We start from the raw sequence: 72,089 nt of genomic DNA, 5'->3' as shown, positions 1-72,089 counted from the left end.
CCAAATCCTAATCCTAACCATATAGTAAGTACATGTTGTAAATTACTATCATTCAGTACTTGATGTATAATTACACTGTAACAGGGACACATTGAAATAAAGTGTAACCAAAATATGTCCCAGATATGTCTTTTTTTTAATTTCCTAATGGATCAAACTGTCATCTCTGTAATCTCCAAATGCTGTCATTCGTTATCCAGGATTGATATACATTCTGTTTTTCTGTACGAGCTCTCAAAGGTTAGTTCAGAAATGTTTCTTACGTTATTGTATTCAAGACTTTAAGAGAGAAAAAAAATCATTAAAAAATAAACCCACTCTTAAAAATATTCATTGCACTCTTAAAAAAAAAAAAAAAAAAAAAAAGGTTAGGGCTTTTCTCAGCGATACACAACAAAAAATTTTTTTTTAAATTAATGTAAAGATTTTTTTACTTTTCCACTATAAATAATATTTTGAGTAATGGAAAGATTCTGTGGATTTAAACGTTTTTCATGAAACCAACGATGCCATTGAAGAATCTGTGGACTAAAAAGTGTGACAACTTGCACCTAGAAAACAATTCTGGGTTTCTTTTCCAGCAAATATAAATACTGTATGTTATGAAATGTGCCATACAGTTATTTGATATTGTGATTATACCAACCTCCTCTACAACCTCTAAAGACTTTCTCTTTTTTAATCCTGCTTCCCTCTTTCACAATCAAAACAGATTATTAATTTCCTCAAGTGTTGTTACAGTTCTATATGGAAGAGTGCTCGGGGTATATCACTCTGATTGTTTCTCAATAGAGACAAAAAAATGCATTTGAAAGATAAACTGTAAGCAGGGAGGATTTGAAAGTGCGAATTTTATAATTAAGCCTCCTTCTATTTCTCTGAATGGGGGAGTTTAAATCACCCTTTTATTGCAGTTTCTTCCTACAGGCAGTTTCGGATAGACACACATTAATTTGTCTAAGAGAACACTCTCATTTTAGGCCCGTCTCTATTGGTTCAGTAGAGAAAAGGTGCTTAATTCAGTCAGTGCATTAAAATTATATCCATCCTGTTGCTGAGATAAAGCTGGCTCTTCCCCATTGCAGACACAAACAGCTTGGCTCAAGTGCTGAGTTTGTATTGTGGCAAATGTGGAGTCATTATGAAGAGAGGGAAAGACTAAACTTAAAACAAATATTATCAGAGACGGGAAAATGAGACTCCTGCCAAAGTGCCGTTGCCTTAGGGAGAGCGGCTTGCCTTTATTCAGCGGGAATAGAGTGCTACCATGTCGCTTCACACTCCACAGCACATATTGCTGGAGCCTGGAAGCTCATCCAAAAAATATCTGCACAGTAATCAAGACGAGCACTTACGCCTCTAAAGATTTCTCAATTTATTTATTTATTTCATTTTATTTGTTTATCTCTTTCTCCCATGGGGAAGACGATGATTTGATGCATATGCAGTTTTCCTAAAGTTGCCTTGTAAACATCTCACAGTTGGTAGTTGGACATTTTGCTGGAGAGAAAGTTGGCACAGTCAACTGAAAGAACGAAGAAGAAAAAAATGTTAGCCTCTTTGAAGTATTCTGGCTTATTGGTTGAAGATCTGGGCCTTAATAACAAAGATTGGATGTGTGAGGTTATGCAGGCTTTTGCCATCACCATTCTGCCAATTAACCTGTTCTAATTATCACATGCAAGCCATCATCTCATGTCAAACCCGTACGAGTTATCGTCTAAAACTAAGATGCTGTACAAGTTGCTTCATACAATAACACATGACTTTTTCTCCCTCCGACACAAATTAAAGTGTCCCTATGATATTTTAAAGTTTCCTAATGTTGTTTTGGAGTCTCCTACAACAGGGTTACATGCATCAAAGGTCAAAAAACTGTTTCATTTTCTCATATAAATTTGCACATCACCACATTTTCAACGATTCTCAAACGACTCGCTAAAGGAATCAATCTCTCTAAATCCCTCCTTTCTGCGAGCTACTCTGCTCTGATTGGCCAGACAGCTCAGTCTGTTGTGATTGGTTTACCGCGTACAGCATGCGTCGAAAACAAAAACTCCCATTGCCATAACAACGTCAGCTCTGCGTGTCCTGAGGCTTCCTACACCGTAAACCAGTGGCGGGCCGTGCATTTCACACCTAGGTCTTCAGTGCTGTCCACCCTGAATTAATAACTTTTAATAGTGTAGCAGCGCACGCACATACTCTCTATAATTGTGAAATTCCTGTTTTTATTTTGCATCGGCAGTTATAGGGTTAATGCGATGAGTTCGGGAAAGGCCGGGTAGAGAGAAACGAGCAATTGAGTTCGGCTTTTGTGTACAGTGGTTCTTGCGTTCCGATTATAAATTCAGAAACGGATCCTCATCCCTAGCTGTCTTATCCTTCAATGGCTATACTGTAGTATTAATGTTTGAAAAAAAGAAGTTGTTTCGATCATAAATTTACAAGAAAAATTAGGAATCATATTCAGCACGGACAAAAACAGGGGCAACAAATGCATTATACTCTCCAAAACTGATTTTTTACACAAAATCCCTCCTAAATTCTTTCCTCAAAAAGACTTGAATTACTTGGTTGTACAGGTTGTCTGTGCTTTTCAGTCCCAGCAACCTTTTCTATCGCCATCAAGGTTAATGTGCTGAAAGTCGAGTCTGTCCCGTCGTATTTCTGCCATTCGCTTTAGTGCTGAGAGTGTACGTCTGCTCGATAGAAGCAGTAACGTTAAACAGGGAAAACACCGCAAAACATGACAATGTGTAACGTTACAGCCGACACCAGCTCTCACACAAATTTTTGAACGATATCAATGAGATCAGCGGGACTTTTGCCTTTAAAATCAGTCCTGGCATAACTAACTTTACATTGCAGTCAGTTCTGTTTTTACCCGGACAGATCGATAGAGTTCCGTGACTCTGCGTAAGCTGGATAAGGGATTTTTTCCGGTAGGTTTGAACCTGCTGGTGGTCGAGGAAGGAAATAAAGATGAATTTGTGGGTTGAAAAACTATTAAATCTACAGGTATTTTAGTTTACACAGTTCGCAACAGATGCGGTTAGCTAGCTCTGACTACCAGTTATAATAGTACACGCTCTGACCATCCAATCAAAGGGCGTGAAAATGCTTACGTTATTGTATGCCTGCTAGATGGCCCCGGTGAAATCAACTCGATATCTGATTGGCTGATTAAATCTGACCGATTATCTGATTGGTTAAAGCAACAGTTTCATTGCCATTCATTTAAGCTACAGGCGCCCGCACTATCGATTCTGAAGGCCTCGAGGCAGATATATTTGACCCTGGCAACACATGATGACTGAAATATGATTGGATAAAAGCACTAAAATAAATATACACTACTGGAAGCAGCGCAACCAAGAGAAAAGCTATGAAATTATGAGAACGGACTATTGGGAATAATTTAATACTCATTCATAAAAAAAATATATTAAAGTGCAAGTCAGTGATTCTCATAGTGTTTAGGCCAGCAGAGAAGGCCTTGCTGGCCCTGACGGCCCACCACTGCCGTAAACTAAACACAGTAACAAACAATGACGATTTGACCATATCAATGCGAGCACGATGATGAAACACTAGAAGAACTAGTTATTCAACTCGACTCTCCATCGCAAAGACGACTCGAGCAGGACACTTCAGCTATTCACTCAGTTTGAGGTACATATGAGATGTTGCAATTCCTCACCATCAGCATTAAATAAGTGCATGTCCATCAACCAATTATTTTATTTGTACTCATTTATTTACAGAGTATGTTTCTAATATATTGCGGTACTGTATAATAACGTCTCCTCGAACATGATGCTGTCCAGTGTCCACAGGAATCAGCTGCCGGTTTAAGTTTCCCTGGTGTCTGCGTGCGCAATAAGTGGACGGGCTAATGTTACATCTTGACGTCACAACTAAACGGCTTATGACTCGTTGAAAAAACAATTAATTTAATTGACTCAGAGTCGACTCTTACTTTTGAAAGACAATAACTTTATATATGGTGCACTTTCAGATTTAAAACTTCGCAGGATGGTTTCATTCACTTAGAACTATGTTACACACATGAAAGGTACTTTTAAAAAATCCATAAAAGGGGCCCTTTAACACCATTTTAAATTGGCACAATACAGTAACATATTACTACCCAAAACTTTGATTTAAGAAAGGGACATTTGCCAATAATGCAAATACAACCCAGTTCCAAATGTATTTGTACAACACACATTACAAATGAATGTCAACCTGTATTTTACCGGCCCTCTCCTTGTCATTCACTCAATCACAAAGTTATTTTTGGACAAAATTATGCAGCCCTACACCCCCCAAAAAATAAAAATAAATTTCTGTGATAATTTGCAAATAGTATATCTATTCCACCAAAACCAAATACATTAACATTGCCATATCCATTACCATGCCAATCTCACTGTCATGACAGAAATATAGTTGTGGTAACAGTACAGTATGTGGTCTCTCTCTCTCTCTCTCTCTCTCTCTCTCTCTCTCTCTCTCTCTCTCTCTCTCTCTCTCTCTCTCTCTCTCTCTCTCTCTCTCTCTCTCTCTCTCTCTCTCTCTCTCTCTCTCTCTCTCTCTCTCTCTCTCTCTCTCTCTCTCTCTCTCTCTCTCTCTCTCTCTCTCTCTCTCTCTCTCTCTCTCTCTCTCTCTCTCTCTCTCTCTCTCTCTTTGGATCAAAGCGTCCTCGATTGGAGGATCAAATAATCCATATCTCTAAAATAGGAGCCTGGACCAGTAGATGATCAGGTTCACCCATCATGCAGGACTCCCAACCCACAAGTCATGCCCTCCTGTGCCATTCTCTGATGCCAAGTTCTGTGAGAACATATGCAGCAGTGAGAGATGCACTGCATTCCTTCTTAAAAAAAAAAGAAAGAAAGAAAAGAAAGTGTACGCTGCACAAATTGGAGAGATGACTAACTCTAGCCCACGTGAGAATACTGTGGGGGAGAAGCCTTTTAATTGGGTTCTTGTTTCATTGTGTTGATACATTCGTTAGCAAGCCAGATTTCAGTGTTTTCCTTTTGTTTCTGCTCTTAACGGTTAGTTTCCTTTAACAGTTACATTTTATTTTTGATGGTATTTTTTTTTGTCAAAGGCACGATTTGATCACATGTTAACCTTAGAACTGAGTTGTCTGGTAGTATAGCATGTCTTTCAAGGCCTTTTCTACCAAAACAAGGTCAAGACAATGTATAGATTTTGCAGATGTGACTGGAGAGACTGGAGTAGCTGAAAACTAGCCTTGGTAAACCGATTTTGTTCAGAGATTTAGTTGATTGCTAATGCCTTTAAGACCGCAGGGCGGCCGAAGTGCACTCTTCCAATGACCTGTATTGATTCATGCTGGCTTTGGACTTACGCTGACATTACCCTGTTAATGTAAATGATTTGGAAGTAGTATATGTCACAGTGGACATCTTAGAAGTCATTTTCTAGTTTTCACATAGATTAGAAGCGCAATACTTGATTCAAGGCACTGAAATTGGACGAATCCAAAATATGGCGCAAGCAGATGCACAGATCACATGAAATATGTGAGTAATTTTAGCTTTTGAAGTCTGAGAAAGAACATTTCAGAAGGATTTCAAATTGATTTTAGCCGCACACTAAACCAGTTAAACCTGTTAGAAGTGAGCTCTTAGTTATATCCAGATGGTCAACAGGGCAACTTTTCCACAATGTTGCCTGGCAACAACACTGGAGGGAGGCAAAAAGAATGAAGTAAAAGATAAATTGTTTATATATTAAGCTTTAGAAGTAGATCTCAGGGTTGCATAAGCTATAGCTGCCCATATTGTCATAGTATTTTATATTTCTCCTGCTGTTACCCGGCAACACCGTTTTTTGTAGTTTTAAAGAATTTGTTCACTCAAAAGCAAAATTCTGCCATCATTTACTCACCTTCATGTTGTTGTTGAACACAAAAGGAGATGTTTTAAAGAATGTTTGAGAATCTGTTTGATACAGTTGCTGGGCGATGAATGGAGCACCATTAAAGTAGTTTTCTTTTCTGAAGCCATACACTTGCTTAGTGATATAAAAGACTGATATTGAATTTGTTATTTGCTAAAAAAAAAAAAAAAAAATCAGCTTTTGACATCAAAGATTATTGGTTCTCACATGCCTGGTGACCATTGTGAAACAACATACGTGAATGTGAAACATAATCTGTGATATTTGTATATTTTTGGAGCTAAAATATAACTTGTCCACTGTTTGGACCCTTTTTTCTGTGGAAGAAAGAAAGTCATACAGTTTTCAAGTGATGAATGACAAAAAAAATCTATTTTTGGGTAAACTGTGCCTTTAAATTGTAAAAGAACAATCGCATATGTTAATGTAAAATATGGTATATGAGCATGTTGCGCTCTTGATTTTAAACAAATATATTTTTAATCTTCACACGATAATACATATATTACTCTGACCTAAAGCTTCTGATTTCAAAGTCCAACATGTTTTATTTATTTATTTATTTTCATGGGAGATTACAGTGCCCTATTGCCCTACGCTTTCAAAATATTTTCCAGGCTAGTTTGTTTCCCGTTTATCCCCTGACCTCAGCAAACTTCCAATCCCATCTCTCAGCACATAAACTCAGCGATCGTTTTCTCTGCCGAGTTGTGGGTCGAGGAACACAGATTCTCAGTGTCATACATGTTTTCTTCTCTGAGTCTTAGTTCACCATCTTCTGGTACACAGCAAGTTTTTGTTTTGTTTGCTCTGCATGGTGGATTTGAAACTCAGGAGTCATGATAATGGAAAAGTGTGGTTTTACCCTTCGCTCCAGCAGTGCCACAGGGACAAAAACAGCTCTGGCACAAAGAACACAAGGGCACAGAAAGTATTAAGAAGTACTAGTCTGCAGAAATATGCCAGGTTTTGGATAGTGTCCTTTGTTGGAATGTATTGGAACTGCATGAATGAGTGGATGTGTTCTGAATGGAACCACTATAGCTTTCTGAATATTTTGCAGTTTATACACTGTATAAGGCACACTATTATTTAACAATAGAAAGTGCATTATGCAACATTTCAAACAGTGGTTATTATTGTAACATGATCTCATTATTTGTATTTTAGCCAGCCAGTGTCATCCAATTATTATCTTTCATTTTAGTGCATTTATATATATAAAAAAAAAGTCTCTACATTTGTCAGTCCAATCAAATAGTGCAGTGGTTCTCAACATAATTCACGGCAAGACCATTGTCAAAAACAGCTTTAAATAACAGTTTTTTTTTTTCAGAAGCAATATATAAAATTAAACATATACAATAATGATAAATTATTTAAATAAATAATTTACAAAGTTTCAGTGACTGGATGCTCTTTACATTTTTATTGCCAATTAATTCCTATGACTTTTCTAGTAATTTGTGATTTGCAGTTTTTTACGTTTGTAATTGCAAATAGCAATTTATACGCTGTAAAATAGTTAAGACTAAGATTTAAATTCATTCTAAGAATTTCCATGACTTTTTAAGATTTCAGATTTCAAAATGTAATTTGTACACACGCACGCACGCACGCACACACACACGCACGCACGCACGCACACACACACTGGCTGGTACAAAAATAGGCTCCCAAATGTTTACAATTCTGACTGATACTCCAGTTTATTTTTTACACCAGGCACTGAACGTCATGTCATGTGCAATGAATTGTGGGAAACAGTATTGTGCTCAGTGCCTATGTTTGAAACAGTATATTACCACACCAATCGTTCTATTTCTGAAGTGCATAGTACAGTATGTGCACAGTACATGTTAGAGTACGCACATTTCCTGTATGAATACTGTAGAACATTGCTTCTCAACCCTGTCCTGGATCCTTAATTGTAAAGACATCTATTTTTAATACAAAATGAGATTAGAAATGCCATAACTGGGCGCCACACTGAGTTTAACGTGCAACAGAAGGTCATGTGACATTGTAGCATACTACTTTTATAATGAAACAAAGTGCTGTACACAAGGAGACCCTCAGTAAAATGCAACATATACGTGCAATACCCTACAGGTCACATCTCCAATTACTTTATCATGTCCCGAGACCTTTAACGTGTCCATAAACTTGTTTAGAATAAAGTACCAAGTTGGTGTCTCGTCAACCTGCGATTAAAGGCAGTTGAGGAACGACCTCCGCTATTGTTGCTGAAGGTCTATGCAGTGAAAAGGAATCTGCTTCATCAACCTTTCACAAGGTTAAAGGCTTCCACAAAAGACCCCCCCCCCACCCCCACCATCTCCACAAAGCCGGAGAATGGGGCCAACATTGGATTTCACATGATCTTATCTCATTTGACGGTCAAGATAGTATTTTCATCTCCCCCCACCTTCCCGTCCCTGCACAATAATCCATTTCCCTCAATTCTGGGTCTTGAGACCAGCCACAGAGGGCCATTGGATCAATATTTGCCAAGTTTAAACTAGAGGATTATCCGTCTGTCAGGGAGTCTAACAGAAACCCTCCAAGGTGACATGAATCCTTTTCAGCCCACCACCATTTTGGAGGACGCCCTCCCCTCAGAAAACAACACATGCATATGCATTTATTTATTACATTGCTAATTACAGAAAAGTACTATGCTATACTTTGGAATTCACAGCTCTGAAATATCAGCTTCTGCTCACATTAAGAATCAATCGTTTGTGGACCATGCATATTTGCTGATAATATTCACTCGGCAATGACTTATCAAAACAACATCTCATTAACAAGAAATCCCCGCAAAGCCACTACGTAAACAAACTCAAACTGATGCTCCCTCCGTAGACCAATTAAAATGAGCTACCCACTGACAGTGCAACTGAAATTTGAGGTTTATAGGCAACAACAGAGAGGACATTGACTCAAACAGGTTGGCTGCTCATAATCTCAACCAAATTTCTTGCATTTGTTAAAAGGGAAACCGAGTCCAAGGTCACCAGATCAGCAAACGAATATGATTTTGAGGTCCACGATCATTTGGCAGCATGCTACTTGTTTGTGTTGAAACTGTCTCATGCCTAATTATATGGACTGAAAATCCTTCAGACACTTAGATGCAAAAAGAAAGAAAGAAAGAAAGAAAAGAAATCCTTGGCTCTGTTGGTCTGAGTCGGCTGAGAAGTGAGCATGCTTCTTTAAAATGATCATAGCATTTCTGGCCTGGCTTAATAAAGACTACAAAGATGCAGGGGGAAAATGAAACCGGTTTTACATTCAGAAGTTGCCAATGAGGAGCATGACATGTACTAATTTTGACTATAATTGTGAAGTGTTTTGATTGCTTGACTGCTTGCACTTCCATGACATTGTCTCAAGGCCTATTCAAAGTGCATTTATGTCATGTTCCCACATTTCGTGGCTGATTTGGCATACTGCTCAGTATTATAATTTATAATAATTTGTCAGATTTTCAAGTTGAGGATAATCAGCGGGAGTTGACTTTTAAATATGTTGCAAGACATGATAATTTCTACCGTTATTTGTCTCCTTGAATTAAACGCTTTACAAATACACATTTCCAGACTATACTACATTTTACAAATCATATTTTGGGTAATATGTCAGCCAAGACTATTTTTTGGTTGTGCTACAGCTTGAATGATGGAAGGAACAAACTGCAGAAGTGCAATTAGCTGTCAAACAGATCCAAACTAAAACTGAATAAAAATTCACTAAAAGTTCTGCGATTGTTTACTCACCTATTACTATCCTCATTTTGTTTTTTGACAGCACCCATCAACAGACATCAAGTAACTTTGCAACTGCATGTCAACCAACTTTGATTAGAGTATTAGACCGTAGTAAATTGTTAGTAGACTGTTAGGTTAGGGTTAGTTGTTAAGGTTAGTGTATTAAGTTTACGTACTTGTAAAGTTACTTATAGTTAAAGACTGAAATAGTATGTTCTTGTCTCCAATTATCTTCATTTACAACTTTGAACAATTATTTTTTTACAGTGCATTTGGAACAGAGACAAGCTAGTAGAACGGTATAAACTTCACTCCCTAGCGCACTAGCGACTAACGCCAAAGATTGTAGTTTTTGACGTCCTTGTTAGCGCCCATGCCAGAGACGCGGGTTCAAATCCCGCTCGGATCAGGTAGAATAGAACCGGTTAGAATAGGACTGGTTACACGTTCACTTTCATCAAACTGGCAGGATGTTCTTCAAAAATTCACTTTTGCATTCTGCAGGAAAGAAAGTTTACGAGTTTGGAATAACATAATAACAGAGAGTACAAAATACATAGTATAATTTAAAACATGTAATTGTGCCTTTCTTTGGCATTCTGTGTCCATGGGGAATGTTTCAGCTCCCTTTATTTTCCCGGATCTGTATAAATCCACAGTATAGGAGCTCAATAGTGCCACGTCACTATAGGATCATGGCCGTTCACAGCTAGCGGAGCAGCACCGGCAGCCAAGCAAGGTTGCTTTGTCCATAAATGTTTAATAAAAGAATACACACAACAATTGAACCTCTCTTGCTCTGCGCAGGGGAAGCATGTCCCAAGACCTGTTGATATATTCCATTTATTTGTAATACCCTTCACAGCTCCCCACAGTCATGTGTACTGCTCCACTGGGCTATGATACAAATTCATACCCGTTAGCCTCTCAGAATTGGATCAATTTGGGTGATATTACCCCACAAAGTCAATCTCAGGAAAAATAGATAGTGGATGTATACGTTCAGAGCAGATGCTCTGTTGTAGCAAATGCAGTTTTATTCAGCGCGCTACTTCTGTGCTCCTGTCAAAATCTCCAATTTCAAGGTTAACCCTGTGACTTAACTCTCCAGTCAGAGCTATTATCTACAACATCTTCCAAAAAAATACATAAGAACACAGATTAATCTGGTGAAATTTATACTATACGACACAAGAATGTGTTCTGCCTCTGTTGAAAGTTTTGTTGTCCTTTTTCCCCCTAGGCAACTCACTGATCAACCTGTCAATGTAATGTTGTATCCAATCTTTCAACTCATGTCAAGACCAGCTAAAAATATAAACCTGGTTTCTTTCACTTGATATCATGTGAGAATACCAGGCAGAGTGAAAGGACAAGATGAAATATCTGTACAACAATGTTTACATGGAGCAAATTCCAAACAATTCACCAACCTAGACCCTGTTTACACCTGGTATTAAGATGCATTTTGGTCGATCATATCACAAGTAGACGAGGGCAACACATTCCCCTTTACACCTGGTCTCTTTTGTCCACTTTCAGCCACTTATGTCCTGATTTCTTTAAGGAGAGGGTCCATGGGTAGATAAATGTATGGTCTTTTTCAGATCTTTCGATCTAATGGACGAAATAAGCTCGCACATTTTACATATGAACGCATATGAAAAACATACGGAGAGCAGCAGATTTAGTTTCTACCCCCAAAAATACCCCCAAGACCACGCCGAATGTTGTTAGAAAAAAGGAATGGGGAGAGGACATTGTGCATGCTTTTCGTCTTCAAACCAAACATTGGTCTTCAAGGTCTTCACTAAGTTTAAATCCCGTCTGTCTAGCGCACTTCCTATAATGTTTACGCATTAAGTCAGAAGAGAAGGCATCTTTTGTGGCCGTTCGAACGCATGAGCGTCTGCACTACTAAAGTAATCCGGTCGAATGCGTTTTCAACGTGGTCAAAATTGGACAATCCCAAAACATTTTACGGCTCATTTACAACTGTATTTGGCGTCGTCCAAGATTGACCAAAACAGATCTTAATACCAGGTGTAAACAGGGCCCTAGAAATGTAGTCCCACCTCAAAAGGATGATTTAGACCATTTTCATTTTATTCACTAAAGGATCCATGTAAGTGCTTTAAAAAAACAAGTGTAAATCTAATTTACACTCCAAGTCTGCTTTTCTGTTGGAACGCTGCTGCTAGAATGTTGACAGGTTCTCATAAACGTGACCATATTAATCTTTTTTTGTCTGGTTGCTGGTCCGTTACAGAATTGATTTTAAGATCTTATTGTTCGTTTTTTAAATCTATAAATGGCCTTGCACAATATTATATTTCAGACCTACTACAATTTTACTAGTCTTGCTTGTTCCTAAGTCTAGACGGCGCTTTTGTAGTGGGAGGCCTGAAACTTTGGAACAGTTTTCTTCTTCAAATTAGAACTTCACACTGGTGTCTTTTTAAAATCCTTTTTAAAAACTCATCTTCTCTCGCAGACTTTTTGTTAAACACCGAGATGTGTTGGAACACAATGTCTTATGTCTGTGGTAAATCAGTGGCATGCTATATCATTAGGATTATTATAACCCATAGTAAAGCGATGAAAGACATAAAACGAATAACCTAAAACCATGTAACTTGCATGCAAATGTGGCAATGCATCATATTCGTTAAAAAGAAACGGCTTGTCTTTTGAATTTAGTCAGTTTTACATATTGTATTTCATTTTCATTAATTTTAGTTCTATTTAGCACACAAAAGGTGATAATTTAGTTTGCAATAATGTGCCCGTAAACTGTAGCAATCATTTGCTTCATTATCTGTGCATATTATATTTATTTTTTTATGTTCTGGATATAACCAATGAATCTCATATCGGATGCAGGAAGTTAATTAACCCTTATTTTTATTAATAGTTATTTTTTTCTCACCATATTTGAATCTACAGTGCATTTTAATTAAACTCATTTAATTATAGTTATGATGAACATATCAACAATAGTATCAACAATACTCTTTGAAGTATCAACAATACACTGAATATCTTCACCTGCGATTTCATCGATGAGATTAACAGTATATGAAGGCCTATGTGATATGGTTGAAAATAACTGATGCAACTCTCTACCAAAACCATCCCGATTTCGTCCAAAGCTCACACAGAACGTTGCATTACCCATAACGCCTGCCATGTCTATGAATAGACTGGAATGAGTCAAAGTGCTCGCTCACGTACAAACAGCCCCCGCCCCTGTGCCTGGCCCCTGTCCGTTCCCCCAGCCACACTAATGATTCAATCTGTCTGTCTGCTCCGTGAGAGCCCTTCTCTCCTGGGCAGATGCGCCCTCTGAGACAAACCTGAAGCAGCGCGCTCACCAAGGCTCTGAGTTTCTGACAGGTTTGAGGTTTCTCTGGGATTTAAGATGAAATCAAATTCTCAATTTGGCCCCTGACAGTCCTTGAGATGTTTGAGAAATACCGAAGGGATGTATGTGTCTGTGTGGATCAATTTGCCAACTAACAAAATTTTTTACTAACATTCCCATTACTGTAAGTGAAACGTCATCTCTGAATATTAAAACTAATGTTTTATCTTGGTAATGTGAATGTTATGGAAGATTCCATTTGTTTTCATTTTTCAAACATTAATGGAGTTACTTTTGACTAGGCCTTGACATTAACGGGTTGAATTTTATAATATATACATTTTTCAATAGTAGTCTTTGAAAAATGCATCTGAAATAATGAACTAAGTGCAGTGATACATATTGATACAGAAATTTCTGAAACACTTCCAAAACTAATTTCCACAGATTAGATACACGATACCAGCTGCGCTTTCTCTCTCTCTCATGATCTCTCCAACAGCGAGTTGACACACAAACCCGCCCCCCTCACTCATTTCATTTGTTCCAAATGAATATTGTTGGTGTACAGGGCTTGAATTTCAGCATGGGATTAAATATATTGCGCATAATTTTACTAATTACAGTAAAATTTGCCCGCACATAAAACCTCTCAAAGAGAATAAAGAGTCAAATACACACAAAATAATGTCAAACTGCCAGTCTTAGCGAGTATTCTCGTAAACACAGTCAGTTAAGTTTTAAGTGAACGTAAACATTTGAGAAATAAAACATATGTGTAACAGTATAATGGATCCGTGTGTCAGGTCTTAAAGTGACAGCAGCCTAATATGCCTGCTGCCAAATTATGAGATAATAGTAAACATATCTATACGGCAGTTTTTGCATGGTATTGATGTCAAAATTGTGGCCAGTGAAAATGACGAGTGGCTAGTAACTTTGGAAATCCACTAGCCACTGTGGACTATTTTGATAGTCCAATTTGGACATAAGTTTGCAACTGCATGTCAACAAACTCTCATTAAAGTATTAGTAAAAATGTTATGTTAGGTTAGTATAATAAGTTGGCATGTCTGTTGGGGAACATCAAAATAAAGAGTTTGCAGAATTATTTATTTATTTGTTTACAACAAAAATGAAACATCACTGAGCTTACTCAAGGTGGACTGTGACATTATTTTCTTCTAGAAACAAACTTTGTTGAATTGTTTTCCTGTTATCTCTGTAAAGCTGCTTGTAAACAATCTTTATTAAAGCGCTATATAAATAAATGTGACTTGACTTGGCAGATATTAAGCAGACAGTCTACAAATACACTAATAACTGTTAGTTGACATGTAGTTGCAAAGTTACTTATATACAGTAGAATGTCTAAAGCGGACACATCAAAATAAAGTGTTACCTAAAAACATCTATGAACGATGTATAAATTAAGTTTTTATTCATTTTTGAGAACATTATTAAAGACCACATAACTTTGAACAACATTCCATTGACGTTGCTTGAGCATCTGTTCATGACTTTGAGAGACTGTTCCCTGTCTGGCACTGGGATGGAGCACACCTGGCCATGAAATAAATAAATAAATAAATAAAGATCTATAGTAGAACATTGTGTTTTACAGACACAAGAAAATGTTGAATTAACACTTTGTCGTCATTTCAAAATTGTAGACATATACAATCTCATGTCTGTGTGCTTTTTGCGGTGAGAAAGACAGGTATAAACCTCAATGATATAATACGATCCGTTATCCCGTTGAACACCCTTGGCTGTTCCAAGCAGTGTTTGCTTACATTGCATGCGTAATGGATCTCTTTTATTTTCCAGGGTTCTCTTTATCGTCGGTAATAAATAAAGTTGTAATACCCATATGGAGTGTTATATTTGTTTTGCTTTTGCAATGTCCAAAGAAAAAGAAAGAAAACAGCATGCTCAAATGCATCCAAGGGAATTGTCTTGGCAGTAAGACCTATTGCCAATATTAAACTTTGGCTTGCTAGACTACGCTAACCACTCGCACGCTGTTAAGCATGAAACATTAATGAAAACGCACAAAACCTCTGCTGTGCCGCAGCACAATGACCAGCTCTCTCCAGAGGAGAAGTGATTTCTGTGCTTGAGGATGCATATAAACAGCTTCTCCAGCTTCTGTATTACATTCAGCTTTTTTTGTCCTGTTTATTGCATTATTTACATTTAAATACAAACCACATTTCAAGGATTTCAGTTTTTTTGTGATACTACTTTCAAGTTAGAGTCTTAACACTATTGAGACTTCTGTATTATATTTGATACACAAAATAAGGCTTCTAAATTATCAACATGATGTAAACTTTGCTGAAAAAAAAGCGGTACACAATGTTTTACATGCCTTATTTTATACCTTTTAGCAAGTAAATTGACTTTTAGTATAATTCTAAAAACCTCACCCTTAAAATCGGGGTAGACATGTATTTTTACTGTGAAATATTTTCTCATTTATAAACATGAGAATACATTTAAATTGTTTGTTATATTTCAACACTCAGGGGAATAAAGCAACATGTACTTGACTATTCATACATCTTTTTTTTAAATCATGTTCAAATATGATCCATCAGGCTTTTGAGGAAGGTTTATTTGATCATCTCTTAATCATCATTGTATTGCATTGTATTATTCGTTTTAAAACTACAGAACTTTGATCATATAACTATAGTTTAAAGTTCATCTTACTAAGACACAGTATTGGGAGATATAGAGTGAGGACTGATATTTACAGTATTTGCATTTTATACTTTTATAAAGATCTCATTGTTTTTCATCTTAAATTTTGATTTCATCAAAGAATTTCATCTGACTTTTTCTCCATATAATATGGAATTACGTGATATGAACTCTCAATTGCAAGTTATGAAGTCAGAATTGCCAGACATAAACTCGAAATTCTGACTTTATAACTAGCCATTCTGACCTTTTTATTCCAATTGAGAGTTTACATCCTGCAATTCTGACTTATTTTCTTGGAATTGTGAGATATAAACTCGCAATTACGAGTTGTTCAGTCCAATTGTGAGTATAAAAAGACTGACTTTTTTTCTCAGAATTGTGAGTTTATATCTCACAATTTAGAAACAATCTTACATAATATAATCAGCAACAGCACCAAATGGCACATTTTTGCTCAGTTCAGGCCTGAAAAAAATAATACGTCAAATGTCAAATTATATATAAAACTGCTTCTGTAACCAAGTAACTGGATGTTTACATTATGCTGTAGGTAAAATGTATTTTTGTATTGTTTTTCTGTTGGTCTGTGAATGTTTATGACATGCTTAATGTATGAGCTTATTACATGTTCTCACAAATAATTGAATCTTTCAAAAGGATCAAGAGGATTTCAAAATAGCTTTGAGTGCTGCTTTAAAACCCTTGAAGTTTCTTCTCACACCCTTATTGGACCTGTTTGTTGAGCTGTAAATAAATGGCACGTTTCAATGAGAACACATTTCACACACTTTTCAGGCAGCTTTCATCTTGGAATTGATTGCCTTGATTTGTCAGAAAAGACCATCTTGGACGAACATGAAAGTAATGACGTGTGTTTACGGTGGGTAGAACATTACTATCTACCTTCATGCATCTGCTTGCTACTAGAGATCTAGAGGAGATATCACAGAATTGCATTCACACTAAAAGCCACTCCTAAGCATGAATTATAAAGAGCAGAGCATGGGAAATATGAAACTAAAGGGGGGAAAAATCACCATTTTTAATACATCATTACTAATAAAGGTTTCTAAGGAACCCATCGGGCTCTGAGAACCACAAGGAGAAGGATAAATATTTGCAACAACAGATGTAACATATTAGTGGACGCAGGCCATATGCAAATGGTGGCTGCAGGACTTGTTGGCTTGGCGCACCATAGTGGGCCGATCGCGAGCAAACAGCGGGGCGACCCAGCAACAGCCGTGCTGACAGTGATCAAGCTGCTGGGGCTGGAGGTCTTTGGAGACCTGCTGGAATCATTAGTTCTCTGCTCTACTTCTGCCATGAGATGTTTTCTTAGTGCCAGCTTTGGGACTTCCCAAATACCCCTATTGTTTAAAATGGCTTGCTGGATACAGTGCATTTCCTAAGCAGTCTTTTGTTTGCTCTGCGAAGGAACCAACTTTACTCTGGAAGCGAATAAATGAAGCTTTCCATCACCACCCGTGTGATTTTTCATAGGTTTTTCAGAGCCCGGTTCGTTGTATTTTACTTGATTTGCAAAACAAATGGCCCCAGGCTTGTGAGTCCATCAAAGCCTCGAGGACTGACAATGGTTTTTATATAGCAGGAGAGCAAGGTTCTCTGCTGACAGAATGAGAGACTATGTGGTGTAATGGAAACAGACTAGTGTCATTCTCTGAGCTGTAGAGGACTCTCATTAACACATTTTACTAAATGAGAGGATCTTGTGTGTCTGCTTTCATGGTTGTTTTCACAGCAGAGATCCACTCATTCTCATTCTAACTGGATGTTCGCTCTCATTTCATTCTACTATTAAACAAACTCTCTCAATTTTTCCAGTTTTATATTATCTAGATCATGTTTCTCCATACTGTATGCATATACGAAAATGTCTGAACAGTGGTTTGCAGAGAAATCTGCAAAAAAAAAAATGGTGTAGGATTTACTACACAAACAATTTTCACTCATATACTGCTAGTAAGTTTCACAAATAATTGCAAACAAAAATAAGCAAGTGATGATAGATAGATAGATAGATATACTTCCCTATTTTTTTGGTAGAATTCGTTATTCGTTTTGAAGCCATTTTCCGAGCCTTTCTGAATAAGGCATTCGGCTTAGGGAATATCCCTAGTCTTCATGGTGAAAATCAGGTCCTGGTAGTCCAGCTGTTCAAGCATCTAGGCCAGCTTGGACCAGCCGGAGCTTGTGAATCCAGCTAGCCTGGGTGGCTTTTGCTGGACTTCCAGCATTATACTTCACTCGAGTTAATGATGTGAGGGGAGGATTTTGTCACTGGAAGTTCATTTATCACTCCAGTCAACTTATGTCTACCGAGCGACTTATCTATCTCCAAGAACTGAGCAACAAACGGGTGCATCAAAATCCACACGGTCCGTCCCGTGCTAGCACATGGCACGCCATAGCACAGGCTGGCACTGCCTGGCACGGACCGTGTTTGGAGGATTCAGCAGTCTTCACCGTGCCATCCAGCACTCAGATTGCCAGGAAACCCATTCAGGCACTCCAAGTTTTTCAACCCCCATTCTACATCTCTTTCCTGCCCCATTTGCCCAACAGAGACTTGCACATAAATGGCTCGTTCCTCCAGGTCTCATCCATCTATGACTGGAGCCGGATGGCGGACCCTCACCGGATTCCTACCTGCCATGACGTCCCCTCTCTACCTCTCATCACTCCTTCTGCTCTCCCCCCAGCCGAAGGCACTCCATACCCCCGGCGATAAGTACCATCTGTGCCATCACCCGCCAACTCCTGCCCCAGAGGAGCGAGAGCTACGGGGCGGCTTTCCCTCTCGTCACCCTCCCCTCGTTCTTCCTCGGTGCACTTCTCTGTCAGTCTGATAATTCTTCCTTTTGACTCTTTCTACCGAGCGCTTTTCCTCGTCCCTTGTGTCTGGACCAGGAGATGAGATTTAGGAAGCCTCTAGCCAGCTGTGGTTTCTGGCCATGGATGTAAAGCTCCTGGCAGACGTCTCGAGTCTTTGTGTCACAGCTTACAATGGAACTGCATGTCGGAAATCCATCTAAAGCATGTCCATGTCCCTCATATGCTGCCTGCTACCTGCCCACACCATAATTCATCCTTTTTCCTTTCTGGAGCAACTGTATGTGGAAACTCTGCTTTGTTCAGGACGTTCAGTTCTTGTTGGCCCTTGTGAAAAAGAAGTACACATAGGCATACTTTTATAAAAATGTTTGGTAGCACTTTAGTTTAGGGTCAATTCCTCACTGTTAACTAGTTGCTGGTTAGTATGCATATTACTAGGATATTGGCTGTGTATCAGTACTTATAAAGCACATGTTAATGCCTTATTCTGAATATTCTACATCCCTGAACCCTATCCAATAACTAAACCTGACAACTACCTAACTATTAACATGTAGTAATTAGGAGTTTATTGAGTCAAAAGTTGCAGTTATTAGTGAGAATTGAACTGTAAACTAAAGTGTGACCAAATTGTTTTTTGAAACAAGATCATTGGAGCATGTTTTACAAGTAAATGCTATATCAGTCTTTTATGAGAAATTTGTAAAATGTACTTGCACTTTCTGAGGGAAACTTGTTTCAAAGTAAATCATACACCATTGTTTCTTTCACTGTATTTACTACAAAAAGTATACTTAAGTGCAAACTGAATGTAATGTTTACGGAGACTTATACATACAACATCAGTGTAGTAGGACTTAAGTTAAGCACATCTTTATATGTAATTTCATAATTACTTATATTGTCTTAAATTTGGTTAAAGTGTACAGTTGAATGTACCAACAAGCATTTATGGTAAACTAAAATATGCTATATTGTAATTTGTAAACTTGTTTGTCATGTATATTTATACATTACATATTTGTAATAACAAAATTGTAGTTTAGAACGCTAAATATGTTAACTTTAAATAATGTAAAATAGCACACTATAGTTAAAATGAAAATCAAATCAAGTACTTTACATGAGATTTAGTATGTTAGACAACACATTGGAATAAGTGTACTTCTTTAAAATATTACACATATTATTAAAACAATGATTAAAAAGTACTTTCATGTAAAACTTTTAATTTGATAGGATTACAAAGGACACTTTTTTAAAGTTTTAATTATTGGGTTAAGACATGGAAGTGTAATCTCTTTGATTACACTTAATTAGCCTCTAATTTCATTAAATCAACTATCTATTTAAATATGTGGTTACATTTCATTTTAAGGTTTCCTTGTTACAGTGTAATTATGCATACTACATAATTAGGGTTAGGGTTTGGTCTAGGGTATTGATTGTAACTACGTATGCATGTACATGTAACAGGGACGCTGTAAAATAAAGTGTTACTAAAAGTACATAAAAAATGTGTACAATACAAGTGCATATTCAGTACAATTAGGCACAGTTCTTTTTCACAAGGAGTGTCCTGATTTCACTCAAACTTGTTAACTTGTATAAATTCCTTAACAAGGTCAAAGGTCATGGGTTCACTTCTCAGAGAATGCAGGAACTGATCAAATGTGTATCTCAAATGCAATTTAAATCACTTTGGAAAAAATATAAACATTGCCAAATGCACAAATATAATATCACAAAAAGGGATAGACAGATGTGGCTGAATGAGTTCTTGAGGAAATTGACGGCATTTTGATTAATTGCAACAGAATAACGCAACATAACTAACGGCAGATAGATTGGGGAATGGAAGGTTCTAACATGTGTACATGTCTGCAAAGTCCCGGAAAGAACAAAGCAAACACATCACGCTGAGTTCCCTTGCCAAACCATTTGAGAGTAACGATTTGTCCTTGTCAGTGGATGACACATTTTTGTTGATGAACATTGACTGTGTTAGATTAGCCAGAGTGTTGTTTCCTGGTGTGATCCAATCCACTTCAGCAGCATTTGAGTTTAATACAGCAGCGGGCGTCTAAGACCTCTCTTACCAATTCAGAAAGCAGAAGAAAGAAAGAGAGAGAGAGAGGGAGGAAGAAAGAGTTTAGGAAAACATGCATGTCTCGCATGTTATTTTCAGGCTTACACTCAAACGAATCCAAGATTGAGGATTAACCTTTTCGTACAAGAAGAAGGGTGATGACAGCTCCCACGTATTTTATCTTATTCCATTTGGTGAAACCGCTCTCCTCGTCGGGTAATTTATTTGTGTACTTGCGCCCTTAAGAGACACGGGACGCTGTATCTGTGAGTGACTGAATATGCTGGACCATTAGAAGGTCAAAGTCATCAATTACACTTATGCACGGCTAAGAAGAGTGCTCCTGCAATCCAGTGCGAGATTCGGCTTTAGAGGAGAAGATGTCTGGGATGTAGGTCACGGCAGATTAAGACAAATGGATGTATCCTCCGGAAGAATCAGTCTCCATTTGATGCTGGACCGCAATTACACCACGTAAAGACACACAAGAGTGGGGCACTGGGTCAATAAACATGTTTACACTGCTCACTTTAAGATTAATTTTCATAATTAGATGGGCAGCACATTCGTCTCTCATGAGGCATTCTGGAAATTTCACTTCTTTTAATATTCTGTGTTACTCTGGTTTCGGACTTTCAAGCACTTCTGACTGTTTCACACATCTACTGTAGTACAGATATTGTTGCATCTGTGTAAATGAAAAAAAAATAAATAACACACTTCTGAAATCAGATTTTGTTTGGCATCTGATTCGTGTTTGTGGTTCCAAAACTGGTCACCTGACAATCATCTAAGCACAGTATCCTCTTAATATGGGATCAGGCTCACATTAAAGTTACTTTGTGAATCGTGATGAGCAGGTTAACGATTCACTCGTTGTTTTGATTCATTGACCTTGGACAGACTTTTAAATTAATTGAACTGATTCAAAAAAGATAAAAAGCTAGTGTGCAATATTACAAATATATATATAAAAAAAGTTGTGTTATATGCAGCACACTTTCACTGAATGAAAATTGTAAATCAAACTTTACTTATAAAACACTCTTTGCAATTTTTGTGTGTGTGTGCGTAACTATTAATCCACTGCAGGCAAGCTGGTTGAGAACCCAAATGCAACTTTACCTCAAAACATAATCAAACACAAAACAACGGCATGAAACAGAAACAAGAACAACGACAGGAAACATTAAATGACACAAAACAATACTACACAAAGACACCAGCCAAAGATGAGACTAAATACACAAAACTAGACAAGGGACACCTGTGAACAATTAAACAATGAACCATTGACAACATGACACAACAGACAAGAGAACACATGGCAGGATCACATGACTAGAACAGGGGATCACATGACAGAAAAGCAGAAACAAGAAACAAAACCGTGACCGTGTGTGTGTGTGTGTGTGTGTGTGTGTGTGTGTGTGTGTGTGTTGATTCAAAAAAGATCAAAAGCTATAAAAATACATGTATCAATAGAAGCTTTGCCTCTTTTATTTATAACTCTCTTTTAATCTATTTCATTCATGCACAATTGTCAATTTGCCAATGCAGCAAGAAAAAAATCATTGATTCTCTGCAAAGATGTCTTGGTATATAATTTGGTTTCTCAAGTAAATCTTATTTTAAAGATGCATAGATGTTTTACCGGAAAACAAGACAAAATACTAATAAATAATTTATTTGCAATAAAAGTAAGCAGGCATTAGGCTGAATGCGTGTCTAAATACTGTATGGCAGTGTGAAAGAAGTTTAGCTTGAAGATCTCACTGCCCCCTTGAGAGAACAAGTTGACATTCCCTTTTTTAACCACATGCTTCATTTCCACAGAACCACTACTTTTCTCTCTGCTGATGTAAAACTAATCACTTAATCGTGTATTTCTAATAAGCCTCTTATTGGTCTGTCACACAGACCCTGGCGGAGGTCTCATCGGGGAGATGTTTGTGACAGCATAGCAAATGGCTGATGCTTTTTTCAGGCTACGCAGAACCTTACAACCGAGAGAGAACCTGTGTGGACTGACCCACGCAGTAGAAGGATGCACACGCGAATCCCTCTTTTTCTCCCTGTGCAGACATGCATCATAGTGAAGGTCATTGGAATGGGAGTCGAGCTGCTCCTGATGGACCCCGAGGGTACCATTCATCCAGAGGCGACAACATCAGTGACATTAAACAGATCTGACTGACCTGAACTCAGCAGCTACACATGCAGAATCTCTGTAAGATGTGTACTTACAACCCCGTCTCTCTTCATTTTTTTTTCGTTTTCTCTCAAAAAAGAGAAAGAAAATCCCTTGAGGACATGGAAGACATCTTTGGAGGTCCTCTTTGTATCCTTGTCGGATCATAGCATCTATTACACAACGCTTTTACCTAGATTTCTATCTGGTTGCTTGACCCTAAAGCAAAAAAAGTGGTAAAAGTTACTCAAAGGAGAGTAATGGATGGGAACTTTAGAGCTAAATATATATAGACATCTGCTCTCTCTCTGACACCACGTGAAAAGAGGAGAGAAGTCTTTTAATTAACTCATTAATTAGATATTATAACTGACACCCCACTGGTCTACTTTTAAGTGTGGAGTAGAGATATTTTGAGTGAGCGAGCAAGAGGCTTTTGGAAGATGAGTTTTCGAATGTTAATCGCAGCGCATCGCATTTCACGAAGCGAAAACGAACCTGTTTACATTTCGAAATGCAACTTGAGACAAGCAAATTGTGTGGACTTTGTAAAATCACACTTTCATGGACCATCTATCATGTCTGAAACTGTTCTATAAGTAAACATCCCCTGTGTAGGAATCCAAACAATCCGGAGAGGGAAAGACGGCATTACAAATGCATGGTGGGAGGCACAGCTTGTTTGGGGCTCTATTTGTATAGTCGGAATGGAAATGTGACACAAATCCGTGTTTAAACAAAAAGCTTCAAGCTTACAGGGAGCCATTTCATCATTCAGACAGATACCTATGTCTTAAGAAGCACACAATCAACTACAATGAACGTTCCTGGTGTAAAAAGTCACCTTGTGGGGGATAAGGAAGGGGGAAGTTGCTGGAAAATCCAGCTAAAAACTGCTTTTGGTAAAAGTTACATGGTTTTTAGTTGGTCCAAGTTGGTGATTCAAGGTCATCAGTTGAGCCAAGATGGTCTGGTAGGTTGAACAGATGGATTATCGACTGGTCAACAAGATACATCACTTTGGTCTGGCCGAGAATGGCCTACTTAGACAGGAAAGGTCGTCTAACCAACCACACATTGTTATTATATACTGTTTAAGAGCAAGTATAACTGAAAACATTGATACCACAATGTTTAAAAACTCAAACCATAGTGCATGAACTAATTTTGAAAGCCTAAATGCAATCTGTTCATCATATAAAGCAGATGTGTCTCTTCAGAAAATTTGAATTTAACCGCTCAATTTATATGGATTAGTTTTACAATCTGAAAAATAAATGTACCAAAATGTATTTGAAATACATTTATTTTATGCTAAGTATACTATAAATAACAACCCGGTCACACTAAATGCGTCTCTATAGCACACAGTGTGTTTATCGTGCTATTAATACGTGAAAATTTGTTTTTACGTGCATAGGATGGTTAGGGTAGGTTTAGTACTGGTGTGGGGTGCGTGTGTATTATATGTTTGGTTAGGATTAGTGGTGTGGGGTGCGTGTGTATTACACCCAATGAAGTGCGTATCAAATGCACGCGAAAACTGTGTATCACATGCACGTAAAATCATTTCCGCATATAAATTGCACGATAAACACAATGCGTGATAGAGACGCATTTTCATGAGATCAAGCTGACAAGTAAATTTGCATATTATGTAGGCTACTTACCAGTAATATAAATACCCTGCAATTGTACTTTTATTACGCAAAATTTACATACTTCAAGTCTGCTAAATTGGGACAACTAATTTTGTACTTAATGCACTTTAGTTATCCAGAAATAGTGCTGAGGTCCAACTGAAGATATACTTAAGTATATTTGATTGTGCAAAAGTGGAACTAGCTATTGCAAGTATATCTTAAATATCTTGCATTTAAAGACTGATATTATACAGAGATCATACAATCCTTACTAAAAGTGATGGCTTGAACACTATTAAGCCTAAAATGAACACATTTTAGGCTTAATATTAAGAATTAAGTACTCAAAGTTTAATTATAATATTTATATCAGTAAGCCTCAAGCATTATGGATTTGTAGTATACTTAGTATGAAATAATTGTATTTTAAAAACATTTTGGTATAGTTTTTTTCACTAAGGATCTCTATACATTTTTGAAGCTTAGTGGTAGTTGCGTTGCTGTCAATGGAGGGACATAAAGCTCTCAGATTTCATCAAAAAGATCTTCATTTGTGTTCCGAATATGAAATAAATTATGACGGGTTTGGAACGACGTGAAGTTGATGGGTTAATAGTTGACAGAATTAAAAATTTTGGGTGACCTATCCATTTAACTAATGTTAACAAACTAAACCTTATTGTATTGACACTGATTAAATATACTGTGAATGCAATGTGAATAGCTTTGGATAACCGTTTGACAAATGCATTAAAAGAAATTACAAATCAGTACGTTGTCACAACTCAGTTCATGCAGACTGGTGCACATAGTCAGCCAATCATATTACTGCTGATTTTTGATTAGCATTTTTGAGTGCATTGCACATCAAATAGTCAGTAAATGGACTGTGGGCGGCCGTCTGATTCTGAGGCAAATTTTTAGAAGACATAGAGACAGAAACGACGCTGAGCGGAAGGATGTTGAAGAGGAGAGGTGTAAATAAAGGCGCTGCTTTGCTTCGACAGAAATATGCTAATGACTCCACCGAACGCGGATTGTTTTGAGAAAGTCGGCGAGAACTGTAACGTGTTTGCAACACAGCGGAATAGCTAATCCCCTAGCAAGATTAGCATCTCTGATTGAGTGCGAGCAGACCCTGATTAAAAAAAGCAAATGAAAGAAATAAACAGGAAGTAGAAACACGGCCCTGGGGCTTTGTTTGCGCTGGGTAATTAGCGGGAAACACCCCAGCATCTCCAGTCACAGTGCAGCTGCTCAGGGAGAGGTCTGTGAGCGCGCCACACAGGGATGCAGCAACTTTGGGGAGGAACAGCTGTTATTTCAATGACAGAGGCGGTGGAATGGTGCAGGAAAAGTGAAATGATGGATGGGAGTGAGTCATGGAGGTCGTTAAGGGATGAGAGACGCACACCTCTTGTCCGTGACATCACTCATGATCGCTGATCAAGTTACCGTGTCACGCTGGAGAGATGATCGTCAGCGGGCCTGTAGATAGAGAGAGAGAGTGTGGGTGCAGAGAAAGGAATATTTATGAGAGGGGAGACACAGATGGAAGGGGAGAAGTTCGTAAAGGAGAGGATGTTGAGAGACGAAAAGGACAGAAAGAGAGATGGAGTACTACAGTAAATGGTTCTCTGGGATTAGAGTCCTGACAAGTTGGATGACATTTTGCCTTCAAGAGGCTACAAGCGGCGAGTGACAGAGGGAGTGACAGCTTCTTCTGCGAGGATTCGCAGAGACTCCATGTCCTTTTCCTGCAAAGAGAGGGGGGGGGGGGGGGGGGGGGGGGTCCGGTCCGCAGCGCTCTCGCCTATCTCTCTTCTCGTGTCATAATGCGTTTCAGTGAGGAGATCACAGAGAATGACCTCTGGAGCTGTGAAAGTAATACCCTACAAACGCACACACACATATTCACCAGTCAGATCTTTTGATCCTACAAGTCAAAGTCGACCAGTTCTTAAGCATTAGAATCACTTCGTACTATGGCTGTTTGGTGCAATATATATTTTTTTTATGTTTTTCAAAGTAAGGCTACATTTATTTGGCAAAAATGCAGTAATCACCATCATTATACTCCAGTCTTCAATATATATATATTTAAAATCTTACTGACCTTACTGAAAGTTTTCAACAGTATAGTGCACAGTATTGTGATTGTACAAACAAGTATTGCTATTTGAACTGCGATACAAGCAGGACTGCTGCCTAGAGATCAAGACTAAAAGGTACATTGATCATCTAATAAAATGTGTGCAAAGATGCAAGGAATATTGTATTGCACACTGAAGATCAACCTGAAGACTAATCATGTGACTACTTGATGGTAACAATTCAGTTTAGGGCCTAATTCTCACTATTAACTAGTTGCTGTTAGCAAGCATATTATAGGATATTGACTGTGTATTAGTTCCTTATAAAGCACTCAGAAGAAGTGAAATAAATGCAATATTTCTTAAATACACAGATGTTTTAGACGTTCTCATGTACCGTAGCAACAGAAACACTTTTCATTCAATACTTGGATGTACTGCTTAATACAGTGTCTGTACAAAAATAAAGTTCAACAATATTTAAATACAAATGCAGTGGGGACTAATATATATATATATATATATATATATATATATATATATATATATATATATATATATATATATATATATATATATATATATTCTGTTATCATTTTCTATACCCACTGTGTATATATATATATATATATATATATATATATATATATAGTGTAGCAGTAATTTTATTAAATATATTTCACCACATAATGTTGGGGCTGAGCAATTAAAATCAACATACACATTATTCACATACAATTTATTTGACTATATTTGATGCTTTAATAATTAATAATAATTGCTCTGTTTGCATCAATATTTTAATGTGATTAATTGTGCAGCAATGTAAGTTTTTGAAGAAGACACAAATCTGGCTTGTTAATGATTTTTTACTTGTTCCTCTGGTTAATAATGGTGAACTTGCTGATCTGATAAATATTTATTTGCAAAACTCAGCGGTGAGTTCAAAAGCACTGGCTACAGCCCATTTCTGAACTAGAACAAGCACTTTCAAGTTATTTCTGGCTATAGTTCAGATCCTTTTCTTAATTAGTATAGTATCGACTCCGATATTAAATTGTGGCTATAGTCAAATGCATTTATACAAATACTATTATTATATTTTGTATAATACTACTATTCAGATGAATAATATAGATTACCAGTTCATAGAGCACACCAGTATGCACTGTAAATAAATCTATATTCATGATTTATCATCACATGTTTACTTTGTCAAATCAACTTAGATAATAATGTGTTTCAGATAACATAATATTTTGAGTTTCTGTTGATTAAACCAATCTCCTTCAATGTATTTTTTTTATTTCAATTAACTCAAAATGTTAAGGGAACCAGGTAATTTATTTTTTTAAGTTCAACCAACAATATTATTTTACAGTGAGGATGTTCATGCTGATTATCTATTTTTAACAACATCAGTTACAAACGTTTTTTCCACAGCACCATTTTCAAATGATCATTTGTATATGTGATTTTTTTTTACAGCAGTATCATTTTTCAAACCCCATTTTATTGGATAGATGAAGCCGTGAAGTCATGTTTGTTCACCAGACCTTTAAAAAGATATTCACACATATTAATGGAATTCCCCTTACAATATTAATGTTAATAAACAGTGTGCTTAGCTTTGCTTTTCACATTAACACGTTTGACTGCAATTAGATAATTCGATTTGATAATGTTTTTCCTTACTCTAATTTAAATTTGAATAATTCAGACCTAGAAAACCAGGCAGCTGAAGAGTCCTGACATAGACTCTACGAGCAATAATTTCAGAAGCAAAAGGCAAACCATTAACAGCTGAAATTATTTTTCTTTTAATAATTTCTGCTGTCATAGTGTTGCCTAATATGCAGAGGCTCTGTTTATTTCAAATGTTTTAACCAGCCCAACAAGGAAACACTGACTCAACCAATGGCATGAGTTTGGGGCGGGGCTACCTGAATGTTTGACCAATAGCAGATGGAGAGTGATTGTTGGGAAACATACACTCGCAAAACAAGATATAATTTTCTTTAAATATTAAATTATACATGCTTTCCCTTTTAGCATCAAATTACCAGAAACATTTACTTCATTACTTTCATATATTTCTTATCAGAAATAGAAGAATTTCAAATTCTTAGTGATGATATTACACTGAATTCCCAGTGGACTCTTAATTATCTTCAAGAGAATTGCATGAACAACCTTCCGAGTAGTTGATGCTGATAGATTTTATTTTATGTAACAGGAGTCAGACTGGGAATCAAGAATGCTAAATATTTTAGTAATATGAAAAAAAAAAAAGGAGTCTCTAGTGAGAGAGTGAATGGAATAATATTTCAGGCTGGTAATCTCACTTTACAGAACAGATAACAGTTTGCCCCTTTAACGAATTAGCGTATATATTACTTTATTTCCTTCTGCAATTCATTTCAAACCTAATACAGATAATACGTCCCTCTGTAAGCTATAAATTGAACCCTGTTTGAATCAAATGTTAGTAGGTTTCAGGGTCGCTGGCGTCAGCTTTGATAACAGCTCACATTGAATGCAGTGCGGCTCTTGTCTAAGCAAACAGTGTAATCTTAAGAGCGCGGAGGTCATGTCAGCTTCCCTCTGTTGTTTATTGACCTTGCCCTCCATGCACAACACATTTACTCTATACTTTCCCTGTACACTAATTCAACAGGGGCAGATGAGACCCACAAAGCAACTGCTGTCAATGTATCCATGGGGTTAAGTCTCAATTTACTTTTTTTCCTCCACGTTTTTTCTTCTCTCCTGAAAAGCTCATTTCCCTAAGGGCAATTATAATAAGAGAATCGATGCTTGAGTGAATTTTAATTTGTCATATGGAGAGAGGGAAAGATATTTCAATCTACAGTGTGACTGTTGTCATTAGTGGAGAGAACGATGAGGCAGAGACACAGTTTGAACACTGGACTCTCCAACAGTGATAGTAGCAAAAATTAATTGTTTCAAAAACTTGCATTAAAATTGACGTATATTACATTTTACAATTTATTTTTTAGCTACTTATCTCACTGCCGCCCACATAGAATGTTAGCCAAGGTGCCTTGCACCTAAAACTGTAATTGTATGTATTTTTACTATACTGTACCTTTAATATTTGCATATAAAAATGACTTCTTTGCATTTGTGAAATGAGTAACTGTGCTTAATTGTGTTTGCCATAAGGTCCAGTTTAGTTGGCACCTCCCCATTCTTCAAAAACAGCCTCGAGATTTCTGAATGACCCATTTTTGCAGCCCGGTCTCACCCCAAAACGTCACATACTGACGCGTCTTGACCATTCGGCAACATACGACGAAAAAGGTACCCTTTAACGTCCATATGAGACGCAGACATAAGCGCACCAGCAGCGCCTTCTAGCGGTACCCTACCGCATACCTAAACCCAACCATTCCCGAATCGTCACATATGGACGTTAAAGGGTACCTTTTTCGTCGTATGTTGCCGAATGGTCAAGACGCGTCAGTATGTGACGTTTTGGGGTGAGACTGTGTTAATTTTTGCAGTTTCAATGTGGCCTGAGTGGACTGTAGAGGAAACATTGTGTTAGAGACTCTTTACTCGAATTACAAAAGACATTTATAATACACTTCAAACTTAACCTCAAAAATGACTCAATGCACATTCATGGCCAGCACTATTTATTAGTGAACATCATTTTTTATCAAAACTGTATATGAAACCTATATTTTTTTTTTTCATATACATATATAAAACATGGCAATATGTTTTAAGCATACAAACAAAATGTATTCTAACTAACCAACCAACCAACCAACCAACCAACCAACCAACCAACCAACCAACAAACCAACCAGCTAGCTAACTAACTAACTAACTAGCTAACTAGCTAGCTAGCTAACTAACTAACTAACTAACATTATATGGCTCAAACTTAACCTTAGAACTGGCCTAACTATGAATTAGTATTTATTATTTATTATATATAATACACACATGTATTGGAGTAAAGAGTACATTTATTAGGTTTCTGAAATAACCATTTATGCGGCTTGATTTCTTGAGTCTTAATGAACTAGGAAGATATTGAAACACAAAGTATTTCAAAAGAACATATTGTTCTAGTGTTTTAATTAATGCATTTTAGTGGTTAACATATGTATATATTAGACAATTGAAATCTGAACATCTACAGTAGTTGGGGTTTTTAATAGGATATCGAATCATTACTGTCATTCTGAGCACAGCTTTAAATGGACTTCAGTTTCAGATCATCTTGCAGTCTATGAAATGAACTGAATTAATTGGCTGAGACTTCAACACATTCAGCCATTTGTAAGTTTTTTTCTCTTTCCATCTCAGTAATCCAACCAAAGTGCCTTTGGACAAGTCAGTCCCCTCAGCAGCCATCTTGGCAGCAGACACCAAATGTAAAACAGCATACCAGTGACACAACAGAATTGTTCTGTAAGTATTTACCCATTCATTTCCTCTAGGGATTTCCTAAAAAAATTGAATTCAATAAACACTAGGCATTGAACCAAACCAATCAGCTTTGAGATGAATATCATCAATACAAAGTACTTGAAAATCACAATAAAAGACATATGTACTGTAAACTGGGGTGTGACGAAACTCTCATGTCACGATTCGATACATATCATGATACTGAACTCACGATACTCCAAGATGTATGGTAAAATGGTAACTAAAAATTTACTGTTGATTAAAATGTTAAATGTGTGATTACATTGGTGTGGAAATGAATAGGTTTGGACTTGGTGCTGGTAACCCAACGCACAGGACAACGGTGACACCAGAATAAACATATTGATGATTCTGAAGCTGACAATACAGAATTATTTCAGACGATTACGCTTGCACTCTGTCACTGACTAGATATATTTAAAATAATGTAGGCCACATTTTACTGGTAACATAAGACATTTAGTATTATCAGGACCCACAAATATAGACACTCTGTAAACTCTCACACAGTAATTTTCAATGTGGGTGAGACGGAGTTAGACGTGGTCCTTCCTGGTTACTTTTTTTAAATTGTAGGTTCCACTATATTTCGATAGTCCACTTTAGATATTCTACTGACTATAAGTAACTTTGCAACTACATGCCAACTAACTGTCATTAGAGTATTATTAGACTGTAGTAGACTGTCAGTAGACTGTTAGGTTAGGGTTAGGTGTTAGGGTTCGGGTTAGGAGAATTAGTCGACTTGTAGTTGCCAAGTTACTTATAGTCAGTAGAATGTCTGTTGGGGGACCAACACAATAAAGTGTTAGCAGATATTAAGCAGACAGACTACTAACACTTTAATGACAGTTAGTTGACATGTAGTTGCAAAGTTATTTATAGTTAGTAGAATGTCTAAAGTGGACTATACAAATAAAGTGTTACCAAATTGTATGATTCAAATCGTACAAATTCGTACGAAATAGCCACCTCGTACAATATTTATGAATTATCGTGAGATCGGGTTGGAACTGTGTATGTACTGACTTTTATGGTGTAAGGAACTGCTCATCATTTTATCGAATCAGTTTCTCTATGGAGCATGCAAGCTCTTCCCTAAAAAAATAAAATGGGTATTTTTTTCTTCTTCTTCTTCTTCAGGATATTGTGTAATTTCGGCACTAATAGCAACAATAAAAAAAAAAAAAAAAAAAAAAAAAATGTCTGCCAAGTTTTGTTATATTTGTTTAGCACCATAGCCACAGTTTTTTTTAGATCCATGTTTGTTTTAGAGCCACTGCATTTCAGAATTAAATAGCCCACATCATCATTAATATAATGTGATTTTAATGTGCAGTGCACATTCCTGTCATTGTGGTACCTGCTGAGGAATGGAAAAAACAAGGCATAAGACAGTTATACTAATGTCGCAGCACCTTTTCAGAGTCAGAGCAGATAAAGCAGACAGCTCTCTTAATTACCTGCCCGTTTGTTTGGTGTACACGGCTCTGACATTCCCACAGATACAGCTAAACTAAGCTCTAGCATTTGCTATAAGATCCCCAACATGACCTTTGCGAAGCTGTCAGCCCTCTAAACACTAATAAAAAAATGAGAGTACTTCCCAAACACAAATTCATGCCAGGGTGAGTCTGGGGAGCGATGACATGAGAGTGGTGCATTAGAAATCATATAAGAGCAGCGTGTTTCACTGTACACCATCTGCTATACAAGAGTCCCGGTAGGGTTGTTTCGAGCATCTTCAGAAAGTGGGGTATAGCTTTCTGTCTTCTGGAAACTCAGAAATCTGTATCAAGTCAACGGCTGCCAGCAGTTCCCAAATTATCAGCTGCCCCAAAATGGTGTGCCAGTTTTATGTAAGCTTGTAATGAAGTTTAAAGAAAATATCATATGATAACGGAAGCCGGCTTGGAAGACTAGAAATTATGTCAAGAATTCAGTAATGTTCCTCTTTGTGTTACTATGATCTGGAAAATCTCAACAACGATCATCAAATTTGGCCCGGAGGATGTAGAGTTGACCCTTCGCAGGGAGCTTGATTGACAGGTGATCTGACCAATCATACTTCGCCATCCGCCATTTTGTCCGACAAAGCAGTCAGGAGAGTTAGTAGATGAACATTGGCGGATTTGAACTTGAAAAACGGAGTGTACTGACGTCTTTCTGTGGTTAAAACAACATTCCTTCTTATATTCATTCATGTTTATTTGATGCTATAAATGAACTAGAAGGAAGAGATGATCGGTTCACGAGCAGCTTTAACTGAGGCCACTCTACAGCGATCTGTCAGACACATTAAAGAGCCACAAAACGCTATTTATTGTTTTAATTTCTTTAAAAAAAATTGAAAGGTGAGACTTTGTTTAATATGTTTAATATCAAAAGAAACCGAAAAGTAACCTGGTCTGTCCTGTCTGTCAGTGTGTTGTCAGTGTCGTCTCCAAATGCATACAGTACAAGCACATTCTTGCTAAAAGGTAATTTTGGCAACTTTTATGTGTAATATTACCCTATATTATAATGTACTTTGACTAAAATATACAATAAACTGTATGCCTTAGTATATTAAGATCACATTTGGTATATATACATTTTTGCCCCTGTATCTCTTATAAGGTGATACTATATTTGATCAAGTTTCCAGTTGTCTGGGATCATTGATCTGATTTGTGTTACCTCTTTATGAAGCAGCATTTTATTATCAATCATGCAGAATTAATGTTAGACAAGTATTTATAAACCCATTTGACACAAATGGAAACACCTATTTGTTTCCTAAGTGCACCAAATCAAAGGCGTTTTATAGGATACAGCAGATTACCTTCAAAAAGGGCCTCCCTTCCTAACTGACTATTGATTTGTGACTAAGAGAGCTCATTATGCTCAAGTGCTAGGCACTAATCTTTTGAGGGTTTTTTTTGACTGCCCTTTCAAGATGTCAGATGCAAAGACAATTTAACAAGCTCAACTTCAATGAGGCAAAGAAATCAGTTTTAAAAGAATAGTTCAGACAAAACATTATTCTATCATTTATTCTACCTCATGTCTTTGTAAAATATGATTGACTCACTTCACAAAAGCTGCTTTTCTGACGAATATACCGTAGGTGGCTCTTCATCATGCAAAGAAAGTGAATGGGAACTGATGGTGGCTAGCTCCAAAGTGAGTAAAAAAAAAAGTCCATAAAAATATCATTCAAGATATTGCACGTTTTCTAAGCCATAGCTTTTTGTGTATTGAACAGACTGAAATGTGCCCTCCACTGTAGCTCACAAAATAAATATGTCACTTGTACACATCCTGTGATTTCATTATTAGTTTGTGGGTGTCTTGTGACCAAATATCATTGATGCCAATCTTAACCTCACCTCACGGTTTGACACCAAGAGTAAAGGGTTTGTGAAACAGCGCATGGACCACGCTGTATTCTTATATTTGAGTTTGACAGTCACAATTTACGAGCTGCCAGCATATCCCAAAACGTAGAAATTTGCCTTTTGCATTGTATAGCAAGAAGGAACAGAAACAGCTAATAATTTCACAATTCGTCAGTTCAGTTCTGATGTAACGTCTCCGGAACGGAGTGTCCTTCAGGGAACATTAGTAACCTAGACGTTATACCTCAGTAATGATGTTGGATTGGTAAAATTATCATTTGATTCAGATTCAGAGTTATATTAATACTCCAAACTTGTTTATATATACTATATACAAAGCTACAAGTAATAAGTGTGTGAAATGTTTATTTGTTCCTAATAAAGTATAGAGCTGTGCGGACATATAGTTCCCTTTTACATTTGCTTCATTTTATTCTGCATCTGAGCCCAAATTGTACATTTTCCCAAAAGCTTCATACAGCCTATCACACATTTCTCATTTCTGAGAACCTATAGCGTACCTGGCACATGCACAAACTTAAAATGAATTCTGATTAAATGTCCTTCTGCAAGACCTGGGATTAAATTCAAAGCAGCTAATTTGCAACCACAGTAGAATTCAAACCATTCAGTTCAGTATGTGCTCGAGTTTCTCAAACACACAGGTGTAGTTTTGTAAATATCTGGTATTTCAAATATTAATATTAGTATATCATTAGAGCATCATGATGGTCTGGCTTGTGACATCTGTAAATGTAGAATACAACAGGACTAAAAAGACATGTTAAGGTTGTAATTATGATTAATATTATTCATATTATTATTGAACATTGGATAGAGCAACCTTTTTATGTGGGAAAACAAATAATAAAAGTAATTTGCTTTGTTCAAAAGTCATATAAATGTGGTGGTAAGAGAGGCCTTTTGCTCAGAGTGTTGTATAATGTATATACTTGAAAACTTAAGAAAGCAATATATTTTGCATAATATCCAGGTTTCTTCTTGTTCAGTGCAATCACTTCAACAAATATTGTAGCAATGATAGATGCATATCATTTACTTCATTACAATTTGATCACTGTAAAAATACAGAAAACAAATTAATTAAAACAAAGTTTCTGAAAGCTTCTTACTGTGCGTTCACACCGGACGCGGATAGCGCGTCAAATTCGCGCCTGCTGCATCTAGTTATATGCTTGACCACTTTGTGTCCATTCGCGCGTCAAGAGCGAAATTGAGAATACTGCAAAAGTTTCGAAACCCGTTGGCGGTCATCTTTTTACAAGATGTGTGATGTTGATAGATCATTTATCGAGAGATTCACCGCTCTGTATTTGCTCTGGAGAGCAGAACGGTGGCGTAGGGATCGTCGTCGCCGTATTTGGGTCCACCAGACCCTTCGGAGGCGAACCCAGTTTGGCGAGTTTTTCACCATTTGCTCCAGGAGCTGCGCCTGGATGACAGTCACTTTCAGCGGTATTTCCGCCTGTCCCGCACCCAGTTTGATGACCTGCTGTCCCGCATCGGAGCAATCATAATCCTATGTCTCTTTATGCCACGTGAAGCAAGCAGGCTCCTGATTGGTTAACGGGGGGCGCGAATTGACACAGAAGTTCAGATTTTTCAACTCGGGCGGCAGACGCGAATTCGCGTCAAACGCGTGAATGCACAAAAAGCACTATAAAATAATTTGCGTGTAACGCGCCAGACGCTCAATTTGCGAGAACTTGACGAGGGAATGAGGCGTATTCACGTCTACCGCGCCGCACTCTACACCTCATTCGCGCCGCAGGATTTTTTTTACACGCGTACCGTGTCTTTGCATTGACTTAACATTGAAATCACTCGCGCCTGACACGCTATTCGCGTCCGGTGTGAACGCACCATTACAATGCTCGAAGCAATTTCAATTTAATTTCTTTATAGAAACAACAAATGCTACTTTTTATGATTAATATTTCATTACAAATATGGTGATTATCTCTAAGTTGGACACCCATTGGACAAATTATATTCACTTATAATCATTCCAAGGTATGCCAACAAATGAAAAAGTTAGCCGGCTATTTATCATCACGTCAATTAATGTACCTTTAGGCCAAACAATAGGGGCGATTTTAAAAATTAACAGTACCTTTGTCTCAAAATATATTTGGTAATTTTAACGATTCTCATTTGCTAGAATGAAAAAATAAAATAAAAAAATCCGCCCACGTATGCTTCAGAGATGAGCCTAAGTTCCTATGCAACGTGGATGTTCAGAAAAGTGCTGTGGTGACTTTTTTTGCCATCTATTATACTGTACGAGAAGAAAATACTTTGTTTTTACCACAGTGCACCCCACTGTAACCTATCATTATTCTATTTCAAAAGTTTTTGTACTGTAAAAAGCGCACATGGTTGTATTTTTGCAATTTCTAACTTCCAATTACATAGTCCCTAATTACAAAAAACATCTCTCAGCACGATCCTTCAGTTTTAAGTGGAATGACTACGAGGTACATTCGCTTTGAATGGTTTCCAAGAGAAACCATTGAAATTCCAGCCCATCTGTTTGCTAGAGCTAAAACAAATGATGATGGCTAAGAGCATGTGTGTTACTATCCTCTGACCTCTTTGAGGAGGTAACGCTATGATGCTAATGGCAGATGGAGGACGAACACATGCCGCTAAAAGCTGCGGATGTTCAGTTTGAGCTTTCCGCCGTGTTCGCTTTGAAACTCGGCAACCCGCGATAGCAGGAAACGAGAGTCCAACAAGTTTTTCCACTTAGCCGATTTGCTCACTTAGACACATAGTCGGTTCCCATCTGGGAGAGAACACACAGCAGAGAAACATCGTCTGAAGTGAATTAGACATATTACAGACAAGCTCAGCTCGCATGACTGAAACATCGCCGTGAGATTTGGAGGCAAAAGACATGATGTATATCTCCCGGATATGTTAAGCTAGTGACCAGCTCACCTGTCACTGAGGTCTCTCGGAGAAGGTTGTTAAAACCCATCTCAGGATATAGTGAGGGAGAGTCGGGGAGCATGTTGAAGGACAGGGGTTGACCTCTCTGGCTTTTTCTTCTTTCTGACTGGAGCCTCCATCCAGCTTGAGAAGTAACTCTAATGAGCAGAGCCCATCACTGCAGATGCCAGCTGCCTCTTTCAAACACCGTCGCGCTCGCAATTTCTTTCTCTCTCCCTCGCTGTCAGTCTTTCTTGACGGAACCGCACGCCTCCAGGTTGGGCCCTGATCTCTATTATGGTCCTCCCATCTGCCACAGGGTGTCACAGGGCCCAAACTCAACCACAGGGCCCTTGTCAGGACCAGGCAATGAGGGACATGAAGTAAAAAAAAAAAAAAAAAAGGAGGATGCGGCACAGAGGATGGATGGAGGGCTGCGGAGTGACTGCCTCCCTCATCACTGGTTTCTCTTGTTCTCCTTCATTCTCTGGCCTCCTGTCAGTATCGGTGACAAGAGCCCCTCTCATAAAAACTTAATGAAGCGTCTTGGTAAAGGAGCGAGAGCCAGGACTCACAGATTGAAGGCATATGTGAAGTTTGGGGAGGGACAGGTTATGCCTGACATCCACAGCTATCATTTTAAAACTCCAGCCGAGATCTATTGGGAGAAAAATGAGGTGCAGAAAAATTTGGAAAAGAAGAGAAACAAGTTGACTTTTCTCATGGCAAACAGGGAATGAAACGGGTCGTTCGAACCGCAAATGCACGATGGGAGATCATTTACTTATTTTCCACTGACAGGGTGCAGATGCTCAAACTGCATGGCCACTTTCTGCGCTCTCACAGAAGAAAAGGCAGCTGTCTTATAACACGAACCAGTGACATCGAAATCAGGAGAAGGAGAATGTCCTCCTCAAGTGGTCAAGGTTTGGCTGGTTAGCATGGTCCAGTTAGTCCCTGCTGGTACATACTGTAACTATACCATTCTACGCCAAAAGCATTTTTTAAATACCTTTCCCATCTTCATACTGTATGAACAGTTTGAAGATGGACAAGTGGCTGATGAAGCACCATCTCCATAACATCCGCACCATTTCAGTGGAAAAAGTAGTGGGCTAAATATGAGTGGATTAATGTGTATTAAAAATACAAATAAAACCAGAACCAAAATACATAGTTTAAATACAAGTGAATTTGGGCATCACAACATTATAATGCACAGTCAAGTCAGCTTTATTTATATAGTGCTTTTTTATACATACATTACAGATTGCTTTAGAGTGATAACAGGATTTGATACAAAAATAACCGCCTAATGCGCTAGTACAGTATATATGCTGCCAACAACAGCCTCTCTATCTTTACTGTCTTTCCCCCTCCAGAAACTTGATGTCGTAATTCAGAACAACTTCAAATATCTGTCTAGCTGTAAAAACAAAAAACATCTTTCTGTGTATTCAAAAACCAAACGATAGAGACAAAGACATAAACAATTTCCCCAAAAGATTGGCTTAGAGGGGTTCCTATAGTTTGAGATGGCAAATATTTGATATCTGTCAGAATTTAGCAAACAGGATTCAAGCTTCTATTCAAGTTTTTATTTTTTTTAAAGAAAGTGGTGTGCTTTTATGACAAAGATTATTGTGCTGTCTATCATGACCTGAATCTCTCACAGTCTTCATACCAACCTTCTAACTTGTCACTTTAAATAGCTCGCTCAATATCTTAGTCACAATTTGAAAATTCACACAGAGGAAGGTTCCTGCAAGACTAAAAGTCTTATTCACTCATTACAGTCTGTTACTCAATGTTCCTTTGCTCAAAAATTAAATTGGGGTGTGTGTGTGTGTGTGTGTGTGAGTGAAAGAGAGAGGTCTTACATTATGGGGATAAAATGTCTGCACAAAGATGGCAATATCTGAAATCATTGTACTTGTGGGGACATTTTTGGTCCCCTTGAGGAAAAAACATTATAAATCAAGCAATGTTTTTTGAAAATGTAAAAGTTTTCTGTGAATTACGGTTATGCGATAGATATAGACAATATTAATAACTGAAGAAAATGTTATTTTATTCAAGGGATCAGTACACGTATTACAGGAACAATGCCCCTGGAGTAACCTGGGGTTAGACACGTCGCTCAAGGGCGATAATAACTTTATCAACCACGCTGCATGAAGCTCTTCATTTATCGCATCATTAATATACTCAAACTAATATGTCATTTAACTTTCTTGGGTAATTTAGTACTCATCTATGTAGTGTTCTTTTAGTTTTGTATATACTAATATAGTTTTTGTTATTATTTTACATTTTATTTTATTTTTATATTTTCCATTTTCATTATAATCTTAAATATTTTGTCATTTTATTGTGCATTTCAGTTAATGTTTATTTTAAGTAATGCTTGTCTGTCTGTTTAATTATTTATTTATTTATGTAAGGCTTTGGTTTTAGTTTTAGTTAACTATAATAACCCTGCTGTAAGCATGAATAAGTTGGCAGAACTCAAAACATTTAAGGGAATCAATTGCCTCAGATTTTTTAAGTTCTGAAATTCAAAGTTTAAGTAAGCAGAACTAGCAGATTTTTATTTTGTACATAAACATTTCAAGTTAAGAACAATTAAAATGTATGAGTACATTAATTCATACAATTAACTTAAAGGGGACCTAGTATGTAAAATTCACTTTTGTATGGTGTTTGGACATAAATGTGTGTTGGCAGTGTGTGTACAGTGAATAATCCAGTGATAAAAATCCACTCACTCCTTTTTTTTAAATCCCCATAAATCATAAGCAGTGTCTCCCCACGACCTGTTTTCAGAATGCGGCTTTAGTGACTTCACTACAGCCACAGGCCCCGCCCACGAGTCTTGACAGACACTGCCGTTTTAACTTAGACCCGCCCTGATTGAGGTCACAGCGAGATGTACACATCCGCCATTGCTGTGGCATAGATATATTCATTCACATAGCTCTCTCTATTTACTCCTGAAATCTGAGCCAGCCGCTGAAGACGAGGTGGGTTCATTTTTTTTTTTTGAAGAAAATGTTCCCTCAAATCTACCGAAATTTTTGTATGTACTTACGCACTTCTTATACTGTGTTTACTCAGCTCTTACAGTGATTTTCTGGAGTAAAACTGACGCTTCATCTTTTGTGACATACAATAAACTTTATTAAACTCATCAGTATATTTTGTGTCATCATTCAGACGTGGTCCTACAGCAGGCTTGCATTAATAGTGGCTACAATCAATGACATATAGGTTATAACCGTAATTAAACCTAAATAAACCTGTTCCAACTCCATACAGCATATATTCTCTGACTCAAGGCATTATTGTCCGAGTCGAAATAAACACCGTTACTGTGAGTTTCTGTTTTGATATTATCATCTTTCCGTGAGTTGAGATTGTTCACTGAGCGCAAGCTGGTTAGGTTCCGCCCCCTGTGCCGTGAACCAGCAGTTCATTAGCATTTAAAGGATACACACTAAAATGGTGCGTTTTTCTGAGCCCCAAAAAGTGATGATTTAAACATGCTGTAAAAAATTATCTGTGGGGTATTTTGAGCTAAAACTTAATATGCACACTCTGGGGACATCAGAGACTTATATCACATCTTGTGAAATGGGGCATAATAGGTCCCCTTTAAAACTTCCATGTAATCTCAATGTGAACACTTTTATTAATATAAACTGAGTTAGCTTGAACAAGCTAATCTGCTAACATACTAATTTGCTAACATAATAGCAATAGTATGTTATACAGAAGCACTTGCTGTATGAGCGCAACAATATAACAGTATTATTTGCTCTCAAATCAATCTCATGCACCTTTTGTCACCATGATGGTAACTCTCCTAAAACCAACATTAACAGAAATTCTTCTAAATTAGCATAACAAAACATTAATCACTACTAAATCTCCCACTTAACATTAATCTTACACACACACAAAAAACATTATATTGCACTTAATTTTACCATTTATTCTCCCTTTCGAGTGCCGTCGACAAAGCATGCTGGGAAATATACATCACAGCCATTTCAGTTAAACTTAAGTTTGTCTAAATAAAAAGAAATAATTTAATAAAACTCAAAACAATGAAACAGTTCAGTTTACCTAAAATATATCAGTTATGTTAACTTGGAAGAAAAAGAAAGTGCTAAATACTCATAAAAGTTAATCTGACTGAACTAATTAGTTTAATTTAAGTTTGTCCTACTCAAACCAATTAATTATTTTGAGCGTTAGGGTTTACTGTATACAGTATACTCATTCAGACGTTGGATCAAGTGGAAAACCCAACACTATCAATTATCATATGAAAATCAACACTATTTAGATACCAACAATCAATCATAGACATTTATGAATGGGATTTGGTTTTAGTTTTAGGGTCAACAATAACCCTGATCTATACTCATGCAGACGTTGGATTAAGTGGAAACCCAACACTATCAATTATCATATTAAAATCAATACTTATGAATAGAAATTCCATCAACTGATTAAATTAAATTAGCACTGCAACAACCAGTTAACAAGTAACTGTTTTAATAATAATAATAAAAACACGAACAGAATTATGAATGTCATAATCTAAATCACAAGACAATTTCTTTAAATTGAGAACACACTCCATATATAAGGACGTGGACGTAAAGCTGAAGGGATTGAGCTTGAAGGTCTTCACACAGGTTGATTTGTGGGCGAGGGACATGTCAATAGGTCTCAGAGGTTACGCTCTTCTCTGGCTGGTGGATTACAGTCTAATACTGTCTGTCACAATGGAGCACAGAGAGCACAACACACACTGATTAATGCTCACACTGTTGAGCAATCTCATAAGAAACCACTTCTAGGCATCACTTGAATATTTGACCATGTTATAAACGACAAACAGCATGAAGTAAATTTGCTATGGTCTATGTGTTTTACAGATATAAATAAATATTTCAGGGAGAACAAAAAAATAAAATTAGGGGGAAATTTAGCAAAACACTGCTGCTTAAGACGATGTTGCACGAGGTTACACAATTTCAGGGCCACAAAATAATAGATTTGTGTGATGATTGTGTTTTATTTGTGTTAAAATTACAATGAATTAAAACGGAATAAATAGAGGAATTCAATTTTATTGCTATGACATTAAAAACAACATTAGCTGGGTTTTAATTCACATATTTGTATGCAAATTTTAGGGTATTGCATTAAATATGCTAGATGGAAACGCCAAGCAGAAGCGGCACATAAAATCTTTATTTAATTGTTTGTTAGTTTATTTAGGTAAGAAAACACGCGCATAAACTATATGGAAACACATTTGCCACAACTTTTTATTATTTTATTACTGACACTGTGTGCCAGTTTTTCAGGAAGTGGATATTTTGGGCTGCAATTTGGGCTTTATTTGCAAAGGTTTTATGATATATTCCAATTTTTCCTAAGTTTAATTATAGAGTTAATACATAACTTTAGATGGAAACATAGATACAGATAATTTTTATAATTCCATGTGTGCACTGAATTGCAATTATATCATAGAAACTACTGAGCTAAACCATACTTAAATGCACATTTTGGAAATTAAGACATTGCATTTATTATAGATATAAAAATCTAAGTTCCAATAGTATTTCTGTTCAGAAACCATCTCAACTCAAGGTCGATATTAGTTATTAAATGCATATAGCTTGAATGCAATGCATGTTGCTTTGGATACAAAGCATCTGTCAGATGCATAAATGTAACAATCTAAGCATGGTTTAGAGAGAGTTTTGAGTCTTCTGTGAACTAATGGCAAATAATGGAGAGTAATTAGGATTGTGTTCATGCTACAGTATGTAATAATTATCGTAATTTTGAGATGAAAACATGTGACTCTAAAGAAAAAAATGGTACAAAAGCTGTCACTGTGGTGGTACCTTTTCAAAAGGTACACCTTTGTACCTAAAGAATGCATATTGGTCCCTCAAATTATACCTATTCGAACCCTTTTGAAGGGTACTGTCCCATGGACAGCTTTTGTACCGTTTTTTTTTCTGAGCTGTGAATCTTCAGTGGTCAGGTGGTACGGTCACAATGTACAAATAGTAGCTCTCAGAAAATTCCCAGTTTACAAGTTGTATTTACGAGCTCTACAAGGACGTGAACAATTTTTACAAATCTCGCAATTACGACATGGCGCGAACACACCTTTAGTCTTCATGTCTTGCACTATTATTTGATATTGTCTATACAGCCGCTGACAGTACGCTAGATATTTTGTCTGAGAAAAGCAGCTGTTTAATTTCTACCAGCTAACAGGTTTCATGATGACAAATTCAACAGGTGTCCCACATCGGTGCCACAGTGGCATCAATGTGTCTTTCTTAAAACACAAGATCAGACGCTGCGCAGTTGTCAGCACTTGTTCTTTTGTTCAGCGGTTGTTGGTTACATTTGTGAAGGGAATAAACAGTCGAAAAACTCCTCTGTGGCGCTATGCTGCGATGTTCGCTGCGCTTTCATTCGTCGGCGAGAGCGGCGCTGGGCCATTCAGCATTGATTAACATTAGGGAGCTGTTGCTTTACTTGAAGCTTCTACACCAGGGACACCAACAAGCAACACAACAAACCTTCATTTAAAAAAAAAAAAGAAAGAAAGGGAAATAATAACAACAAATATTCAAAGCTTGTCATTTCATTGTCATTGTATTCCCGTACGTTGCGGAGGTGGCCTGATCACATGCCTCAGGGGCTAAAGGGGATTTCTAGCTGATTTGGTGAAGTGGCAACCTGTATCCCATATCTCCCCATGGCAACGAGCCAGGACTACGAGGAGCGCGCTGAGATATTATAGGCTGGAAGATTAAAATGGCCCCTAGCTGTTGAGAGGGCGAGCGGGGTCCCCTCTCCCCTCGCGCATGGAAGCAAATTAGCCAGCCGCAGCAGGGCGTGTGTGTGTGTGTGTGTGTGTGTGTGTGTGTGTGTGTGTGTGTGTGTGTGTGTGTGTGTGTGTGTGTGTGTGTGTGTGTGTGTGTGTGTGTGTGTGAGAAAGGCAGTGTTTATTTTACACTCACCTCTCCCACATCTCTACAGAGAATACGAGAAAGATGGAAAGTGTGTAAGAGAGGGAATGCACAGCCAAGAGTATATCCTGCTGTCGAAAGCAAAGCTTTGTAAATAAACCAACCCCGGCTCATTGGGAATATGTTACTCTACATACATTTTTGCAAAACCTGAAATCCGTACCTCCAGGTACGTTTCCCTGCACTTTTCGGGTGAAACGTCCACTAGAGGCGCTAAGTGGTATCATTTCTTCTCCGTTCCAGATGCGTGTTTCTTACCGTAAAGGTTATAAAAGCGACAATATACAACAAACACACATAGAATCAGGATCAGTGAGCTCATATGTATTCCTCACAAAGTTTTATTAAATTGCGAACACATAAATAACAAACAGATACAAACAATCACACATGGGAAATGGAAAAGTGGGAGTGATGTAAAAGAGTGTAAGACACATGAGTGACACATTAATTATCTTGTTTAGCTCCCAGTGTTTCTTTGTGTATTTATACGTGACGCAATGTGCATTCAAAAATATTGTTTTGTCTGTTAGAATAATATGCACCTTTGAATTGTGCACAATAAGACCAATAATTTTTATTGTAAATGGGATCCATTTTTGATTTCCTGTCTTTAATGCAAAAATTATATGGCATGAATATAAAAAAAAAAAAAAAAAAAAAGAGATTGAATTTTGGTAGATACTGTAGTAAAAGCAGAAGCAGCCACAAATGTAATTTCAACAGGAGAGAGAGAGAAAAGCAAAGGTTTGCAAAACTTGATGCATTTTCATGCTGTTAAAGGTATGAGAAAAGTTTGACCAATGAGGAATTCAGAGAGGAGGGGCTTTTGTGCTTTTGGGAATTCCATTCGTTGTATTCCCACTTGATTTCAAACTGACTGTTCTTACCACAGCCTCAAAATGCATCTTCTGCATTCATATCTGTCAAACGTTCCGTCAGAGATTTATCCAGTGTGTAAACACCCAAACTGTTCTTCAGCACACATTTCCCTGGTGTAAGTTGATTGTCTAAATGATGTCTCCACATGTAATTGTGAGCTTGACTGATGTTCCTCATTCAGAAATAGACGAAACATGCAGTTCCTCATTATAATGACTCAGAATGCCAAAAGAAATCTATCCATAATTCATCAACGATTTTCAAGAGAGGATATAGGCACCCAAAAGTTAGCAGGGACTCTACTGGCAGTCCTGACTCACTCCGCGGGCCCTAACAAACAAACAAACAAACAAACAAACAAACAAACAAACAAACAAACAAACAAACAAACAAACAAACAAACAAACACAATACCCTCTATTATTTAGTCATTAAAAAATATAAGATAGGAAAGTCCAGAACCCTTGTTTCCCCCACTGAATACATAAAGTTCATTTTAACTTTTATCTAAAAATTCTGACTTTTTTTCTTAGAATTGCATGATGTAAACTCACAATTGAGAGTTATAAAGTCAGAATTGGGAGATATAAACTTGCAATTCTGAGAAAAAAGTAAGACTTGGTTATACTGTATATCACAATTCTGACTTTATAATTGCCAATTGCAAGTTTTTGTCTTGCAATTCTAACATTATAACTCTCAATTGCAAGTTTATACACTGTAATAAATCATAATACAAATATTGTTTTTACAGTGCATCTCACAATTCTGACTTTATAACTCACAATTGTGAGTTTATATCATGAACAAGTCAGAATTCCGAGAAAAAACGTTGCAATTACAGTACCTTTTTCATTTTTATTCTGGTGGAAACAAGCTTCCTGTGATATACAGTTTTTGCTCTGAAAAATACACCCAAAAAATTATAATTTAAAAAAACAAAATGAACCAACGGTCAAGCATTTGTTTTATATATATAAAAAATGCACTTGGCTGAAATATCTGAGAGTGTGCAACACTTCTGGTAGACAGAGAGAAGTAGATATAGACAGGCCTACTTCGACTCAGTGGTGAAAATAATATATGACCAGGTCATTAAAAGCGTTACCTCTGAAGTGGAGAAATTATGCCCTTAATGGCGATTAAAACTCCAACAGTTGCATGAATCATGCATTAGTAGCACAGTTGAAGGGATATTTTTAAAGCCAGGACTCAAAGAAAATGACCACGGCTATAATTTCTCCCTTTCTTTTGAGTTTGACTTGCAGCCCATTTGTCTACAAATGAATCCTTTGTGGAACCAGCTCATAAAATGTTAATATTCTATTTCAAGTGACTTATATTGATTTGGATATTTAAATATATGTCCAGGAGAAGTTTAAAAGATTTTTTTTATACATAAACCAGGTCATTTTTCAAATGAGAAGTTTGTCATGAGAGTACAGTAGCCACTAAGTGATGCTCTAAGCATTTGAACAATTTGATAACAACACTGGCAAATGTGTTTCAATTTAACAATCCAACCACACATATAAAACATAACTAGATCTCACGATGAAAATGTCAAGTATTATTAGAAATAATAGGACCTCGCTGTAGTAATTGTTGTGTTTGTGTTTAGTCGTTTGTAACTCATCGTCATGCTATATAATTCCATTTTGCTATAGCGCGGCAGTAAATTCCTGGCTTAATTACTTTTATATAGTTAGCATAAAGAGCGATCAAACGTTTTGATCAATCAAGTCAAGACAACAAGAGAGGGGGAAACCACATGAAACCATGTGAAAAACATCATGGTAAATGTGAGGCTCACTCAGACATGAAATAAATCAAATCAGGTGAAATAACGGGAAGGGTTCATTATGGAATGATGGCTGCATACTGATGTGTTTAATGTGATACTGAGAATGAGACAGACATTAAGGCATCTACATGAGGCCTGTGAGTGTACAGTATGTGTATATATCATTGTGGGGACTATAGACCTCTACTGCATTGACATCTATTGTTTTTATAGTATTTTCTCTCCCCTACCCCAACACCTAACTATCACCGGTGGTTTTTTGCATGTTAACATTTACTATGTTTGGCGTACTATGTTTAAGGTACAGTCCACGTAAAAAGGGAAATGCTGTTATTTACTCATCCTCATGCAGTTCCAAACCTGTATGTATGACCTGTATGACAGCTTAAAGTGAAAAAAAAAGCTACAAAAATAACATATATTTAAACTGTAATAATAAACATAGTACTTAACATTTAGTTAATAGTCATGTGTCTTCTGTTCAGTTAGTTTAATTTTCATGGACTTTTAGTTTTTTTTCATTCACACGTTCTCCTTTGTCTACGTTTCCCGCCAATTACTAGTTTTATGGACACTGATCTTGGTCTATTTACGTTCCTCTGTTTGTATCACTCCTGTATTTTTTGTGTGTAGCACTGTTTCATGTTGTTTGCCCGTGTTGAATAAATCTAGCTGTTATTGGGAAATACTTATTCTGCCTTCTTCATCATCTTTGGGATTGTAACAGTGCCTCAAAAGGTAAAGTAATACCATAATGATACATTTGCAAACCATTATCTAATGTTTAATTAAAGCAGACAACTAGTTGAAATACATGGCTTCGACCCATTGTGCTAATAAACACATTAATTGACACTATTAGCTATATATTATTAAAGGAACACTCCACCGTTTGTTTTTTAAATAGTGCTTATTCACCGTCTCTCCTACATTTAGATAGGTGGGCAAATGCATTTTTTTCTCAGTGCATGCATTGTTTTAGTTTGGCAGGGTCGCCGCTAGCTTAGCTTAGCATAATGAATGGAATTATTTGTTGCCAGCTAGCATGTCCTGAGTAAAAGTGATCAAAAATCAACAACACCTAATTACTTATTGTGGCCTGCATATTCACAACAAGTACAAATAGCGATGCAGATTAAGACTAGGCGGTTTCCTAGGCAGATGTTGACTCGGGACTATATCGGGGCGAAGCACTGCTACTTGGGCCTGAGATATCAGCTATAGCCAGCTAATATTCACGCCGGTATGTTGACGGAATTTGTGGGATTTCAGGTGTTGCGTGATATACTTAATACATAACTTGATGTATATTAATTGCTCAAATTAAATGAATACTTTTTACACTCTATTATATTATTATGGAGTGAGCGCTGTGTTTGTATTTGAAGCTCCGTCGACTTGATTCATAAATCGTTGATTTTGTTCTTTACACTCATTTAGAAACTAGCATTTTCTATTTTTCCAGCGTGTGAACATATCTCCGATACTACTCTCTATAAAAAACAATCGGATTGCTTTGATATCGCTAGTTATATCCAACTTTCCGAACTTCCGTTACTATCTCTAACGATAGCCCGCTAGCATTGCACGCGTGGCCTCGCCTATCGACCGTCTTATTTACACTCGAATCACTGAAATCGCTCTGTTTGTGTTGGAGTTTGTGTTTGTGCTTCGAATCGCTTGTTGTGTTTGAAGTTTGTGTTTGTGCTTGTGCTTCGAATCGCTTGTTGTGTTTGAAGTTTGTGTTTGTGCTTGTGCTTCGAATCGCTTGTTTGTGTTTGAAGTTTGTGTTGTGCTTGTCCTTCGAATCGCTTGTTTGTGTTTGAAGTTTGTGTTGTGCTTGTCCTTCGAATCGCTTGTTTGTGTTTGAAGTTTGTGTTTGTGCTTGTCCTTCGAATCGCTTGTTTGTGTTTGAAGTTTGTGTCTGTGTTCGAACCGCTTTGGTTGTTTTTGGAGTTTGTGTTTCGAATCGCTTAACTGTTAGTTTGTGAGCGTGTGAACATATCTCCGATACTACTCTCTATAAAAAACAATCGGATTGCTTTGATATCGCTGGTTATTTCCAACTTTCCGAACTTCCGTTACTATCTCTAACGTTAAGTTAGCCCGCTAACATTTGCACGCGTGGTCTCGCCTATCGACCGTCTTATTTACACTCGAATCACTGGAAGGATACGGGTTCTATCAATGATTTCAGTCCTAAATTAGTAGTGATATTGGTAGCATCACTGCTAATTTATTGTTCATCTGTCATAGTGGCAAATACATCGTATGTGTGTCTACCTCTGAGTGCAGGTGAGGACACGTTTGAGCTGCATTCGGTGCGGTTGGAGCTGGAGTCCGTGGAGAAGCAGATCCGTGATCTGCTGGGGAGGCAGGCCGAGCTGCGAGACCGACGATCAGCGCTTGAAGCATCACGCGCCGATGCTCACAAGTCAGTGGTTAGTAACTTTTCGACTCCGGCCTCCTCTACTCCGTGTATTTCTCTGCACAGGACCCGAGCATCCCTGCCCTCATTCACCCCGGCACCGACACAGCACCATGGACCCTGGATGATGCCACAGCGGAAGACACGAGCCAGGACCAGAGCAAGGACCTCTCCGCCCCTCCCGGTCTTCGAGATCTCCACCCGGAACCGCTTCTCCCCTCTTCGCGAGACGGAACGCGACGACGCTGTGATCATCGGCAGTTCCATGGTCCGGCATGTCCGCGCTACCTCAGGTAAAGGTATGGTGCGCACTCACTGCTTTCCTGGTGCTCGTGTTCTCGATGTCGCTGCGCAGGTCCCCGAGATCCTGAACGGTGACGAGCGCGTCGGAGCTGTCGTGCTGCACGCGGGGGTGAACGACATCAGGCTGCGGCAGACGGAGGTTCTGAAGAGGGACTACAGGAGCCTGATCGAGACGGTACGCAGAACATCGCCTGAAGCAAAGATCGTCGTGTCTGGACCGCTTCCCACGTACCGACAAGGACAAGAAAGGTTCAGTAGATTGTTTGCACTAAATGAATGGTTAATGTCATGGTGTAATGAACAGAGACTGCTCTTTGTAAATAATTGGAATCTGTTTTGGGAGCGACCTAGGCTCTACCGTGCTGATGGCCTGCACCCCAGCAGAATCGGAGCGGCTGTTCTGTCGGACAACATCTCCAAGACGTTACACACCATATGACTAGTAAGTCAAAGTCCAAATCACATTCTTTGCTGTCCCAAATTAATTGATATAAGTACCAGTGTAGAACACTATATAGAAACTGTGTCTATTCCTCGTTTAGTGAGGCCAAACAATAAATCTACTGTAGGATCTAAGAAAAATCTAATTGTGATTAAACCAGAAAATCTCAATATTAGTGAACAAAAACAATTTCTAAAGCTAGGTCTTCTAAACATTAGATCGCTTACACCTAAGGCGGTTATTGTAAATGAAATGGTCACTGATAATAGCTTCGATGTACTCTGCCTTACTGAAACCTGGCTTAAACCAAATGATTATTTCGGTCTTAATGAGTCCACTCCACCAGGATACTGTTATAAGCATGAGCCCCGTCTGATTGGTCGTGGCGGCGGTGTTGCAACAATCTATAGAGATATTCTTAATGTTACTCAGAAAACAGGCCACAGGTTTAATTCGTTTGAAGTACTTGTTCTAAATGTTACGCTCCTAGATGTAAGAAAGAAATCCGTATTATCTCTAGCCTTGGCTACCGTATATAGACCGCCAGGGCCTTACGCTGATTTCCTAAAAGAGTTTGCAGATTTTCTCTCAGATCTATTAGTCAATGTCGATAAGACAATAATTGTTGGAGATTTCAACATACACGTTGATAACACAAATGATGCGTTAGGAGCTGCGTTTACAGATTTATTAAACTCCTTTGGGGTCAAGCAAAACGTTAGTGGTCCCACTCATCGTCTTAATCATACTCTAGATTTAATTATATCATATGGAACCGATCCAACCGATATAGATATTATACCGCAAAGTGATGATGTCACTGATCATTACATGGTAACTTGCATACTACCTACGGCTGAAATGTGTCATGTTGCGCCACGTTATCGACCAGGCAGAACAATCCTTCCAACTACTATAGATAGATTCTTGAATAGCTTACCTGATCTATCTCCGCTCCTCAGTGAACCCAAACTAACAGATGAGCTAGAGGAAATGACTAGCAGTATGAGCATCATTTTCTCTAGTACATTAGAAGCTGTTGCACCAATTAGATTAAAAAAGGTTAGAGAGAAAACTAAAGCACCATGGTACAACAGTGCTACGCATGTTATCAAGAGAGAAACTCGTAACTTAGAGCGCAAATGGAAACAAACTAATTTAGAGGTCTTTAGAATCGCGTGGAAAGACAGTATGTCACGTTATAAAAAGGCTCTAAAAGCAGCCAGGGCTGAGCATCTCCGCAAACTAATAGAAAATAACCAAAACAATCCAAGGTTTTTATTTAACACTGTGGCTAGATTAACAAATAAACAGACATCACCTGAACAAAATATTCCGTTACATTTTAATAGTAATGATTTCATGAATTTCTTCACTGAGAAAATAGAAAGCATCAGAAACACAATTGTAAATGTACAATCTTTGACAGCGTCTTATGATTCAGCCTCAATTATTGCCCCTCAAGAACAACTACAGAGCTTTACAACTATAGGACAGGAAGAGCTAAATAAACTTATCACTGCATCTAAACCAACAACATGTTTATTAGATCCAATACCCACTAAACTACTGAAAGAAGTGTTACCTGTAGTGGAAGAGCCTCTTCTCAATATTATTAACTCGTCTCTATCTTTAGGACATGTTCCAAAAACATTCAAGCTGGCAGTTATAAAACCTCTTATTAAGAAACCACAATTAGATCCAAATAACCTAGCAAATTACAGACCCATTTCAAATCTTCCATTTATGTCTAAAATACTAGAAAAAGTTGTGTCCGCTCAATTGTGCTCTTTCTTGCAAGAAAACGATATCTATGAAAAGTTTCAGTCTGGATTCAGGCCACATCATAGCACTGAAACTGCGCTGGTTAAAATTACAAATGATTTACTTTTAGCTTCTGACCAAGGCTGTATCTCAATACTAGTTTTACTCGATCTTAGTGCTGCGTTTGACACTATAGATCATAAAATACTCTTAGATCGACTTCAAAATTACACTGGTGTTCAGGGACAGGCATTAAGCTGGTTTAGATCGTACATATCAGACCGTTACCATTTTGTCCATTTAAATGGGGAAAAATCAAAGATAACGTCAGTAAATTATGGAGTGCCGCAGGGATCTGTATTAGGCCCCCTGCTATTCTCAATTTATATGCTGCCACTTGGTAATATTATAAGAAAACATGGAATAAGTTTCCACTGTTATGCCGATGACACTCAATTATATATTTCATCACAACCAGATGATAACACTAAATTATCTAAAATGACAGAGTGTGTTAAAGATATAAAATATTGGATGACGTGTAATTTTCTTCTATTAAATTCAGATAAAACGGAGGTATTACTGATTGGTCCAAAAAACTGCCCACAAAACCTCTTACAATACAACCTTAATCTAGATGGACGTCCTGTTACTTTATCCTCTACAGTAAAAGACCTGGGTGTTATACTAGACCACAACTTGTCTTTTGAAAATCATATTTCAAATGTCACAAGAACAGCCTTTTTCCACCTTAGAAACATTGCTAAGCTACGTAATATGCTATCAGTTTCTGATGCAGAAAAGTTAGTTCATGCATTCTTGACCTCGAGACTAGATTACTGTAATGCTTTATTAGCTGGTTGTCCTGCATCCTCAATAAACAAGCTACAGTTAGTCCAAAATGCAGCTGCTAGAGTTCTTACTAAGTCAAGAAAATATGATCATATAACACCAATTTTATCATCTCTACACTGGTTACCTATTAAGTTCCGTATCAATTACAAAGTATTGTTACTGACCTATAAAGCCCTAAATGGTTTAGCTCCTGTGTATTTAAGAGATCTTCTATCGCCATATATTCCATCGCGCTCTTTAAGATCGCTAAATTCGAGGCTCCTGGTCGTACCTAGGATAACTAAGTCCACTAAAGGAGGGAGGGCGTTTTCACATCTAGCTCCTAAACTCTGGAATAGCCTTCCTGATATTGTCCGAGGCTCAGACTCGCTCTCCCAGTTTAAAACTAGATTAAAGACGCATCTCTTTAGCCAAGCATTCACATGATGCATCTCATACCTTTTATACTACAGTTAAATCAGATCAAATGCATTCATATTATGAACAGCAGCTACGCTAATTATTTCCCATCTGCCTTTTTTGTTGTTAACTCAAATAGAGTTCGTCAGCTCCAGTTATGTATCCAGCCTCTCATGGAGACTTCAGATGCCCCAACGCCTGTGATGAGACGACTCGACGCCTGTGAAGAGACGACCCAACGCCGGCGATATGTTATGCCCTAAATTTCATGATTAACTAACTGTATTTTGTGTGTATATTTTTTGAAATGCATTTTCTGTAAAGCTGCTTTGAAACAATGTGTATTGTGAAAAGCGCTATACAAATAAACTTGAATTGAATTGAATTGAATTATTATTATTATTATTAATATTGTATAATAGTTAGGTGTGGCCAAGCAATCTGATCCATAACTGTGTCCTTCCATTATCTTTGTTGCACATCAAGAAAAATGGTGAGCGAATTATAGAAACTAAAACTTTTACTGAACTGATGTTTCATTGTTTCTTTGATTTACATTTTAAAAACACTCCCCCATCTGCCATGTCGTGTCTCAATGTTGTTGTGTGTGTTTGTGCAAACAAACCCCCCCAAAAAAACAATATTGCAATTCTGTTTGGTGCCACTAGTAACAGATGCTATATGCTTCACCTTTAATAATCATTATTAATGACCACATTGGACACAGTGGTTTCTCTGCGGTTTCAGGGGCTGTGCAGTGATTGGTTGACCTTTCCTTTCCTGATGTCATGAAAAGTGAGAATGGTTATTTAGCGCAAGTGAACACCCAGAGAGGGCTGAAATGAGAGAACGCTGGATACATTGATTCGGTCTCTGGAGGAAAGGCTGAGACATTTGATACCTGTCCTTTTCATGTCTCGCACAGTCTCTGGATTACGCAGCTCTGACTCACTTTCACTCTCGGTTAAAATCCGGGCCCACTGGGGATTAGGATTGATTACTTAATTGCTCCTCATAGGGTCTGTTACCTCTAGAGAGCAATTTGAGCGAAGCAAATAGAGTCCCGACTCGATTGGAATTGAGATGTAACTCAAAAAAGGAAATGTCAAAAGGAAGACAAAAAAAGACGCCCATTTCCAAAATACTCACTGCATTTTCAAAATACTAAATTATGAACTGACCTGGATATCTTTTAATGAAATTTACCCAAATGTGTTCTAAAAACAAGTTGTTGATGATGCATATATTAGAAAATTGTTTCTATAAAAATGTCTTTGTAGATGGGTCACAAAATGAAGAAGAAGAAAAAACGGACTTAGTTGAGTCAGTCTTAGTGCATCAGTAAATATGGATTGAATATTTCACACTGCCAAGTGAATCGCCATTGATGAGGCACAGAGGGAGGCTGAGACTGAATCCAGTTTCAAAAGCACATCTTTTTTTCTTTTCAGATGTTGAATCTGGCCCTCTGCTGAGGCTGTGCTCATTCTAATGAAGGAGAGTCCTTGCGGCTTCCTCCCTGGAGCCATAATTGCAAGTTTGTGTCTGAGGTTGGTTGTTAAGACACATGCCTGACTAGACATATCAATCATTTGTAAATACACTTAATTTATCAATATACATTTTCATTTTTTTTACATAGACAAAAGTTTTAGCGGTAACACTTATAATGTCAATAAATAGGCCAAATGTATATGAAAACAAATCTCTACAAAGGAAAAGGAAGTATATTCCATTGGAAATGAATTCAGAATGATCCTCGGCAGACTGTTACAACTGGATAATCTATACCATCTTAAAGTGGATGAAACATGTCATTACTGTCCTTAGTTCAGTCGTTAAGAAGACCAATATATGGTGAAACTAAGAAATCACACCAAACAAACCAAAATCATAGTCAACATGCACAGCTATGATCGATCGATCGACTGTAACACCGTGTCCTAACTACACGCGCCGCGACGCCGCGACACGCGATAAAAGGTATCTTTTCCATGTTAATCAGAGTTTTTGTCTTAACCAGACGCGACGGCTACACGCAAAGTTTCTAATTTAGAAACGGTTCCTATTTCTGCGACGTCGCGGCTGACAGATCTATGAACAAGATCGAATAAACTGATTGTCATATGAAGACTATACACTGGTTTTGAGTTCACATTATTTATTTTTAGTTAAAAATAGGTCACTGTGCCACAAGCGATAGCCTAATGGATAATTTACCTCAGATTTTGAAAGCATATAATATAGCGTTCAAACTGAATTCTATGCAAACATACAACTGTACTTCATAACAAAATTAGTCAATGAGTATATTTTGTTAATGTTTTGATTTTTAATAATGTTATTTCTTGATTTGATTATGTCCTTACCCATTTCCAATGCGAGTGCGGGCCAGCAGTGCGCTTTCACAGAGAGACTCCGCCCACACGCTGTTCTGAATGGCTGTGATTTTTGATTGACGTGTGGCGTCTCACAGTCGCGTCGCGTCTAGTGTGGACAGACACACTTGCTGTCGCTGGAATTTTATCGCATCGCGTGTTTATTACAAAGCAATCTCAATGTAGATCCAGAGTAAATTAGAAAACAAATATTATATACATGTATACATTTTTTTTTATACATCCTATGATCAAGATAATTCCACAGACCCCAAGCCAAAATCTGCTCTTGGGGTAGAGAATGGAATAACGGTGGTGGTCTGTGGGAATCAGCTGGCATTCTGAGGGGCCTAATTGGCATTCTCTGCCCATCACCTGTCATTACAGTCAAGTATATATTTTGGAGTCCATTTGTGTTTGTTTTTTGCCTGGAGCTCCCATCCCAATGGTAATCCAAATGCTATTACACATGGATGAGACCTGCACAGCACCACTGATAAACTTCTCAGTATGCAAATGTCAAGCAATTAAAGGAAGTGAAACAGCCTCCAAACTCTTTGCATTTATAAGCGCGATACTGCTGCCATTTTACAATCCAATGCCCCTTGTGTAAACCTCTATGCAGCACTTTGCATGATGAATCTTTCTTGCATTAATGCATTTAACCTGACACAATACAAGAAACTATATATATATATATATATATATATATATATATATTTTATATATATATATATATATAAATACATACATACATACATACAAAAAAAAAAAAAAGAACTTAACTGATGGGCCCTGTGGATCTGTTTGAAGAAAGACAGTTCAAATCAAATTATTCTCTTTGTACACACAGTAAATACTTGATTTTAACACACTGCATTTAGGCACAAACCCCTAAATCTTATTCACCAAACAAACACAGTCCTTCTTAACCAGACATTGTATGTTGTGGTATGACGCAATGCATTTAAATTCAGTTAGTTTCCAGGAAAACTGGATCTGGACCTTGTCCAGACATCTGTGAATTCATCTGGGGCCTACTTATGATGGAATATTGGAATATGATACACTTTAAAATTATATGTAAAAAAAAAAAACATTACATCCGTTAGAAGCAGTAATCTTTATTAATTTCAAATCTTTGAATATCATTGGACTTAAAACTAAAAAAAGACCCCATTAAGCTTAGCCTCAGCCTCAAACAGACACAAAAGTCAAACCAATCACTGTCTGTAGCCTGCATCAATCATCTGTAGTAAAAAAAAAAATAATAATAATATATATATATATTATTTTTTTAAACAAAGAACTGTGAGACTGTCAGCTTGTGCATTAGTGGTGGATATTATTTCTGAAGGTTACATCATTGCACCAGTAGGTGGAGGCAAGAAAATATATTTGAGTGAGACAATGAATCATTTACTCAACTGATGAGTTCAAAAACACTAATTCACTCAGGTACCACACATGTGACTGATTTATCAGTAAGTCATTGAATTATTCACTCAACTGACTTGTTGAATCAGACAATAATGATTCATTCAGTAACGGAACAACATTGGCTGAATCCGAAATAGCCCCCAGAACCCTCATTCACTATTCCCTACATTAGTCCACTAATACTGTTCACTTGAAGGAGTAAAGGAAAAGGAGTGAGTGAATTCAGTCAGCCATTGAGCAAGCATACATCGGTTGTACCCTTGTTATTGCAGTGCAAAGTGGGATAGAATAAGTGCACTTAATAATGTCCAATATGGTTTTGGACACAACTACAAATGGCTGTCCCCTTAAATAATGTCCTGTTTGAGGGTATAGGGGGTGATTTCGGATTCAGCCATTGTCTTTGAGTGAGTCACCGATTCATTCGTTCAACTGATTCATTTTTATTCCTTCAGCAACAACACTACTGTGCGCTGTTCTGAGATACAGCCAAAAAAAAAGCAAACAATAAAATATCTGGCTACATTTGAACTGTCTTTATTAGCTAACCGCTCATGGAGTTTAGGATGTTGAAAAAAAAAACAGAAAGTTAACAATGCATTGGGTCAATTCCTTACACTAGAATAGGTGAGGTCTACAATGAAGTGTTGCTTTGGAGCAACAATAGCATTTAGCTGATGTACAAAAGACTGTGGATTTGATCTCTGCTACTCTGCTAAAGCAACTACACCACTGGCATGACCTGGATAAACGCCCACGTGTGGCTTTTTACTCCAGGGAGAGAGAGGTGAGGTCAAAGGAAGGGGAGTGTAATGGATCATGGGTAGATGTGCTTTCGCTCTGCTTGCTCATTCTTTTAGATCACACTCAAGCACTGGCGCTCTGCTCTCTGAGAGATGTTTACACTTGATAATTTCTTTTTTTTTTATAACATTATGGTCATGAGTTCAATAACTATCTTGAACTAGACTTCACACTAACATTCTAGTAAAAAATAATACAAATTACAGTCGGGAAGAACAAAAGAGGTTTGACAGCCCAATGCATTTTCCTCTTGCCTAATCTCAGCGTCAAGATCAAAGAACACAAATATATAAATAACTTTGATGGAGGGAAAAATACAATCAGGAAAACATCTATTACATTTTTACAGCCCAGCACCTTTGAATGTCATCATGCTTCTGTGTAATTACACTGAATAATATTTGGTGAAGAGTGTGTTGAGTTGCAAATTGCTTGAAGTTGCTCAGAATATTAATCAGCTACTAATACGATGAAAATGGAATTTATAAAATCACTCCAACTGAATAAAGTCTTAATAGATTCAATTGCTCTGATCCAAACCTAGTGAGCTGCCTACAGAGATAGCATTCTAAGGCATTTTATTTCCAATCACGCTGCTTTCTAAGAAAACTCATTCTGGCCAAATTCTAAAACAACATCACATGTATCCTTCAAAAATATAAAGCTCAGTGTTAAAACAATTCCAAGAATGTAGACAAACCAAGATAAATGTTTAATATTCATTACTGTCTATAAAATGTATACAATACATACCATACAATTCACTGTAGTTTCCAGGTTAAATGAACAATAGTGGCAGTAAAACACCAACAATTGTATTCCCTTTTACACAAATCATTATTACAGGGACAGATTAGCGATGAAATGCTTATTTGTACACGGTTCCTTGCACAATACCATTTTATGACCTCAAAACACTGTAACGACTGGGACAAATCAGTCACAATTATTTGGTATATGTACCAAACAATCTTTCAAACTCACTCTGGAATCTGTGGTCCCGTCCCCCAGTGAGTGCAAGAAGGTCTTGGTTACCAAGGCCATGATCAGATAAGTTGGTTTTATAGCTGTTAAAAAATGTGGTCACGTGCTCAAGACAGCGACAATGGGGGAGACAGAAACAATCTGTAATACAGACTTTGCTCCATTAATCGTAGACGACCTGATCTATAAATGAACATGCATCCCAGACACTGTGTGAATGATTTACTGTCTTGTGTAGTGTCTTTTAGTTATATTATTCTTATGTTTGATACTGTGTATTTTATGATAGAACGAACATTCACCTGTAACCTCACCTATACCAGGTTTGTTCTCTATAAATTGGTACTTTGAAGATCAAAATTATTGTGTACGTGATATGTCGATAGCTGCGCAACATATTAGTATTACAAGAATCTCTCTTAGTTTCTTCATCAGGAACCAATCCAGCTGCCCCTACAAATGAGCACGCTTAGAACAAGGATTCATAAATCAACCAAAGAGGAATTTTCCCGCTTTGAAATTCCACCCTTCTCATTGGTCAAGCAAACCCGGAGAGGTCGGGTTTTTCGCAGGCTTTATTAGAGACAAATTCACAGTGACTCGCTCTCTCTTCTTCTGCACTCTATACTGCTTCTTCGGGTTGATATCTGTGGGAACCCCCACAGGGGCCCATGGGCCCCGGCAGGCTGTGACCACCGCCTGCTATGCCTTCACTCTCCCAACAGAGTCAGACTGTATTTTCTTCAATCTAACTCAGAGGAAAACTGCAACTTTTCTATTACTAAATGGGCAGCCATCTACTCTTCCGACTTACTTACTCATTGGATGCCAGCATGGCCTCTCCGGCCCAGGGCCGGCAGGTTACAATCTGCATGTGCAAGAGAGAAAACTTTTAACCAGGGCAGAGTCGAACTAACCATGCAAGTTCATCATATCTTAGAAGAAAACGATTGCAACTTCAACATTTGACACTCACGGAACCAGTAACAACTTTAATTTTCAACAACTTTAAGAATTGTTTACCCGGCACAGACCATGCAAGTATCAATTTAATGAGGTGCTCTGAAAATTATAAGCTGATGGTTCTTTTCATAGTTAAATGGATCTTTCCCATAGTTCCATTTCCTGCTTCCGATTCCATTCTGTCACTCACCCTTTTACCCGTGTGTGTGTGTATGTGTTTAGATTAGTTATGTTTGTGATTTAGTTAATAAAACTTGTGCACAATACGTATTTGGTTCTGATTCTCTGCTTGCAACAAAGTTTACTTTACGATTTAGATTTTGACTACAGGCTCTTAGTACTGTACAGTAAGAAAGGCATTTCCCTTCCCTGGAAATCTATATTTCTTAGAATTAATAAACAATTAACGCTGAGTGTTCACAGGATGAACAGGTGAGTTTATTGTAATATTAATTTAATTAATTATATTAACTGATACAAATATTCATAATCAATTATAACCAGTTATTATTGATTATTAATATTTCAAAGAGTTAATTCATTACAACAATATTACCATAGTGCATGATTTGTAAACTAATACATTTTGACATGCATCACATAACCAGCTCCATATGTATGGCTTTTGATCGGTAGCTTACCTGGTACAGCATTGAACGGGTACAAGTCCAATGAAACATGATTTGCCATACAAGTACTCAAAGACTTGTAGAAGCAAGACCAATATACACACAACAGCCAACATTATAAAACATTGTCAGATGCTAATTCATCTGTTTTGGTGGCTTTTAGAGCCACGCAATGGACATTTCATTTGGAAATTGTTGCGAAATGTGCTAGAAATAACAGAAGAAAATGTTACTTGAATGTTTTTCAATGAGAGCTAGAAAGCCGCCTTAGAAGGCAAGCAGCATATGTAGACAGCGAGGGAGCTCACTGAATGTTTGAAACTGAGCTGTTGTCTCAGGTTAATCTCACCACGTGACTACAGTGATAATCGGTTTGCCAATACTAGAATTTCCAACATACATGGGACAAGACAGTGATAATACTTTTATCCCTCGCCAATTTCCAGAGGGTTAATTGCAGTTCCTTAGAGCAACGTGGGTCTAAGTGCCTTGCTGAAGGGAAAGTGATGGCAGAGGATTGTGAATAACCTTCTAGTCACTGGCGTATTTCCATACCTCAAATAGATATGTGCTTCTAACCACCACTCTTCCATTTGATGTCCAAGTCTACTCAGACCCTAACCAATAATGATGCTTTCACTTGGACATACTTCCACAAATCTGTTGCTCTCATGGAAGCAAATAGTCCATCAAGAGTCACATTTATCCATTGACTTTGTTCCATTATCCAGTGCTTTTAGGTTTCAAGATCCCTCTGTATGATGCAGGTTAGTAAAGACCTCTTAGTAAAGGCCCTTTCACATGACTCACATCAGAGCTTCAATGCAAGTTGTACATAGTGTCAAAACTAGGGGGGGTTCAAGGTTACTAGATAGAAATAATGCAAGAAGTGTACATCAATGGTGAAAACATGCATTTGAGCTTCCCTGCCAATTGCTTTGACACACACAAACTATTTACCCTACAGCTCAACAGTAGGGCTCAAATACCCCTTTATCAACACCAAATTAATATTGTGAAATATTATTACAATTTAAAATGTTCAATTTTAATATATTTTAAAATGTAATTTATTCCTGTGATGCAAAGTTGAATTTTCAGCATAATTACCGTACTCTTCAGTGTCACATGATCCTTCAGAAATTATTCTGATTTGATGCAATTTAATGATTCCTTCCTGATTAAAAGTATAACTGATCCCACACTTTTGAACGGTAGTATAGTTATTGTTTGATTATTATATTATAGATGTATTCCTGTCATAAAAGTATTTTGCAATATGTCTGATAAACAATGCAAAAAAAGCGTCAGGATGTTTTGATTATCCAAAGCTTGAAAATTCCTATCAAATTAATTATATTAACCGTTAAACTCACACGATAGCACTGACATATACTAATTGCATGGAAATATCATGATTACATGCTACATGCCACATCTGTGCAGTGATAAATTAGGTTGAGTCCATACGAAAAATTTCAATTTGCATAATTTCACATCAACCTGAAAGAACCTGTCAAAAACATTGCCAGACTAAAATTTTATCATAAATATTTTTTTTTCTCCCTTTTCCTTTCAATCTTTCAATATTCCACTGACTTCAAAAACATTGACCAAATTAAATGAATTCACTCTTCCAGATTTGATTTGCTCGAGCTTCCTGCACTGTTTAATCACTCAAATGCCTATTGTGTTTACTAGTAAATAGCGACATAATTTTCATTTTTGGATGTACTATTACTTGAGGTTAGTATAAAACATATATGCACATGCTAAACAAATGCAGGGTTGTCATGCCCAAAATAACAAGTGGCAATTTTGAAAATTGGCTCTAAATGCTTTTTGGAAATTTAAGCTAGATTCAGCCCTTCCAACGAACACATTTATTTAGTACAACCTTGGAACACAATCAGAGCTAACCAACAATACAATCCACTTCACGCCAGGGGGCATGGTAAAACTGGGAAGAGCAGCCTTATAAACTGATGTTATGAAAGATTTCCAACAAATAAGCAACCAATAACCAACCCAAGGTTCATCTATGGCCAGTTGGTTCATGTTTATGCGGGTCAAAGAAACTGCAGTAATCATACAAAGTCATTTGAGCGTTCCAGTGGTTCGCTATGGTTCTGATCCAGCTCCCACAGCTGGCTGAATCTGAAAGCGAGAGGTTTGTTTTGGGGGATTAGTTTTGAGGTTTGTGTTTGAATCAAGTGCAGACCCATCTGTCTGGGCCTGTGAGAGGCCAGATAAAACAGGCAGGAGTGTTAAATCATGATTGGATAAGAATGGGACAGCACAAACAACAACAAACAAGAAAACTGGGCCAAAAAAGGCAGTGTGTTGTTTGCTTTAGAAGTATCATTGCAAATAAATATTGCAAATATGGATTTTTAAGTAACATTCAGCAGTTTTTAATAATGCATTTACAGTTTAAAATGTTAGGAATGGCCTGGCAATCTGTCATATTTATCTTCAACATGCATGGCACCATTATGCAGCTATTTCTACACTCATAAACAACCCAATGCTTGTGGCATCAACGTTTACCCATCTACCTCCTTAATGTGCAGTTAACTTTCAGTTTGACAGGAAATCTCACAGCCAATTTCACATTCTCTAAGTGCACTGAGTCTCAGAAAGACTAGCTCTTGAAGATACACAGCGTAGTGTATATAAAGTGTATTCAAAAGACACCAACATGGCTGTTTTTCTTCTTCTACTGGACAGCTAGTCAGCACAATTATTAAAGGGACAGTTCGCCCAAAAATGAAAACACTGTCATCATTTACTCACTTTTATGTTGTTACTCTATGACTTTTTATTTTCATTTGTGGAACAGATGTTTAGTTAGTACTAAAGAGGTGGGTAGAGTATCCAAAAACTAGTACTTATAGAAATATTTACTGAAAGTAAAAGTAATAAACTTAATAATTACTTGAGTAAGAGTAAAAAGCTATCACTAGTTACTTATCATATATAGCTCTCTCTCTCTCTCTCTCTCTCTAGATAGATAGATAGATAGATAGATAGATAGATAGATAGATAGATAGATAGATAGATAGATAGATAGATAGATAGATAGATAGATAGATAGATAGATAGATAGATAGATAGATAGATAGATAGATTTAGAGCTACATATGATGTGTGTGAAGTCTGTATCGTGAATAATATTTTTATAATTATGGCTAACAGAAAATGAAAACCCCAAATTCAATATTGTATAGAATATAGAATATTGTGAAAAGATTTTCATAGCTGTAAGCCATAATCATCAAAATTATAACAAATAAAGGCTTGAAATAATTCACTTTGCATGTAATGAGTCTATATAATATATTAGTTTCACCTTTTAAGTTGAATTACTGAAATAAATGAACTTTTGCACAATATTCTAATTTTTCGAGTTTCACCTGTATTTTACATATTGTAAAAAAGGGGCTTTAAGCTTCACCCCCGGCAAAGATAGCGAGGCCAGCACTTGTGAGGTAATGAGCTGCAAACTTGGTGCACATAAGACTTCTTTCAAAAGCCCAAACATTTGATTTGAACCCCAAACAGTGTATCTCCTCAAACCACACAATTTGAGAAAGGAAGGAATTTAGATTATAGGTAACACTCACGGTATGAGTTTTTCTGAACCCCCAAAAAGATGTTTGAGCAACTGTTATAGTGATGCTTCGCTTAGATTGTGTTAATTAAATATATCTTTAGAGAGATGTCATGATACAGGTAATACTGCCATACTGAAACTTCACACTCCAAAAATGGTGAGTGGGGGAATTATGTTTCTTGTCATTGCAGGTGCTTGAATGTGTCTAAAAATGTCACAATCTTTGGCAACAGCTGGGTGTTGTAAGAGTTATTAGCTTGATGAATAGTCCAATTTCACCTAATCTTTTCTGGAAGCCATTTTGAATTAAGTCTTGATTGATGTAGGTAATGTGACAAACTGACTGGCTTGCCATTGGAAATGTCAAAAAAAAAAATGTTTTGTTAAATTATTTAAAATGTAAAGAAAGAAGTACAAGCAATAATTCTACATATTCTCTAGACAATATGAAGCACGCGTACCCCTGCAAAAATCACATGAATGATACTAGATTGCTCTTGGATGTTGATATGTGGTTGCTAGGATGCTTACTAGCCCAATCAAAAGATGCATGCAAGTGCATTGGATTCTCAAGCCTGTAACACAAATGGTGCAGTAAAAATTAAGCATCAAAGATGAATACTTTGAGTTAGGTTGCTTCAAAGCACTCCAGCGCCATTTATTTCCCCACAAGGTGACTCAGGCACACAAACAAGAAGCGGCACCTTGGGACAATGCAAAGCCTCAAAGTTAGATGGTCATCGTGACCTCTGCTAGGGTTGATGCATCAATACTTTTCCCTTCCCTTCTGTTCGGTGGTCTTAGGACCATTATGACACTTTGTTTCTTCAAAGGCATCAATCAAAGCCATCTGGCTGGGCATTGATTGGCTCGGCTCATTAAGTCCTATCCAAAGCCCCTTTGGTCGGTGAGCACAGAGACCAGAGTCTTATCAGTCTCAGCACAAAGCTCCTTCCACCTTGTCATAAAATCTGCGGTGAAAAAGTACAGCTGCCATGCTACGTGATAGAGGTCAGCATCTCTATAGCTCACAGCAGACTTGTTAGATATGATGCAGTCATCAGAGCTTATCCTTCAGCTAGTCATTTTGCTGTTTCTTTATTCTTTAACAGAAACTCAGGGGACAAATCTCCATCTGTTATCTATTTTATGGGATCATATAGCAGGAATGATATTGCCACAAACGGCAATACAAGCGTGATGATCAGAGCCTTATTTTTTCTGGACCAAACCACGAACGCACAGTGTCATTTCAGAGCTAGAGTTTACATTCGTTTACATTTTCTCGTGAGTAACTGATCCATAACTTAGTGCTTTGCCAGGATACTTTGTAATGAGTTCTGGCTATAATCGTTACAGCTAAATGAGTTGACGCCACCTAAAAAATGCTATCTGATACCTCGCCGAGCAGAATGTTCATGTTTGGTTTGAGAGTTTGAGTCTTATTTGCATACCTTTCCTGAAGATGTTGCTTGAATGTGATCGCGGGGCACCTCGCTAATTAAAAGCGCTTTAATGGCCAGCTCATTATCCTCACGAGTGCTGGCCTTGCCATCTTTGCCAGGGGTGAAGCCGCAAAATTCTGTGTTGATGTGTGCATGTGTGCATGTGTGCATTCCAAAATAGCAACTGTCCCCAAACAAAATCTCAGGAAGACAGATATGGGACACAGAGGTGACTGAGTCAATCAATCATGCATTAGATACGCATTTCCTGAAGGAAATGCTAGCGACTTGGAAGGCAGAAAAAGAAAGCTGTTAATATTTTAGAAAACTCTGCAAATGCAAAGCAACAGATTTAGTGTTTGACCCCCTGGTTGAAGACACACCTTTTCCGCCAGCACTTAATTACTTCACAGCCCTAGACCAATGCACTTCCTCTGCAATAGCTTATTTTTCTAATCTAGCTTTCTAATAACCGTGGCATTTTATACTGCAAAACATTTATTCACTCATGCAGTTGGCTCTGTGATAAATCCTTATTTACTTCTATTGTATATCACTTTGGATAAAAGCGTCTGCTAAATGCATAAATGTAAATGCAAATAGATGCAAGAAAGAAAATACCATCAATTCATTATTCAAACAGATGTACGACAGAATGCCAGATTCTTTATTTCTTAACTCCTTAATCAGAATAAAGGATGCAAACACTTCGATGATGACAATGACAATCAAAGTATCAGTATTCCATATCCATTACTTTTTCAAACTTTGGTCACATTTTCCTTTCCTGTGGTCAAAATAAAATACAGTCATTTTAATAGAAATCTTCAAGATCTGAAGTTTTGCATTAGGTCGAAAATGTTTCCCATGCAGATTTTGTTTATGTTCAAGCTGCGTTGACCAAGAGAAAGCTGCTTGATTTTACAGTAAGTTCTGTTAGAGCTGTGCTTCATTAACTGCTACACTATTCTCAACTATACTCAAAATGTTGTCAAAAATTCACAAATGTGACCGTACCTTTACTGTTACATTTCATAAAGAATAAAGATGAAGCTTACAATATAGAACATCTAGACTTGGATTATACTACACAATTAAAGTTTGAATGTTTTATTATCACTAAACTATGAGAGAAGATATTAGTGAAGAGTCAATGGACACCAACAAATGTTTGGTGACCAACATTCCTCGAAATATCTAGAAAAAAATGTCATACAGGTTTGGAACGAAATGAAGATGAGTAAATTACTTTTTTTTTTCCTTTTTTTTTTTTTTTCCTTTCCAGTTAATTGTTCCTGTCATTTGCTAAAAGTGTGAGCAAATGAGGTTTCAGCTTAAGTCTGAATAGTAATCTCAAAACAACTCTAATCTAATGATCTCAACAATGTCTCAAACTGGGCTCATAATTGCCAGTCTGCAATTATTAGCATAAGATTTCAATAAAAACTTGAAACATTTATCATCAAGTTCCTCCAAGAACAAAATATCCGAGGCTAAGGCTGCTGTCCAAATTCATTTCACAGCTTTACACTCAAATGTGTGCCTGTTTGCATTGCTCAAAAATCATTTTAGCTCAAACAAGGCTGATAGTTGGGCTATAACAGAATGACCTTTGAGCAATAAAACCTTCCTCTGGGACAACACTTCCCAGAGATGGAGAGAATGAGGAAAAACAAGGTCACTTTCAGGGGAGAAACGCAGTGATGTCAGTGCCATCATTCCCTAACTGTCCTGCTTAATGTACACCATGCCAGGGGGGCTGAAGTGTGATGACACGCTAAACATCTCTGTAATCCCGTTCCTGACGCCAAGTCAAATGAAATAATGGCTGACTGAGTCCCCGGAGGAAGGGTGAGTACGCACGCAGCAGGCGCTCGCCGGGATCTTAACGAGTCTCCGCTCTCTCAACTGTTCTCCTCGCCGCAGATCAGCCATATTGTCACTCCGGATTTACGTCAGTGAGACTGTGCGCCCGGGGAGTGTTTTCCGTTTCTGATTGGGTGATTAGTTAATAGGAGATAATGTGTGCCATCAGGCCCTGGGCTGCAGGAGAGGAAGATGAGAAGACAAGGACAGTGTCTTATCCTTTACTAATCTGAGAGAGACAGCCGGAGACTGTGGACCGGACTGCACTTGGGGAAGTTTGGCAAGGACAGAAGCCGGTGTCAAGAATGTTTCCTGCTCTCTCAGAGCAGTGCTAATGGGGAAGGCTGAGGGTCATCTGTGCCCATTTTTAATCCCTGATGGATGATCCCTTTCAAGGAACAAAAGACCTTTTTCTTCACTGGCTAAGGATTGCCTTGCATTTCAGGGCTATTTTTGTACACAAGTATTGTGTGTGTGAAAATTATAACAATACATTCATTTCTTAATAAACTGTAGCCTTATCACACTTCTACTGAACGTGGATAATCAAACAAACGCTTACAGTTCTAAAACCAGATTGATTGAGACACTTTATAGTTTACACTTTTGGCCACACATCAGTTTATTTCTTAAAATAACAATTTCAAGAATTTATTTATAGGGCAGGATAGTTGTTTTATTATTATTATCAATCATCATAATCCCTTCGATTTCTCAATGATGATGTTGTAATAATAAATGCGCGCACGCACACACCCACGCTCACACACACTTCATGTTTTATGGGGACATTACATAAACATAATCAGTTTTTGCTGTACATGCTGTGTATTATATCCCCTTACACTAACCCTACCATCACAGAAAACTTTCTGATTTGAAAACTTTTCAAAAAACATCACTTAGTATGATTTATATGCTGCTTTCCTTATGGGGAACAAAAACAATGACCCCACAAGCCCAAGTATTTTGTATATTGCTGTCCTATGGGAAAATAAATAATTTAGGGTTTACCAGGCCGCGAATATTACATTACTAATGACTTTTTTTGCTTAAACTAAATTTGCAGCTTGGATAAAACTAGCTACGGATGTCATATATAGCGCAATGTTTATTTTAACATTTAAAGAAGTGGCCATATTTTTATGTCATAAGTTAAACTTTGTCTGTTCTTGTCTGGATATACTTACAAAAAATAGTTTTCCCCTTGTTTTCACCAGAAGAAAGTAAGTCATAGAGGTCTGGAACAACACAAGGGTGTGTAAAATATCCCATCAAGTTGTTTTAAGATTGTAAAAAGCAAACACTTGAGGTGAATTAGGACAGAATACAGTTCATTAAGGAGAGACATTTGTCCTGCTGCCAGCTGTAATAAATCTTCCTGAAGTCCTTGTTTGTATCTAACAAAAGATGCAGGGGCCATCTGATGAGGGAGTGTAAATATTCATTCAGAACAGACCGGTGTCTTTGTGTTTCGGAGAAGATGAAAAACAATGGCCCGGTACACAGGGGGTGCCCACAACACAGACAGCGAAAAGAAAAAGACTGCATACATAATACGATTAGTGATGGGACAACAGCCGGACCAGCGGGACACAAGGAGAAATGACATGTAATCCAGGATACAGCGACTGGGTCGGAGGGAAAACAACACATCCCAGGCACACGACCGCACGCGGCACAACAGAGCTGTGACCTTGGATGGAAGAACGCTCGCACATTCATCGTTTTAAAGCAAACAGGCTATCGATTGTTATGAGTTTTATTTGGAAAGATAAAGATATAAAGAAAGAGGTATAAAATGTGAATGGCATCCTTTAAGGAAACATTTAAATACAATAGATGGCTCGACTGAGATATAATTGTGTGGATACATCACTGCTCCGTAACAAACAGAAAGAGGGTTACATTAAGAATTAATTGCATCTGATTGCGTTTTTTTATTTGGCGCCCGATTCATTTAACCCTTGAGTGTCAATTAAAAAAAGGTCCTTAGAGGACAAAAATGCCTGTATCAAAAAAACTGTCATAACAATGTGAAGTTTGTGAGCATACTTGGTAATCCATGTGCTGTTTTTTTCTGTTTATTGAATTATTTATGTTTATGTTGGGGTTATCATCAGTACTAGACAGTGCAAAGTCTGCAAACATAATCAAACTCAAACTGAAGAAAATCAAAATTCACACTTGTGCCAACATGTATGCAGTTGGCATTACCACAGGCAAAATGATAAAAAATATATAAAAAATAAACGATAAATAAAAAACCTAGGATGCACAAGGGTTAAGCAATTATACACATCCAGTAATGGTGCACACATTGTGGGGAAATTGTACAGATGAGCCCATTGCCACGTATACTGACATTCCAGTTTATGTACCGGTACAGTGCATTTTTTTAATGTTTTTGAAAGTATCAAAAATACAGTAAATATAGTGGAAAATATAACCATCTCAAATACCAGTTCTCTATTTGAATATATTTTAAAATCGCATTTATTCCTGTGATGGCAAAGCTGAATTTGGTGATCAAGAAAGATTTCTTATAATTATCACTGTTGTCTAAATCAGTTTTGCCAATTAGTATGGTTAAATTGGATCATTGAAGGTCAGCAGCAAAGACACGGGTTAATAAAGTGAGGTTTAATACATAATGCATACTTGTATTATTTAGCATTTAATTATTGCAGGTTTGCATAATATTCTGAGTTTGCATTTCAGTGTTTTTATTCATTTTGTGGAATACTGAATCTGTTTTTGTGCCAGTGAGATGAGTAAATGCCTGTCCACGTTTAGTCTAGAACTACAATAAGCATCATGCTCACACACAACACATCATGATTTCTCTAAACATAGGGACAAGAGAGCTGTCAATCAATAAATGGAAAAGCAAAGTAACTTGTGTTACTTATTTAAAAAAGTAACCCAGATATTTTGCAGATATAATTAAAACATAATGTGTTAATTTATAGTTACTTGAAAAAGTAATATAATTATGTATTTTGTGTTACTTGTAATGTGTTACCCACAACGCTGCATAATAGTAGTCAATGAATAATAAACTGGGTTAAGAGAGTGTATTTTAACAACAAATCGTACATACTTCACTTTTAAAGAACCCTTTATTCCAAATAAGTTTCTAAGGGGAAATGTCTTAAAGTCTCCCTGTGGTGAAAATCAAGCTTTTATTGTTGTTTATATGTTTTTAATATGCCTGAAGACACAAATTCATAAGTCAACACCATTACTGAGTATTTTCTCCTTAAAACTGCAGTGAACCAAAGATGTCTCAAAAACACGGTTTGAAATCGCTGGTGTTTCTGACGTCACACACTACCTTGTAACCAATCAGATACACGTGTGATCGTCAACGAGTGGATCTCTGAGCTGAGTGAGTGGAGGCGGGGCTCATTTCCATATTCACAGAACCATGTAAATGAGGCAAGGGTATATAGAGTTACATTCTTAAAGCGTGAATACTTTTTTTTTTTCCAAGGAAGATTTTTTAAATATGTTATTTTGCTGAGTTTTAAGGGATACAATTATTGACTAAAGGGGGAATTTAAATATTTGCATAATACACTCATGTTTAACCGATTATTCTTATTTTTTTCTAGTCATAAATGTTTACAAGCTATTTCATTCATAAAATGTATTTATTTTTAAAATGAATTAAAACAAAATGAATTACAACTACATCCATACAATTATGGGAACCTTTTCTTCTAAGCGTGTGAGATACTGCATCTCACGGTTCAACTATGCTGTGACCTGAAACGGACGTGTTATTGATGCATGTCACTTTGAGACAGCTCATCCAGCCAATTATAATGCGCTCTCTGTGAACGACACGTCCTCCAGGTAGGAAATATCTAATTGAGTGCCCAGTATGTATAAATGTGAGCGTCAATGATCCACAGTAGACAGAAGTGGATCATGAGTGTCCTGCGGGGAAATACTTCCTGTTCGAGGAATGTGAAAAGTGACATCTCATGATTATTTAGTAATACTTGTAATGTCCAGGCTTTTTTTTTTTTTTTTTTTTTTTCACTGACTTGATTGATTTTTTTAACCTGTAGTAAATTGCAGCAGAATTAATTTAAGCATTGTAAAATGTGTTAACCAGTTCTGAGAGGCTCACTGCTAGCCGAGAGCATGATCAAATTAGGCAAAATATGTAATAAATGAGCACTCAAGGGACAAGGATGTTCAGGACTTTGTGAATGATGGATCTTCTGAGGAAATCTACCAGGGTTTCTGTGCCGTTCTGCAAATGCAAATCCAGCTTGATCCATCGCCAGCCTCAAACCCTCTCTAGCATCTTTGCAAAATAGTAACTAATGTGCCCAACTAATAACTGTCCTTATTTGTGCATAAATGTCCACTCTTGAATGTTTGCATCTGGACGGTCATTTGTTGCATAGCAACAGCTGAGGTCTTTGAATAACAAGCACATTCAATCTTGCTGCCGAACAAAACTGAAAAACACCAAAACAAGAATAAAACTAATCATGTGATATCACAAATAGGCATTGTATTGTG

At 37.3% G+C, this 72,089-nt stretch overlaps 1 protein-coding gene across 1 annotated transcript; it reads left to right on the top strand.

Moving 5' to 3' along the window:
• Positions 1 to 18,121: 18,121 nt before the first annotated feature.
• LOC307007456 (uncharacterized protein) lies at positions 18,122 to 53,700 on the top strand (the record flags this gene model as incomplete). The annotated part of the gene is made up of 5 exons (XM_079629510.1): positions 18,122 to 18,406; positions 18,513 to 18,653; positions 22,818 to 22,878; positions 49,488 to 50,404; positions 53,562 to 53,700. 4 exons carry the CDS (start codon positions 18,122 to 18,124, stop codon positions 50,399 to 50,401), a joined length of 1,401 nt encoding a protein of 466 aa, XP_079485636.1. The 3' UTR covers positions 50,402 to 50,404; positions 53,562 to 53,700.
• Between the last annotated feature and the right edge of the window lie 18,389 nt (positions 53,701 to 72,089).

The sequence above is a fragment of the Phoxinus phoxinus genome (assembly GCF_949152265.1).
Source record: "Phoxinus phoxinus genome assembly, chromosome: 11".
NCBI lineage: Eukaryota > Metazoa > Chordata > Actinopteri > Cypriniformes > Leuciscidae > Phoxinus > Phoxinus phoxinus.
The sequence above is the reverse complement of the archived record's forward strand: the minus strand, read 5'-3'. Positions and strand labels throughout refer to the sequence as shown.